This window comes from Sorghum bicolor, chromosome 10, assembly GCF_000003195.3.
Source record: "Sorghum bicolor cultivar BTx623 chromosome 10, Sorghum_bicolor_NCBIv3, whole genome shotgun sequence".
NCBI classification, from domain to species: domain Eukaryota; kingdom Viridiplantae; phylum Streptophyta; class Magnoliopsida; order Poales; family Poaceae; genus Sorghum; species Sorghum bicolor.
In genome coordinates this window covers 41,699,361-41,771,449 of record NC_012879.2, presented here as the reverse complement: position 1 = coordinate 41,771,449, position 72,089 = coordinate 41,699,361, and the positions used below count along the sequence as shown (strand labels likewise).

The 72,089-nt window shown below is 43.5% G+C and overlaps 2 protein-coding genes across 2 annotated transcripts; both read left to right on the top strand.

The window, feature by feature from the left end:
* On the top strand, positions 24,492 to 27,938 carry LOC8085370 (putative disease resistance RPP13-like protein 3). Its single transcript, XM_021449089.1, has 2 exons — positions 24,492 to 25,419; positions 25,666 to 27,938. The coding sequence occupies exons 1-2, from the start codon at positions 24,605 to 24,607 to the stop codon at positions 27,680 to 27,682; spliced, it is 2,832 nt and encodes a 943-aa protein (XP_021304764.1). The 5' UTR covers positions 24,492 to 24,604; the 3' UTR covers positions 27,683 to 27,938.
* On the top strand, positions 42,759 to 43,738 carry LOC8085368. The gene is made up of 5 exons (XM_021448603.1): positions 42,759 to 42,854; positions 42,945 to 43,055; positions 43,148 to 43,232; positions 43,318 to 43,410; positions 43,521 to 43,738. Exons 2-5 carry the CDS (start codon positions 42,979 to 42,981, stop codon positions 43,716 to 43,718), a joined length of 453 nt encoding a protein of 150 aa, XP_021304278.1. The 5' UTR covers positions 42,759 to 42,854; positions 42,945 to 42,978; the 3' UTR covers positions 43,719 to 43,738.

Here is a 72,089-nt window from a genome sequence, read left to right as displayed (position 1 = left end):
GTAGGGTTATAGGTGCGGGTCGAACATCCTTTGTGTTGTCTAGATTCCGTGAGCCTCCCCAATAGAACAGTAGATCATCCTTACCAAGGTTAGAACGAGACTACGGTTGCAGTCTTCTCTATACATCACTCACATCGAGAGACATTCTTTGTAGCCTAAAGGGATAGTAGCAATAGATTTGGTTAGTCAGATGCACCCTTTCTCCCAGTGGTAAAAATATAAATACGATACTCTGGAAAACCTCCCGGGTGAAATGCTCACCGATATCCGTGCGCTTGCGGATCATTTTCTAATTGCGTTACCAAATATCAACAAGCATGTCTCAAAGGTAAGGACAACCAACATAGCAACATGGCAATAGATGTTTTTATGTAAAGTACTCCCCCAAGCTTGAATTTTGCAAAATTCAAGTTTGGATGAATTTAATTCAATGTTGTATGATGATTGGTTGGACATACCTTGTGCTTGTCATTCATTCGATCTTCTTGCTCCAATCCTAGAAAGGTTAGTGACAAATACCCGAAGGAATATTTTTACAATTATCCTTATATGCTCAACACACAAGGTAATGTTGCAAATAATTAAAAGCTCATGTTACAATCTGATTAGTGCTTGTTTTAGGACACTAAGCTTGTCCTTGGGAAACCATCAATTTATGTCGGCGAAGTGATTTCCCCTCCAACGCTGACCTATATCAAGATCAACTCAACGAGATCTACAATATTTATTATAGACATATGCATCGACAACCGCCCTTTTAAAGTTTTTATAAATAGAAAGGATGAGGGGGTTGGAGATCTCGAATGTGGTGATGTTGGAGAGACCAAAAGATTGGGAAGATGTGGTGTGGTGAAAATGGTAAGGTGAGTGTGGTAAAAAAGGAAAAGAAAAAGGATACACGGACGACTTGGTTCGAAACTAGCACAGCTACCGTTCCCCGGCAACGGCGGCAGAAAGCTTGTTGGGTATTTTAAACGCAAACAGAAAAATCCGCAAGCACACGGATACCGATGTAGCATTCACCCGGGAGTATTCCAGAGTATCGATTTTCCACAGAGAACGTGAGTGTACTAATTAAGATCCAAGATCGCCCAAGGATAACTATATAATTATTTTTGGTGGGAAGAGAGGAAGTTTCCTGAGAGTTCTCTAGCTGATCTAAGAATCAAGAATTACTTCAAGATTATCTATATCGGGACATCGGAGCACTAACCACAGAAAGAGATGAGAAGGGGGCTAGGAAGGTCTGACTACGGTCCTACAAACACCGATCCGAACGAGGTGGAATACGTCGACCGTTAGGGCTGTCACTACCCTAAGGCTACCACAACAATCCGCAGGATTGGGTGCAATTCCAGGTAATCGCAAGACTAAACACCACGTCTAATCTATTAATTACTACTCTAGCGTTATAAAGACTAGAGCACTTGATGCAAGCGGGAATCCAATAAATAACTTGAATGTAAATAAAAGTAATTAAAGAACTCAGGAATTATAAATTGAAGAACCTGGAGAACGACGAAGAACGAACCAGATGCTGCAAAAGTATAATGTTGAGGAAGATCCGACAGATCCGACAAATCCGGCTCCTCCTCCGCTCTCCTCTTCTCTCTCCCTATTTTCTAGATTACAACTAGAACGAACTAGAACTAAAACTAGAGGAACTAGAACTAGAGGAACTAGAACTAGAGCTAGATGAACTAGAGGGATCCTCTCTACTTGGATGAAGAATTGAAACCCTAACTTTGATTCTGTAGAAGAGGTATGATTTCTAGGGGCCAGGGGGTCTGGTTTTATAGTCCCTTCAAGTGAATATGGGCTGTTGGACCAAACCGACATTGATTGAACGGTTATCCTTGATCCTTTAGGTCGGTGGAGCAATATCCCAAAAGAGAGTCCTGATTGGACTCTATGTGAGGGCGGGCGCCCAGGAGAGTAGGGCGGGCGCCCTGTCCCTGAGTCCTCTCGGCTTCCGCTTTGTTCCCGTGGCTTCTGGAGTCTTCTAGATGATAGAAAATTGCGCAGCACGTTAATATCTCTATGTAAACCCGACGTGTGGGCCTTTCTTCCGTATTTCCTGATAACCCCCTATAGAAATAGACAAACACCAAAACTCGTGGAATTCTGTCAGATAAATCCCTAAGTCTAGGTGTTGGTTGCATATAAGTCCTTTTCCATGATTAGTTGATGGTTAAATGTGAGCATTAAGGACCGTCAACAGTCATCCCCTCTGACACAGGGAAAGATAACGACGAGGGGATCTCGCCGACGGTGAGTCCTCTATGAAGCGGAGGCCACCAATGGCTTCCCTACATTGAGGCGAACACGATGGTACCCTAAATGAGACCCTATGAGCACCGCTTGGGGCTCGCCATCATGCATGGCGGTCACGGTGGTGCTGCTCGCCGTGAGCTGGCTGGCTCTAGCCACCACGCGGAACACCGAGGGTTGCAAAAGCATCCCCAAGGCTAGGCAAACCCAATACGCCCAAAACTAAGGGAGAAGGGGGTACAGAGAGGGCTAGCGTCGTGGTTGGGACCTCACCGAAGCTCTGGCTGAACTCTGGCTATGTCCTACGGACGCTAGGGTCCTTACCGTCGCGGTTGAGCGTGCGTAGGAGCTTTGCGAGATGGAGGGGAAGCTAGGGGTGCTCTTGGTGCTAAGCTGGGGCGAGCAGACTGGCTACCGGCGAGCTTTGAAGCTCGGCGGCTATGGCACCGTGGCGGCGCTGTCACTGTGGTACTGGTGCTGCTGCCGAGCGAGAGCGAGAGTGAGTAGAATTGGGAGAGGAGGACGAGGCGGGTGCGAGTGTCCACTTCACGCCTCCGGCCGACCGTCCGCGTGACCGCCGTGGCAGCCACGCGGTGTGGTCGGCCTGACGGCAGTCGGCCACCAGGACGTCCGCGCGGGGGAGAGGGAGATGGAGCAGGGTCGGGCCGACTTGCTGGGTGGGTCGAGATTCGGGGCGCTCGGCCCACTCCGACATAGTGCCCCCTCTCTATTCTTTTTTTTAATTTATTTTCTAAACTGGTTTCAAATACCCTTTTTGAATATTTTAAAAGCATTTTCAAGGGTTGTCCCAAAAATAAAAGTGGTTCAAAATAAAATTCCCTACAAGTTTGCTTTAAGGTGGAAACCAAGAATCCAAATGGATTTTAATTACAAATTAAAGCTAGTTTTAGGTTTGAAATAAATTTATTTTGAAGAATTTTAAGTTTAAATCGAATCCTTCAAATCTAGTGTTCCAAAAATGCTACTTAAAATTTCTAAATTAAGTTTAGGCATAAAACAATCTAATCTAGTCATCACAAGCAATTTTTTTTGACATAGCATAACAATTATCATAATTAATTCATATTTAAAGATATGCATAAAATATCACATAAACACATGAAATGCTTATGAGATGAGATGTTCATGTTTATGCCAATGTTCATGTAAGTTTATAAAGCCCTAATGCATGCTTAACACTAAGGTGTTATAGCACATCCACTCACAAGATGGGATCCTCCAAGCCACGAGCAATCCACTAGAGTAGCCAATTGCGATCTCCCATGGGGAAGCCCCTCTCACAAAACACTTGGTAAGGCTCGAAACAATCTTCAATCCTGAGCTCAAAACATCTGCTCCTCCAAGCCATAACAAGAAATCTACAGCCAACTCATGGATCAAGTGCCACTAGATGCAACTCTCAATGCAATGCACTAGAATCTCACTAAATCTTACTAGGATGAGTAATCAAGCAAGAAGATTAGTGGAGAGGATGTTCTCTAACTCAAAGTATGCCTCAAGTATTCATATTGACAAGAGAGAGCTTCCCAAACTCAGACACCTTCTATTTATAATATTTCACTCATGGGCTAGCCATTAGAGGCAATCTCGGGGGCGTCGGACGCTCCGATGCTTGCCCGTCGAACATGGTCCAATATCCGATGTGTTGATGCAAAATTAATCTGCAAACACAAAGGGCTAATACCCAATTCAAACGTTAAGGCGTGCCAGCCGATTTGACCTTACTATCGGCAAAGGTGATAACTCGAATACTTTAGTCCTGACAACAGCGATGCGCCCGGATGTCACGGCTAAGAGGTACTCACGCGGAACTTGAGAACACGCCGAGCTTAAGTCGACGAATTCCTAAGAACTCGTAATAAAAGGAAAAAAGTATGACGAAGTCGTCGAAAAGTAGATGCTAGAATATGAGTAAAAACGTGTGTTTAATTGATTGATAGATGTCTCATTACAAAGCCCTAGGGTCCATATTTATACCCTGCTCAAAGAGCTATAACTAAACACGACCAGAATTCGAATTCCAAATTACACGGAATCCGCATACAAAACGATTTAAACAAATAAGGAAATAACTCAGTTATCCCTCGTGACAAACTGAAACTCTTCCACAACTCGATCAGCAGCTTCCAGACTCCCCCTCTGTATCATCGGCAGACTCTTTCGCCATGGTCATCGGCAGACCTCCTCATCATAGTCATCGGCACAGACACATCATTACCTGTAAACTTAGTCACGTCCAACCTCTCCTTTATCGGCAACCATCCTCATCGGCAACTCATCCCGTAAACCACATACTATCATCTTATCCTGCCATCCTGGACACGTGCCTAAAAACGGTGTCAACACATGCCCCCCAATTTCGGAGTATGAAACTATTAATGCTCCGAAATTTTCTGCAGTAATGATGCCTTTTCCCGCAATTAATGCTCCTAATCTCGTAACCGACAACCTCAATCCAAACAACTCCGATCCTATTCTCCTGCAAATTCCTCGAAATCCTCAACTTCCTGAACGGGCACTTCCTTCTCATCCGCACATCGGTAATATTACCGTTACGAAGATCTACCGATGGACTAATCAGGACGTTCGTATAAATGGCTACCTTTTACTTTATCCGCCCATCGGCAATATGACCGTTACAGTATGCTGCCGATGGACCGACCAGAAGATCCTGTACAGTAAAATATCTCCAAGTAATGACCGCTCCTCGTCAAATCACCTGCACAATCCCTTGATTACTGTGCGAACAGTTACCATATCTACCTGAGCATCCCCGGGTCTCTCGGATGCGGCAAAGAGATAAGTCAGATTTGCCCTTGCCCGTTTTATCCTATAAATAGTTCCTTCTCGGGTACCCCTTCTCCATCACATCATTTCACCATCCCTACTTTTACTTTTCCAGTGGCGGCGCCATTCACAACCTTCGAGACCTCCGACAAGCACTCCTCTTCATCAACTCCGGTGCCCTCCAACGTCCTCTTCACGACAAGATGGCCATTGGCTTCGTCGTCCCTGAGGTCAGATCACCATCTCATCTTCTGTATTTTTTTTTCGTATTCCTGTTCATCCGCGATTCATCTTACTGAATATTTTCCTTTTCCTTTTTCTTTGTATTTTTATTCCCCCAAAATCACTAGGAGTTGTCCAATAAAATTGTCATCCCCACCGATCAACCACACCTTCAATGTCTCGGCCCTCTAGGGGATTAAGATCCAACCGACCTTATCAACGCAGAAACCAACAGGATCCCCTTTAGAGCTGAAAACTTTTCTTTAGATCTGTGGAAAGACACTTTTCGCTCTTGGCCCAGCCCTACCGTAGGGTGGAAAGACTGGTTCTTGAGGGTCAGCAATTCTTATGAAGTCCAGTGGGGCGAAAGGAAGCTAGCCCAATGCATTAGGCTATCCATTGCCGATATGCACAGGAACGAGTCACTTCTGATAGCTGCGTCCTACTTTTGGTCAGACACCCTCAATGCTTTTGTTTTTGGCCACGGCCCTGCTTCTCCTACCCTTGCCGATGTAGCCATGCTCACTGGTCTAGATATATCTTCTGCCGATAGCACCCACTTTTTTGATACTGCCCCCAGTGCCAAAGTGGAGACTCGCGCTATCGGCGGTTGGTCAGGGTACATTCAGAAGTACCGCGGGAGAGGGCCTGTCACCATAAAGGAGCAAACCACCTTTCTGAACATGTGGCTGGACAAGTTTGTATTCTGTGGTCGATCGGCAGGACCGACTTCCGTCTATCTATCGGCAGCAGAGAGACTGGCTAACGATGGCCAATTTCCTCTCGGCCGATACTTGCTTGGCGCTGTTTACCATCTTCTCCATCAGGTAGCCCAGAAACTCCTGCTTGGCCAGTCCATCGGCAACTTGGGAGGCCCCTGGTGGTTTATTAATATGTGGCTCAATCTGCACCTGCATAAGCGCCTTGATTTCAACTTGTTCTCACAGCACTTCCCAAGAGATATAGCCGAAAATCATGTGTTGGGTGAAGAGGAATCGGCAACGCGTGCCCCCTTGAACTTTGGCGAAGCCGTCATAGTTCTACCTGGTTCAGGGAGTAATCCGGATCAGATCGGCCGATTCTTCCAGACTCTGTATGAGGGTTTGGCCAGAGATGAACGACCATGGTTGGCTTATGATGACCCAGATAGCATGCTCCCTCTGACCTTCAATCCATTTGATGAAGCTCTCGACAGGGACAATGAGGCGATGATGGCAATTGTGACTCCCAGAGCCATTCCAGTGAATTTCTTCGGTAGCACAAAAACTTCTCCCCAGACTTATGAATTTTACAATCCATCGGCATTAGCTCGCCAGTTAGCTTTCGGCGAGTTGCCAATCGCACTTCCTTATGCCGATGTGATAAAACCCAGAGAAACTATCAACAACTTTCTTGAGTGGAGTCGAGTAGCCCAACTACCACCAAACGCCGATACAGATGTAGATCTGTCAGAATGGGTTCCGGTTGCTTTTATCACTCAGGCATACAAGTTATGGTGGGCAGAATGGAAAGAGCATCTATTCTGCAGATCAGCCCTTTCATACCGCGGTATGATCGACTCCGAATACGAAATTCCCGATGACACTGTAAGTATCTCCAACCGATGTTTCATTTTCTCAACATTATTTCCATCGGTAGCTTACCCTTGTATTCCTTTTGCAGGTTGACGACATCCCCCCATCGCTTAGCAGGAGTGGCAAGCCGATCGACTTGTTTCCATCAGGCCCGATTTCCTCAACCGGCCACAATGCTCCCACTCTGGCTTCCATCGTGCATCGGGGTGTGCGCCTCAGGAAAGTCACCACCAGGAGAACCCAGACATCACCAACGGTAGCTACTCCCACTCTGGCGCGGGCTTTCAAGGCAATTTGTCAAATCTCTTTCTTTTACGCTGACTATCTTTATACCGGCTTTATTTATACTTATAAACCCTTGTTCGTTATTGCAGCAAACCAGTGCATCGGCAAAGGTCACACGTCAAGGTGCCGATGCCCCCCAGTCCAGCCAGCCAAAGAGGAAGGGTGTCAAGAGCACCCGGGCCGAAACAAAACGCCGAAAAGTGGCAACTCCCCCTCCTCCTCCGGTATCTCCAATCCCAGTGGAGTCTTCTCCTTCTTCTCCAGAAGTCCAGACACAGCAAGCACCATCTCCCCAACCAATGCAGGAAGCACCACAGATGGAAGAACCCCAGCAGGAAGAGCCTCGAACAGAAGGTACATCAGCTGATGTGGGTGAACAAACAACTGGTCCGGTGGGTCCAATTATATCATCGGCGGTTCTCCCGATTCAGACAACCGTTGTTCCTCCTCCAGGTAACATACTTTAACAATACCGTTGCCGATGAACTTATTCTCATTTAGTCTCATAACCCTTCCTGTCTTTTTCAGTCGATATCGTCCCATCGGCAACCGTAGCCGATCATCCTGCATCTCCATCGGCATCTTTCAGACAGAGGCAGGAAATAGCCTTAAAACAAGTAAGCCACCCAACCTCTACCAGCATAATTTGCCGATTCTCCGAGTATGAACTAACTTTGCTCTTCCCCCAGGAACAAGATTCTCCCGACAGCCTGTTTTCCTTCGCCATCGATCTCTCTGAAGAAGAAGGCGAAGAGGCAAGCTCTTCTCAGACAGTCGGCATTACATCGGCAGAGATCAGGACCAGACTGGAGGAATTGTCAGCTCTCCTTCACCAGGACACAGCGCAGTTGGTTGACGACTCCGACCCTGCCAAGACCCTGTTCAGAACTCTCAGAGGCCAAATCTCAGCCGATGTCGAAGAAACCCTTTTCCAAGCCGCTCATTTGGAGAGTCGCCAGCTGCAGTACCAGAGAGCTTCTCGGCGTCTTGCCGATAGAGCTGCTCAGACTCAACTCTCCGACGAAATGAGGAAAGAGAAGCTCTTGACCGATGAGAAGCACAAGAACATCGGCATCCTGAGATCTTCAGGAGACGCGCTGAAGCAGAAAATATCCGATCTATCGGCAAGAAGAGAATCCTTGTTGGCAGAACTTAAGGAAGTGGAGGACGCCTTATCCCAAGCTCAACAGGAAGAGAGCCAACTGCCAGAGACCATCAAGCTTCTTGAGCACAAGCGAAACGTTCATGGTCGCAAGGCACTTCAACTGAAGAAGAAACTGAAGCCGAGAGAGGGTTCTGCCGATGATGATATTAAGGAGATAGAAGGAGCCAACCAAATCCGGCTACGTGCTATATCGGCAATCCAGGCGCTGCTTAACACATAAAGTTTTCATCGGCATCATATCTATGCTTTCCTGCTTCCTCAGCTTTTAGTCTAGCCGATAGGACTGTTATCGGCATCTTTTGAAACACTAAGCCCCAAAACATTTGAATCCAGCCGATAGGAGTGTTATCGGCATTTAAACTTTTATGCATCGACCCATATGCTGGGTAGTACTTCTTTAAATATTTGCCATTTAATGCTCTAGGAAATTCAACTCCTTCGAGAGTTTCTAGAATATAGGCATTACCAGGAGCCGATCGACTTATCCGATAAGGACCTTCCCAATTAGGAGACCACTTTCCAAACTTCGCACTTTTAGTCCTGACTGGCAAAATTAATTTCCATACCAAATCCCCATCGACAAACTCCTTAGCCTTCACTTTCTTATCATACCATCTAGCAACTCTCTTCTTATTTTCTTCTATACTCATTAAAGCTTTTAACCGATGCCCTGCTAGATCATCCAACTCATCGGTCATCAAAGTAGCATAATTATCGGCGGTTAACCGATCTTGAAAAGATAATCGCCTGGATCCGGCCTTATTCTCCCAGGGCAACACTGCATCATGTCCATACACCAATTGATAGGGTGACACCTTGGTTGATCCATGACAAGCCATTCGATAAGACCACAGTGCTTCATTTAACAATGTATGCCACCGCTTAGGATTTTCTTCAATCTTTCGTTTAATAAGCTTGATAATCCCTTTGTTAGATGCTTCGGCCTGCCCATTGGCTTGAGCATAATAAGGAGAAGAATTCAATACTTTAATCCCCATACCGATTGCGAATTCATCAAACTCCCCCGATGTGAACATAGTGCCCTGATCGGTAGTAATTGTCTGAGGAATCCCAAATCGGTAAATAATGTGTTCCTTCACAAAATCAATCATATTGGCCGAGGTGACCTTCTTCAAAGGAATAGCTTCAACCCATTTAGTAAAATAATCAGTGGCAACCAAAATAAATTTATGCCCCTTACTAGATGGTGGATAAATCTGGCCGATCAGATCGATAGCCCAACCCCGAAACGGCCAAGGCTTGATAATAGGATTCATAGCCGATGCCGGTGCTCTTTGAACGTTACCAAACTTTTGACAACCTTGACATCCCTTGAAATACTTAAAGCAATCCTCAAGTATAGTCGGCCAAAAATATTCATTCCTTCTAATCATCCATTTCATTTTGAAAGCCGACTGATGTGCTCCACATACCCCTTCATGGATTTCTCCCATCAAACTCCTAGCTTCATCATCACCCAAACATCGGAGAAGAATTCCATCAATAGTTCGATAATACAGTTCATCTTCAAGGAGCACATATTTGGTTGCTTGAAATCGAACTCGTCTTTCAACTTTCTTGGATGGATCCTTTAGATAATCAATAATTTCCTTCCTCCAATCATCGGCACCGATTGCCGATATTGCATTAATCATAGGCTGATATCCCGAGGCATGCTGAGCCAACCGATTGGCCTCTTCATTATGCAATCGAGGAATATGCTCTAATCGGAAATCTTTGAACTCTTTCAACAGTCGCATGCTTTTCTCGAAATGAGTTACGAGAGCTTCACTTCGGCATTCATAGCTCCCGGCCAATTGATTTATAACCAACATAGAATCCCCAAAAATTTCAACAGCATCAGCACGAACTTCTCTTAACAACTCCAATCCCTTGATCAGAGCCTGATACTCAGCCTGATTATTTGTCGATGTAGCAACAATCGGCAAGGAAAATTCATACTTCTTCCCCTTAGGGGAAACTAATACAATGTCGATTCCTGCCCCCCGGTCACATGTAGATCCATCAAAGAAAAGTGTCCATGGCACAATTTCCAAGGCCTCCACTACACCGCAATGCTGAGTCACAAAATCGGCCATAATCTGTCCTTTGACTGCCTTGGCCGATTCGTAACGCAGATCGAACTCTGACAGCGCTAAAATCCATTTACCGATCCTGCCACTCATAATCGGCATAGATAGCATGTACCGGACCACATCATCTTTGCAAACAACAGTGCATTCGGCCGATAGCAGGTAATGCCTTAGTTTGATACACGAAAAATACAAGCATAGGCATAGTTTCTCAATGGCCGAATACCTGGTTTCAGCATCAATCAACCTCCTACTCAAGTAGTAAATTACCCTCTCTTTCCCTTCAAATTCTTGGACCAAAGCTGAACCGATAACCGTCCCATCGGTAGACAAATACAATCTGAAGGGCTTTCCTTGTTGAGGTGGAACTAGAACTGGAGGATTCACTAGATATTTCTTGATTTCGTCCAAAGCCAACTGCTGCTCTTTTCCCCAAACAAATTCTTGATCGGCTTTCAATTTAAGAAGAGGACTGAAAGCATGAATTTTACCAGACAGATTGGATATAAATCTCCTGATAAAATTTACCTTGCCGATCAAGGACTGGAGCTCAGTCTTGTTGGTAGGGGCCACTATTTTATTGATGGCATCAATAGATCTTCGACTAATTTCAATCCCCCTTTGATGTACCATGAAACCAAGAAACTGCCCTGCCGATACACCAAATGCACACTTATTGGGATTCATCTTCAACCCATGCTTCCTTGTGCACTCTAATACCTTTTGTAAGTCGGCAAGATGCTTTGAGAAATCCCCAGACTTAACTACCACAACATCAATATAGATCTCCACCAGCTTGCCAATGAACTCATGAAATATAAAATTCATGGCCCTTTGATAAGTAGCACCAGCATTCTTCAACCCAAAGGTCATGACTATCCATTCAAATAAACCGACATGACCAGGACACCTAAATGCAGTTTTTGGAATATCTTCCTCTGCCATGAATATTTGATTGTATCCTGCATTGCCGTCCATAAAGCTAATGACCCGATGACCGGCCGCAGCATCAACCAACAGATCGGCAACAGGCATTGGGTATCCATCCATCGGCGTAGCTTTATTGAGATTCCTGAAATCAATGCACACCTGAAGCTTCCCGTTTTTCTTGTAAACCGGAACAACATTAGATATCCACTCGGCATACCGACACTGCCGAATAAACTTGGCTTCAATGAGTTTGGTGATTTCGGCCTTAATATCAGGTAGAATGTTAGGATTACATCGACGAGCTGGTTGCTGATGTGGCCGAAATCCAGACTTGATAGGTAACCGATGTTTGACGATTGATCGGTCTAAACCAGGCATCTCGGTATAATCCCAAGCAAAGCAATCTTTATTGTCAGCAACTTGGGTGCTGCAGCAGAAGAAGCCGGTGCCGAACAGGACGTCGCACACGGCAACACCAAGGAAGATGGGCCGAGAAGGAGTACAAGGGCGCGAAGGCCCAATACGCATGTCCAAGGCCCGGCGTGGGCGTGAAGCGTAGGCAGCTGCCGAGAGATCCGTATGGAAGTAGTATATGAGCAGAGCATCGGGAGAGAAAAGAGGCTAACGAGAATATGAACTCAATTTGTAATAAGCACTCCTCGGCCTAATATTCCTCCAAACCCGATTCCAAATTCATGCTATCCTCTTTCTGTACTTCTCGGATCACTGCTGCTAACATTTGGTATCAGTTGTCTTTGATTCTTCCTGCCTATCGCTGTTCTCTGATCCATCCCCTTTTCCCCACTTTCTCGATCTGTTAAGCGCCGGCAACAGCCTTAGGTTGTCGAACTGGATTCGATTTCCTCGGATCGGGTTCCGTAATTCCTAGGCACGCTAGTGCTTCGGATCGAGCTGCTGCGCACTGGAGCATACTCCGCCGCTGCCGCCGCCGCCACCACCTCCGCCGCACTCTCACTACACCCGATTTGCTCGCCGCCGCGGCGCCATGAACCCGGACTCCAAATTCCTCCTCGACGAGATGCATCGGCTCTTCGCGGAGCAGAAGACGCAGATCAAGGAGCGGTTCGAGGAGTCCGACCGCAAGCTCGATGACCGCTTCCTCGACAGCCACCTCAAGCTCGAGCAGCGTTTCGCCGCCGTCGACGACAACATCACTACGCGCATCGCCGAGGTCAACGACTACTTCACCAAGCGACTCACTGATTCGGATCTCAACTTGGAGCGTCGAATCACTGATTCGGAGCTTCGCCAGATCGCCCTCATCTCCGACTCCGAGCAGCGCCAGGAGGCTCTTGTCGCTCCCGTCACCAAGGCGGCGGGCGAGCTGCAGAGTTGGCGTCAGGAGTCTGAAGGCACCGTTCATGATCTCAGGCTGAAGGTGGACAAACTCACCAAGTATTGGGATCGATCGCTCCTCGACAACGCTACGGCATCGATAGGCGTGATCTCCCAAGTTCCACCTTCTTCGGAGCAGACCGCCGCGCGTCCTTCTGCGGGTCCAACGGCTGCTCGGCCCAACGGGCACCACGTCGACATGATTCCACGGGTTGATGGAGTTGGGGGAACTTTTCCCCAGCTCCATGGCCCGGCCAATGGTACGCAATCAGATTTCCCACCCGATCTTTCTTTGTATCATGGTCTCGTGTATGCCAATCAGTCCCGGAACTTTCATACTGAAAACCATCAGTCTGATAATGGGCGTATGCCAAAAATGAATTTCCCAACCTATGAGGGCGAGTACACTAGATTGTGGGTTCAGCAAGCTGAGGATTATTTTGACATGTATGATGTTCCTCCACATAGATGGGTCAAGGTTTCACGTATGAATTTTCGTGGTGTTGCTGCTCGCTGGATAGAATCCTTGCCACACCCTGATCGCATCCCTTGGCCCGATTTCTGCAAACAGCTCCACGACCGCTTTGGCCGTGACCAGCGTGATCGGCTGGTTAGGCAAATGTTTCACATTCAACAACTTACCACAGTGCAAGATTATGTTGACCGCTTTGCTACTCTTTTTGATCAACTCAAGGCCTATGAACCCAACCCTGATCTCCATTATTACACAACCCGTTTTGTTGATGGTCTCCGTGCTGATATTAGGGCTGTTGTTACTTTGCAACGTCCCACCAATCTCGATACTGCGTACTTGCTTGCTCTGTTGCAGGAAGAGGTGGCAGAGGACACTAAGAAGTTTGAATTCCACGTTTCTGACCGTGGAGCAAGCCACAAGGCACCTGGTAGGGGAGCTTGGAATGCACCAAGAGCGGCAGTGCAAGCTACACCTGAGAAGCCTATCAATCAACTTCCTGCCCAAGCTGCTGATGACAAGATGACTGCATTGCGCAAATATCGCAGAGCCCGTGGGTTATGTGATTTCTGTGCTGAGAAGTGGTTCCGTGGCCATAAATGTGCACCCACTATTCCACTGAACGCGATGCAAGAAATTTGGGATTTGTTCCAGCTGTCAGCGGAGTCTGAAGACCAGACTGAGGCTACTGATACACCTGATGAACAATTGTTCTTGGCAATTTCTCCAGAAGCTCAGCGAGGCTCCAATGGTCGTCGGACTATTCAATTCCTGGGGACCATTGACAACATAAGCGTCACCGTCTTAGTGGACTCGGGCAGTTCAGCATCATTCTTGGCTACATCAGTTGCGGATCAGCTACCTCATCTCCAGCGCACACCGGTTTCAGCCAAGGTGAAAATTGCCAATGGTAATATATTACAGTGCACTTCTGCCATATTGGGTTGTCAGTTTACATTGGATGCTCATTCTTTTGAGCATGACCTTAGAGTATTGCCATTGGATTCATATGACTTAATACTCGGCATGGATTGGCTAGAGCGTTTCAGCCCAATGGAAGTACACTGGAAGGCTAAATGGTTATGCTTACCTTACAACGGTGACACTATATGTCTGCAAGGTTTGACTACTCCTAGTGATGAGGAGATGGTTTTTCAGTTATTATCTATACCTGCAGTTGACAATATCGAGGACTCCACAGCACTACCAGCTGATATTGTTGCCTTGCTCAATGAGTATCCTGAGGTATTCAAACCTCCATCATCATTGCCACCCAAACGCTCGTGTGATCATGCCATACCACTGGTAGAAGGGGCTACACCGGTGAACATCAGGGCCTACCGTTACCCACCAAGCCTGAAAAATGAGATCGAACGTCAAGTACAGACCATGTTGGATCAAGGCTTAATTCAGCCCAGCAAATCTCCCTTCTCCTCACCGGTCCTTCTGGTTCGCAAAAAAGATGGCACCTGGAGGTTCTGCGTGGATTATAGATATCTCAACACAATGACTGTCAAATCAGTGTATCCTATCCCCGTCTTTGATCAGTTAGTGGATGAACTGGGAGCAGCTTCATGGTTTTCCATCTTAGATCTGCATGCTGGCTATCATCAAATACGGTTACAACCGGGTGAAGAATATAAAACAGCTTTCTCTACCCACACAGGTCATTATGAGTTTTGTGTGGTTCCATTTGGCGCTACAGGAGCACCAGCAACCTTTCAGGGAGCTATGAACTCAACACTGGCAACATTATTGCGCCGCTGTGCATTGGTTTTCTTTGATGACATACTGGTGTATAGTTCTTCATATGCTGAACATTTGGAACACTTACATCAGGTTCTCACTCTTCTGGCCAAAGATCACTGGGTTGTCAAGCTCAAGAAGTGCCGCTTTGCTCAACAAGAGATCCGATATCTAGGACATATCCTGAGTTCTAAGGGAGTTAGTACTGACCCTGACAAGGTTTCCGCGGTGCTGCAATGGCCGGTTCCTACCAATACACGTGAGCTCAGGGGTTTCCTCGGTTTGGCGGGATTTTACAGGAAATTTGTGCGCCATTTTGCTATATTGGCCAAGCCTCTTACTCAACTGCTCAAGAAGCATCAGTTGTTTGTCTGGACTGTTGATCACCAACGCGCCTTCGAAGCTTTGCAACAGGCTTTGTGTTCAGCCCCTGTCTTGGCGATTCCAAATTTTAATAAACCATTTGCTATCGAAACTGACGCTTGTCAATATGGTGTGGGCGCTGTTTTGGTACAAGATGGTCATCCACTCGCGTAGGTCAGCAAGCCGCTTGGACCCAAAACTCAAGGCTTGTCTATATATGAGAAAGAATACTTGGCCATCTTGATTGCTGTCGACCACTGACGCTCTTATCTGCAGTTAGCAGAATTTATCATCTACACAGACCAGAAATCTCTGACTCATCTCAATGACCAGCGTCTTAACACCATGTGGCAACAGAAAGTTTTTTCCAAATTGTTGGGTCTCCGCTACAGGATTATCTACAAAAAAGGCATTGATAATAGCGCTGCTGATGCCTTGTCACGGCGCGTTCACCCGGAGAGTGTATGCTGTGCAATCTCTGTAGCCACACCACAATGGTGTGCTGAGATCATCGAAGGTTACCGGGCTGACGGTCAAGCTCAAGCCTTGTTGGTTAAACTTGCAGCTGCAACAACAACACCATCACAGTTCTCTATGAAAGATGGTCTCATCAGGTTCAAGCAACGTATCTGGGTCGGCAACAATTCAGAGCTGCAACAGAAGCTGATCAAGGCATTTCACAGTTCCCCTCTCGGTGGACATTCAGGAATTCCAGCCACCATTAAAAGACTACAACAGTTCTTTGCTTGGCCAGGACTCAAGAAACATGTTGATCAATTTGTGCGCAGCTGTCCTATTTGTCAGCAAGCCAAAGTGGAACGTGTCAGGTATCCAGGGCTCCTCCAACCCTTGGCTACACCTACTGCGGCATGGCAGGTAATCTCATTGGACTTTGTAGAAGGCCTTCCTACGTCACATGGATTTGATTGCATTATGGTGGTAGTGGATCTATTCTCAAAGTATGGACACTTTATTGGTCTCAAGCATCCGTTCACAGCGATGTCAGTTGCCAAACAGTTCATGCTTCATGTTTATAAGTTACACGGATTGCCAATAGCTATGGTGTCTGATCGTGACAAGATTTTCACCAGCCGATTATGGCAAGAGTTATTTCAGCTAGCCGGAGTTGAGTTGAGGATGAGCTCAGCCTATCATCCACAGTCCGATGGCCAAACTGAACGAGTTAATCAATGCTTGGAGAATTTCTTACGCTGCTTTGCCAACACAGTGCCTCACAAGTGGTTTGATTACCTACATCTCGCTGAATTTTGGTACAATACTTCATGGCATTCTTCGTTGAAGCAAACCCCATTCTTTGTGCTATATGGGCAGTCTCCACGCCAGCTTGGACTGGATTCTGTATCTGCTTGTTCAGTTGACTCTCTGGAGGAATGGTTACAACAGAAAACAGTGATGCAAGCCCTCATTCAGCAGCAGTTAGCCCGTGCTCAGAACCGCATGAAGTTGCAGGCCGACAAACATCGTACTGAACGATCATTTGAAGTGGGCACTTGGGTTTATGTGAAGCTCCAGCCGTATGTGCAAACGTCAGTCGCCGCTCGTGCAAATCAGAAGCTGTCTTATCGATTCTTCGGCCCATACCAGATTGTTGAAAAAGTAGGAACTGTGGCATACAAACTTCAGCTGCCACCGACATCAAGCATCCATCCGGTCTTTCATGTTTCCCAGCTCAAAGCTGCAATACCGGTAAATCACCCAATATCCACTTTACCAGACTCACTTGATGGGTTGCAGGTTCCACAATCTATTCTACAGAAACGAGTGGCTTCTTCCGGCTCTGAAGTCCGTCTACAAGCTCTAATACAATGATCTGGCTTACCCGCTTCACTTGCGACCTGGGAAGATGTCGAAGCTCTTCGCCAACGTTTCCCTCGAGCACCAGCTTGGGGGCAAGCTGCTTCTCATCAAGGGGGGAATGTCAGCAACTCGGGTGCTGCAGCAGAAGAAGCCGGTGCCGAACAGGACGTCGCACACGGCAACACCAAGGAAGATGGGCCGAGAAGGAGTACAAGGGCGCGAAGGCCCAATACGCATGTCCAAGGCCCGGCGTGGGCGTGAAGCGTAGGCAGCTGCCGAGAGATCCGTATGGAAGTAGTATATGAGCAGAGCATCGGGAGAGAAAAGAGGCTAACGAGAATATGAACTCAATTTGTAATAAGCACTCCTCGGCCTAATATTCCTCCAAACCCGATTCCAAATTCATGCTATCCTCTTTCTGTACTTCTCGGATCACTGCTGCTAACATTTATATTCCTTTAATAAATCGGTTAATTGTTGCTTACACTCAGGATTTAATTTAGCACTAATAAAAGTAGGTCTAGGCTTATCACCACTACCTATATCTACTTCTACCAAATCATCGGCCGATGTGAATCCCTGGCCTAATTTTCCATCATCGGTGAATCTATCCATTAAAAACCGTCGTCAGAACCGACTGCTTGGATCGGTGGAATCTCGTAATCGGCAACTTTGAGAAAATCTTTCTCCCAAACTTCTCCTGAAATGCACTTGGTCCTCTCATAGGTGTCCGCCTCCGCCGATGCAATGACATAAGAAGAATCTCCCGGGACAATCTCAATCTTGTCACCTATCCACTGAACCAAGCATTGGTGCATTGTAGATGGGATGCAACAATTAGCATGAATCCAATCTCTTCCCAACAATAAGTTGTAAGCACCCTTTCCACTGATCACGAAGAAAGTTGTCGGCAAGGTTTTGCTGCCGATGGTCAACTCCACACATATTGCTCCTTTAACTGGAGACACGTTTCCTTCAAAGTCTTTGAGCATCATATCGGTCTTGGTCAAATCCTGATCCCCTTTCCCAAGCTTCCGATATACTGCATAAGGCATAATATTAATAGCAGCTCCACCATCAACTAGGATTTTGGTCATTGGCTGCCCATCAACCCTCCCTTTGACGAATAGAGCCTTAAGATGTTGTCTCTCGTCATCGGCAGGTTTCTCAAAGATAGCTGTCATCGGATCCAGAGCCAGCTGAGCTATCTGATCAGAAAATTCCAACTCATCATCACTGGATGGTGCAAGAAACTCCATCGGCAACATAAAAACCATGTTAACTCCCGCCGATGGACCTTCCTTCTTGGTGTCTGATGGCTGCTGACTTCCAGAGTTCTCGCCCTTGTTTAGCTCCTCTTGCCTTTCACGCTGCAATCTCCTTTTCTGTGTCTTGGTCAACCCTTCCGGACACCATGGAGGAAGTGGCTTCTGCCTTACTGTTGGGCGTCGATTCTCCCTTGACTCTATCCGATGCGTGTTAGCATCCCTGCAAAATATGAACTCATCGGAAACTCGTGCATTAGCCATCTCCTCGAGTTCTTCCTGGTTTCTGGGAAAATATTGGACACGATTGCCAAGCCTATCGTGCACGCTGAGCCTCCCCCCAGCCGATCATGAACTGATGCTCTTCCTCTGATCGGCCCATTAAATCGCCGATTGTCATCATGATAACGCCGATCAGTCCTGTCATACCGATCATAACCATTGCACTCAGGACAATCTCTGACAGTGGGAAGCTTAATATTTTCCTCCCAACAATGGATGAAGAACGGGCAGTTCCAATGATCTCTATGTCGATTCCACTCCTGTCGGCGTCTTTCTTCTTCCCGTCGGTAATCTTCTTGCTGGCGATAATCTTCTTGCTGGCGCCGATACCGATCTTCCCATTGCTGCCAGTTCTCTCGAGGTCTTCTATGAGTTATAACAATACCAAACCGAGGGGGCCTACCCGAACTGGTTCCTTCCTGGAATAAGCCCTTACTTTTTGCATCGGCAGTAGTAACTTGATGCTGAGGATCTACTGATGCACTTTTCTCGGCTGTTTCCGATGTTAAGACCTTGGCCTTCCCCTTGGCATCCAACATGTTTGTCGGGAAAGGATGTTGGTCTATCTTCATCGGCTTCTGGGTCTTGGAACTGTCAAACTTGATCCTCCCGGACTCTATTGCCGATTGCAGCTGTTGTCTGAACACTTTGCATTCATTAGTGTCATGAGAAGTTGCATTATGCCACTTGCAATATCTCATCCTCTTCAACTCCTCAGTTGATGGGATCACGTGATTAGGAGACAGCTTGATTTGACCTTCCTGGAGTAGAAAATCAAATATCTTATCGGCCTTAGCGGTGTCGAAAGCGAACTTTTCTGGTTCTTTCTGCCCAAAAGGACAAGACATGGGCTTCTTGTTTTTGACCCACTCTGCCAAGCCGATGACTGGTTCCTCATCAGAATCGGAGCTCGTTGCTTCATCAACAAACGATACTTTCTTGTTGCATGCTCTTTTGGGCTCGAAAGGCTTGATGTCTTGATCAGAAATCCTCTGCACCAAATGACTTAAGCTTTCAAACTCCTGAGAAGCATACTTATCCCTGATGTGTGGCAATAAACCCTGGAAAGCCAAATCGGCTAGCTGCCGATCATCTAGAACCAGACTGTAGCATTTATTCTTAACTTCCCGTATCCTCTGCACGAAACCTTCAACTGATTCATCATTGCGCTGTCTCAACTTGACCAAGTCGGTGATCTTCTTCTCATGAACCCCGGAGAAGAAGTATTTGTGGAATTGTTTCTCCAGATCGGCCCAAGTAATCACTGAGTTGGGAGGTAATGATATAAACCAAGTAAAGGCCGATCCAGATAATGATGATGAAAATAGACGAACCCTCAATTCGTCTCTGTTACCAGCTTCTCCGCATTGAATGATGAACCTGTTGACGTGCTCCATGGTTGACGTGTCATCCTGCCCGTAAAATTTGGTAAAATCCGGTACCTTGTACCGATGTGGGAGTGGGATCAAATCATATGCAGGAGAATACGGTGTCCGATAAGAGTAAGTGTTGACTTTGGGTTTTATCCCAAATTGTTCCCTCATTACTTCAGCGATTTTATCGGCCCAATATGCATCGGCATCCTGCCGATGAGGCGGCTGCGGGTCCGGCACTTGGTGGCGAACCTCCACGTGTCTGTTCGGGACGTGATCTGCACGTAGCATCGGATTGATCATCTGTCCTCCCATCTGCGGACCGCCAAACTGCTGTCCACCGACTTGCTGTCCCCCGAGTTGCTGTCCAATATTCATTGGCTGGCTGGAGATCCCCTGACTTTGGAATCCGGGATAGATCTGTCCTTGCTGGAACCCCGTAACCTGGTAACTTTGTTGGGGTGATTGTGGAAAGACTTGCTGTCCAAGCCATCCATTATTAGCGTTCATCGGCATAGGCGCTGCCGATGATTGGTAATTGGGTACCATCATTGAATTGACATATCCTGACTGGGCCATAGACCTCTGTTGCATCAGCATTGAATCTACCGATGCATTAGGCACCTGGAACATTGAATCTTGAGGATTCCCAGTGTGAGGCCTTGCAGTAGTAGTTGTTGTATACCGGGGACTCTGGTTCAACGGCACATTGGGAAGCGCCGATGTCATAGGAGTCTTGCCCCTCATGTCGGTTATCTGTGATGTTCCTGGCGTCAATTCTGGAGGCATACCATAACCCCACCAGTTAGGAGGAAGAGTCAACCCTGACATTGCCGATGCCAACATGTCTGTTGTCAGTTTATTCTGCCCACTTGAAGTTTGTGGGTTGGTTGTCATCGGCACAGATAGTGCACCAGTAGCTCCCGATGTACTTGGAGGGACGGCAGATTGTGCACTTGCAGCCGTCAAAGCAGCCGATGGAGCCGTGACCTCTGGTGCTGTTGGCTGATGATGAGAGGGGCCCACATAATCTGGTGGGATTTGTCCTTCCTTGAAAGTTCTTGCCACGGCATTGAAAACCGTATTAGACAGTACGCCGGCTTGGTTGATCAAAGCTCGGTTGATAGCACTGTCAACCATATCTTGAAGCTTGCCAGGATTGGCTTCGAAGGTGACCTGCCGTGGTGCCGGCAGTGCATCTTTCTGAATCACCTCGCCGCTCCTGCTTATGCTGAAAGACCTCAGGCATTGCAGCTTGAACTCTTCCATGGCTTGGGCAATAGCCTGCTTCTGCTCATCCTTGAGATTGGCCTCCGTCACGGGGATGACGTTCTCCTGATCGAGGTCAGAGATCGACATGTTGATCTTGATCTTGAATCTGTCCCACCGGGCGTGCCAAAAGATGTGTTGATGCAAAATTAATCTGCAAACACAAAGGGCTAATACCCAATTCAAACGTTAAGGCGTGCCAGCCGATTTAACCTTACTATCGGCAAAGGTGATAACTTGAATACTTTAGTCCTGACAACAGCGATGCGCCCGGATGTCACGGCTAAGAGGTACTCACGCGGAACTTGAGAACATGCCGAGCTTAAGTCGACGAATTCCTAAGAACTCGTAATAAAAGAAAAAAAGTATGACGAAGTCGTCGAAAAGTAGATGCTGGAATATGAGTAAAAACGTGTGTTTAATTGATTGATAGATGTCTCATTACAAAGCCCTAGGGTCCATATTTATACCCTGCTCAAAGAGCTATAACTAAACACGACCAGAATTCGAATTCCAAATTACACGGAATCCGCATACAAAACGATTTAAACAAATAAGGAAATAACTCAGTTATCCCTCGTGACAAACTGAAACTCTTCCACAACCCGATCAGCAGCTTCCAGACTCCCCCTCTGTATCATCGGCAGACTCTTTCGCTATGGTCATCGGCAGACCTCCTCATCATAGTCATTGGCACAGACACATCATTACCTGTAAACTTAGTCACGTCCAACCTCTCCTTTATCGGCAACCATCCTCATCGGCAACTCATCCCGTAAACCACATACTGTCATCTTATCCTGCCATCCTGGACACGTGTCTAAAAACGGTGTCAACACGATGCTTGCCTACCACACGTATTAGATTTCTGCCACGTGTCACTCTTTAAATGTGACCCGCTGATCTTCAACAGCCACCGAAAACTTAATGGACGAATGAAACACATGTCGAACGCATCAAACGCGCCATCTCAAACCGAACACTACTCAGTAAGGTTTAAAAACCTTCGAACCAGCACCAGACGTGTCCAATATTGAGGCATCGGATGCACCCCGCGTCAGATGCACACACGCACCTAAACACACCATTATGCTTGCGAGTGTCGAATCATTGTGATTTACCACTGTGTTGCCTTCATCAAGTTGGTCAATCTCTCTTTGAAAAATAGCCAAATCAAGTTGGTCTTATTATTGTGATTTACCACTATGTTGCCTTCATCAAGTTGGTCAATCTCTCTTTCAAAAATAGCCAAATCAAGTTGGTCTTATTATTGTGATTTACCAATGTGTTGCCTTCATCATCTACTCCCTCTGTCCACAAGTAAATGCATGACTAGAAATATATTTCAAATAATATCAACATTTGTATATGTAAATAAGTATATTATAAAAATATATTGCATGCTCAACCTAATAATACATATTATATATAATAAGTTTTAGTATATTTTTATATATATTTAGTCAAACTTAAAAATGTTTGACTTCTCAAAAAATAAGATATGAATTTATTTATGGTGGGGAAAATAACAATTAAGTTATCAAATTTCTTCTATATTTAACAGTTGCTTGAGCATGAAAAAATTTTGGACTAGCTTCTAGAAGTGTGTTAGCAATCTAATGGCACCCCACTGTTTCCAATAAGTCTTTGAAGAAGAGCAATTAACTCGTCTTGACAAAACTCCCTAAAATTTCACTCAAGCGAGGTTTTCGAATTGCTCAAGAAGATTCAGGACGAGCTTGACTTAGGCCGTGTTTACTTCCTCGACGAAAAAAATTCGCGACACTATAGCACTTTCGTTTGTTTGTAATAATTATTATCCAGCCATAGACTAACTAGGCTCAAAAAATTTGTCTCGTCAATTTTGACCAAACTGTGTAATTAATTTTTATTTATATTTATATTTAATATTCCATGCATACGTCTAAAGATTCGATGTGACGGGAAATTTTGAAAAATTTTGGGTTTTTGGGTGGAAGTAAACAAGGCCTTAATGTTTTCCTTTAGGGCCTTGTTTAGTTCATCCCCAAAATCAAAATTTATTTAAGATTCTCCGTCATATTGAATCTTGTGGCACATGCATATAGCGTTAAATATATATAAAAACAAAAACTAATTGTACAGTTTACCTATAAATCATGAGATGAATCTTTTAGACCTAGTTACTTCATGATTGAACAATGTTTATCAAAAAAAAAACGAAAGTGTTATAGTATTAAAATCCAAAAATTTTTTGGATCTAAACAAGGCCTAGGTTAGAAAAGGGATTGCTTCCACCGATTTAGGCCTTGTTTAGTTCTAAAAAATTTTGGGTTAGAGTACTGTTGTATTTTTGTTTTTATTTGATAAATATTGTCTAATGATAAAGTAAATAGGCTCAAAAGATTTATCTTACGATTTACAGACAAACTGTACAATTAATTTTTATTTTTACCTATTACTCTATACATATGATGCAAGATTCGATATGACGAAAAATTTTGAAAAGTTTTTGAATTTTTGGTCAAGTAAATAAGGCCTTACGGATACGCCCCGACGTGGTAGGCTTCTAGGGGTTTCTTTTCTAGCTTCCCACTGCCTTTTGTCGACATCATGCAGACAGATCATGCAACTGTGTGCGGCGGAGTAAAAGCGTCGGTGTCTACGTGGCGAGCGCTTTTTTTTCTTGGGTTCCATTTTTTTGATTTTTGGTATTATAGTAATTTTGTTTTTATTTAATATTATTGTCTAATCATGGACAAAGTAGGTTCAAAAGGTTTATTTTATGATTTACAGATAAAATGTATAATTAGTTTTTGTTTTTGTCTATATTTAGACTTTGTTTGGTTCCTCTTGTTAAATTTTAGCTAGCTAAACTTAGTCACTTTAATAGCTAAAGGTTCAAATACATTGACTAAAAGGAACTAAAATAGTTTAGTTCTATTAGTCACCTAAGAGTAGCTAAAATAATTTTAGCTAGCTAAAATTTAGCAAGAGGAAACCCTTAGTGTTTCATACCGTAAGATTCGATTTAAACTTTTTGATTTTTGGATGAACGGCTTTGTTGTCTTTGAGCAAAACGTGGCGAGCCATGGCTCCGGAGTAAGGTGTCCAGCATATACGTGGCGAGCTTCTTTTTCTTCTTTTTGAGCAAAACGTGGCGAGCCATGGCCCATCAGCCCACTGATGTCACCACACGGAGCTGGCGGTTCCCCACCTTCTTCACTGCAGGAAGCCAGGAACACGCGAGAGGCGAGACACGCGCAGCACAGCAGACAGAGACAAGGGAGAGCACAGCTGCACAACTACTCAGCCGGTCTCCAAGGTCGAGCTATGGAGATCGCAGCGGCCACTGTGGGCAGTGTCCTACCGAAGCTGCAGGCCTACCTGCTCCTCAAACACGACGGCGACCACCACGACGCGGAGCTCCTTAGCCGGGAGCTCACGAGCATCCACGCCGCCCTCCGCGACGCTGCTGCCCATGGGCACGCGTCGCCGGGGCTGCCCCACGATGACGAGCAGGAGGGCAGGGCCTGGGCCGGCGCAGCAAGGGAGCTGGCGTACGACGTCGACGATGCCATCGACGCCCTCCTTGTCACATCCTCGCTGCAGCCGGCTCGCGAACAGGACGGCGGAGACGACCTGCCGCGTTCTCCCATGCCCATCAGCCTCCAAGAGCTTCTTCAGAGGGCCACCGATCTCTCCGGGTCCCGTCTCCGGATTATTGCAGTTGCAGGGGAAGTTCCTGTCTCTCCGGCAGCCGTTATGCACTCGGACCTGGACGACGAGGTGGCACTCGTCGGCGCTGATGGCGCCAGAGACAGGCTCATCAGGAGGCTGCGCCTGCGCGGAGATGACAACAGTGACGGCGGCGAAGTCGACGCTTGCGACCGGAAGGTGAAGGCAGTCGCCATCGTCGGGTCTGCGGGGTTGGGCAAGACAGCCCTCGCCAGATCGGCGTACGGCGTTCTCCAACCGCAGTTCGATTGTGCGGCGTTCGTCTCCGTCGGATTTCGTCCCCACATCGAGTCGGTTCTCCAGAGTTTGCTCCGGCAGCTTGGCTTCACCGGCGATGCTGCTGCTGCCGAAGAACCAAGGGATGAGAGGAAGCTCATCAATCAGCTCTTCGGATTCCTGGAGAACAAGAGGTACGTGCACGGGCACCGAGCTGAAATTTCACAGAAAACTTTGACATTTGAAGACATGATGACTTCAGAAGTTGCCCGGTATTAATCCAGTAGTCTACTGTATCAATTACTAGTAGAAAACAGAGCCTGTCAATTGAGAGTTCTTACTGCTAGTCTATGTAGGTGCTTTTCACTTTATTTTACACGCAAATAGTCATTTCGCATAGCTCAGGTTGTATTACTGTGGACTCACTAGTTTAGTTGTAGGTACTTAATCGTTCTCGATGATTTATGGGATGGATTGTCATGGGACAAGATCCGATGTGCTCTAATCGACAACAACCATGGAAGTAGAATCATCGCAACTACCCGCAACTTTGATGTAGCCGATCAAGTTGGAACTCCATATGAACTGAAGCCCCTTTCTGCAGAGGATTCCAGGACACTATTCTTCAGAACAGTATTTGGCCATGAAGATAAGCGCTGTCCTGACGATGAATTTACCAAAGTAGCAGAAACAATATCGAAGAAATGCAGTGGTGTGCCATTAGCTATTGTTACGCTAGCCAAAATGTTGGCTACCAAGATGGGGGGCAAAAAAGAATGGCACAAGGTGCGTGGGTACATTGGTTCAGGACTTGAGAACACACTTGATGTGAAGAACATGAGGATGGTCACCTCTCTTGGCTACTACAATCTCCCTCCCCATCTGAGGGCTTGCTTATTGTACATGAGTGTATTTCCAGAGGACTATGAGATCAGGCGAGACCGATTGGTGTGGCGCTGGATAGCCGAAGGTTTTGTCCAGTTTGAGGACAGCAAAGTGGAGTCCTTATTTGAGCTTGGGGAGAGTTATGTCGACGAGTTCGTCAATAGAAGCATGATTCAGTTGCTAGATGTGGATTATGCTGACGATGGTGGCCGAGACGAGTGCTGCTGCAGCGTGAGTTTTCCATTGATGGATCTCATCAGTCACCTGTCAAGCCAAGAAACCTTCATCACTGTACTGGATGACGAGCAGCAGGCATGTCCATCGGGTCAGCAGATTCGCAGGGCATCCTTCCGAGGACGAAGCAAAACAGAGGATTCCTCTTCTCTGGCGAGCATCAGCATGCCTCAGCTGAGGTCTCTCTCTGTCTTCAGCCCCGGCAATGCTGAAAGTATCGATCTGAGCACGGCTGGATTTCTTCGTGTTTTGGATCTCGAAGGATGTGATCTTTCTCGGAGTCACCTTCTGCAGGATCATATTGGAAGTTTGATTCACTTGAGGTACCTTGGACTGCGAGATACACGCATTGCCTCTGTCCCTGAAAACATCGGCAAGCTGCGTTCTCTGCAGACACTAGACTTGGCAGACAACACTAAGGTGGACGAGCTACGGGCGAGCGTCGTTCAACTGAGAGAGCTCATGTGCCTGCGCGTCGACTACCTCACTAGGGTGCCAACCGGGATCGGGAGCCTGACGGCGCTGGAGGAGCTCTCAGACGTCTCGACGCGGGAGGCGCCGGACGTGGTGGAGGAGCTCGGCGGACTCACAAAGCTGAGGGTGCTCAGGATGACACTTTGGAAGCCGTCCAGGAGGCAGGAGGAGGCTTTGCTGCACTCCCTGCGCGGCATGCAGAATATCCAGGTGCTAGACGTCTATGTCACCGGTGGCGGTGGCGGTGGCGGTGGCGATTGTTCCCAGAGGCTTGACATGGTGCGAGAGGCCTGGGCGCCGCCACGGCGCCTCCGCGAGTTCCACGCGCGGGCTATGAACTGCTACTCGAGCTCTCTGCGGGTGTTGCCGGTGTGGATCGATGCGCCGGCCACGCCGCGCCTCGCCGTTCTGATCGTCCAGCTCCAGGAGCTGCGGCAGCAGGACGTCGAAGCGCTTGGGAGGCTGCCGGCGCTCCGGGTCCTCCGCGTGGACCCCTATGCCAATAAGGAGCCCCTCGTCGTCCCTGGCGGCGCGTTCCCGCGCCTGACGGAGTGTAGGTTCCGGGACTCGGACCTGGGGCCCGTGTTCCAGCGTGGTGCTGCGCCGCGGCTACGGAGGCTCGAGTTCTGCTTCCGGGTGAGGAACACCATCGATCTTGGGAACGACGGCTTCGACTTCGGGCTGGGAAACCTCGAGTCGCTCGAGGAAGCCGTCGTTTACGTCGGCTGCCAGGAGTCAACGGAGCCCGAGGCTGAAGCGGCGGAGGCGGCGTTGAGGGGCGCCGCAGATGCCCATCCCAACCGTGCCAACTTCGACGTGATCACGTTCGGCGAAGAGCTCATGTGTTTCGACGACGATAATTGACGACCACAACTGTCAGAACCAAAAACATGCGGAAAATCGTAACATCCAAGTTTTCTCTGATCCAGTCAGTCCGAGCTACGAATTGTAGATGAGTTTGAGGTAGGTTTCAAACATGTGCTTTGTGATGTAATGTAATTCAGCACAGGGCAACAAGTCAAATAACTCATGCAACAAATATCACTTAAAGTGCTGATTAACAGAAAAGTCGTACATACAGATTTCCATGATTTTCTAGATCGTGCTGTGGTACGGTACACCAAATGACTATGATTCGTACATTGATTGTGATTGGATGGTCACGACGATCTATTCTTCCTAGAGGTAATGGCTCGTGATATAAATATATCTGCGACTGGGCAGAAAGATAAATCACTCACACACCCATTATCTTTTAAATTGCGGATTGGCAGAGAAGTCGTACACACAGTGTTTCTTACTCTTATATATAGTGCGGGGGCACGGTGCACCATATCTCTTTCTTTGGTACAGGGATTTGTATATATATATATATATATATATATATATATATATATATATATATATATATATATATATATATATATATTTTATTTTATAAATTAGGATAAATAAGAAAAATTTTAGATATAAATTTTTTTTCTAGATCTGATTGATACATGCATGGGGAAAATCTTTTTTTTCTTATTTTGTAACTTTGGACTTGATATATTTTGATTTGCATTAAATTTTTAGCGTGTGTATACATTTTAGGTGAGAGTGGATACATGACATGATTTTTGCTGTGTATATGCAAATTTTTTTAGGGTGACACATTAAAGTTTTATGTGCAATATGATTTGCATGTGTCTGTTTTAGCGTGTGTATGCATTTTAGGTGACTGGATATGTGACATGCTTGCATATTATTAGCCTGTGTAAGCGTGTTAGGTGAGTGGGTAACTTGTTAGTGCATATAATGTAATTTCATTTGTAACTTTAGAATTTGATATAAATATCATTGTGACTTTAAGATTTGATAAAAGTTTCTATGTTATATATTAATTTAGAGACATTTTGTTAAACTGCTGCAACCTCTAATACTAACTGACAAAAACTATATTAATCTATTGATATTTTACAGGAAACATTTTATGTATTATACTCCTTTTATACCTATAAAGAAAGTCATTTAGGACATTGACACGGTCTTCAAAGTCTAACTTTGACTCCTGTTTTTATAAAATATTTATAAAAAATGATATATGTATATTTTATAAAATTATTTTAAAAATGACTTTTTTATAGGTATGGAGGAACTATGTGTATATGAATTGAATGGTTCAAATTTGAATTTATATTTGGATATCAACTTGATTTTGAAGACAACAAATCTGCCCTTACTTTATATATTATTTTATTAGAATAAATAATTATACCTGTTCAAATTTAGAATATGTCTCCACGGAAGAACGGCCTTGCATGTGCGGAAAGCTTTGGGTCGGAACGGCCCGATCCGAGCATCGCATGGAACAGCAGCACGGGAAAATAAGGCCGTGTTTAGTTTGCGAAGAAAAAAAAATTATGATATTGTAATACTTTTGTTTGTTTATGTTAATTATTGTCTAATCATAGACTAGGCTTAAAAGATTTGTCTTATAAATTTCGACGAAACTGTGCAATTAATTTTTATTTCACTACGTGAAAAACTTACTAAGAGAGCGCCTCTCCCCACACTGTGGGGACGGTTAACATTTGAACCGCCCTTAGAGTGGGTGGGCAGCCAACCAGGAAGCCAGCCGCCCTTGCAGTGTTCTCTGTAGGGCGGTTGGTGTTACCAGCCGCCCTTACAGTGGGGGAGGCACTGTAGGGGCGGCTGGTAACACGCCGCCCCTACAGAGGTCTGTAGCATAAGTAGCCAGCTAACTCTTCTTCCTCCCCGAGCCACTCACTTCCACTCGTAAAAAAGGTTTGGGAGGCCTTCGGCACCTCCCTAAAATCACTCTAGGAAGGGGGGAGGTTTTGAACTTAAATTCTTTGGTGGGGAGCTTGTTTAAGGTAAGAAAATGCTATTCCCACCCTCTAATCCATATTTTATTGGTTGGTTAGTGAGCAATTTACATTTTGGTTTTCTCTCTCTTCCATGGAGCTTGAGCTTTGTATTGACCAAATTAGAGCTTATCTACGATGCTATTAGTGTAGAATAGGTAGAGACACCACCTTGCACCATCAATTAGGTGATATAGCTTGATTTTATTGGAGATTAATTGTAGTTTCATGTATGGAGAGAAAAGGCATTCTAGATCTAGGGTTTCCTTTTTTTGTTTTTATTTCATGAATTTGGAATGTGGTTGGCATGAATAGTTATTGGTAAACTAATAGTTGTTGTTAATATTAATTGTTTCTAATAATGGTAGATAATAATTGGTAATATTAATTATGTCTAATAATCGTTTCTAACACAATTATTACTAATAATGATAGCTAATAATTGTTGCTAATAATGGTAGATAATAATTGTTACTTATTAATTGTTGCTAATAATGGTAGATAATAATTGGTAATATTAATTATGTCTAATAATCGTTTCTAACACAATTATTACTAATAATGATAGCTAATAATTGTTGCTAATAATGGTAGATATTAATTATGTTTAATAAATTGTTGCTAATAATAGTAGATAATAATTGGTACTATTAATTATGTCTAATACTCATTTCTAACATAATTATTGCTAATAATGATAACTACTAATAATGGTAGATAATAATTGTTACTTGTTAATTGTTGCTAATAATTATTCTCAACTAATTAATTTTTTTATTTATGTAAAGATGGAGAATAGGGCTACTTGGATGTATGGTTTGCCAAGGTACTCACAAGCCTATGCTGATGAGGTGGACAAATTTATTACAATCGCGGTGAATCATGCAAAGACGTTGTCAGGAGGAAATAATTGTTCAGTTATTTGTCCTTGTAAAGATTGCAAGAACCACTTAGCAACTTATGATGTGGAAATCATCAGATCACATCTGATTAGGCGAGGATTTGTCCCGAACTACACAGTATGGCTTCATCATGGTGAAGTAATATTTCTTGATGGCAATGATGATGACCAAGAAGACGATGCTGAAGAAGGCCAATTGTTGTCCCAATACGCAGACATGTTTGAAGCACAAATGCAACATGATTCAGCAAATGAACAAGCACATGGTGATGATGCTGGTGGTGTCGACATTAATGATGGGGATGTTGGCGGTGTTGACAATAATGATGTTGGAGCATGTGAGGGGGATGCAGAAAACTTTGAAAACTTAGAGGAAATGCTTCGGGCCATTGGACCAGAAATACTACAACAGAAGAAGGGTCTAGAAAATCTAGAGTGGGTGAAAACAGCGTCAAAGGAGACTGTGTATGGTGTTGAGAAGGGCTGTCCAACACATTGGACACTGCTCCGTTTTGTGCTTGAGCAACTCATCCTGAAGGCTAAGTACGGCTGGTCAGACTGCAGTTTTGACGATCTGTTGCATCTTCTGTCATCTGTGCTACCACTGCCGAACTTAGTTCCCTCCAACACATACCATGCTAAGAAGGTCATAAGTCCATTGACAATGGGTGTTGAAAAGATCCATGCATGCCCCAACCATTGTATCCTTTTTCGTGGTGAAACGTTCGAAGGTCTGGATAAATGTCCTCGTTGTGGGGCAAGTTGGTACAAGGACAATGACCTTTACAGTGGCGGAGAAGCCTCCACCGGGAACAAGAGGAGTAAGAAGGGTTCCAAAAAGGTGGTACAAGAATCTCGACCTCCAGAGGACACCCCATTAGGCAACGACGCAAAGAAGAGAAAAATTCCTGCCTTGGTAATGTGGTATCTGCCAGTGACCGACTATCGACGAAAGCTAGTCGGCAGTCTACCTTGGGGTATACCCACGGTAGTAGTTTATCGGTAGACGGTGCGCAAACTACGAACTCGATGGTGACGCAAGACACGGACAAGCATTTTATCCAGGTTCGGCCGCCAAGTTGGCGTAATACCTACGTCCTGCGTCTTGTTGTATTGATTTGTGTTGAGAGAATAATCTGTCCTAGGGGGGTCCCTTGCCCCTCCTTATATAGTCCGGAGGGCAGGGTTACAGATCTGGAAACTAATCCTAGTCGGTTAAAATTGCCATAGATAGTTCGATATCAATTCCTATTCTAACCGACTAGAATCCTGCTTGATCTCCACATCTTGTTTCCTTGCGTGAAACTCCGAGCCGTCGGATCAAGCCTCGAACTTGTCTCGTAATGGGCCAAGCCTCCTGGCCCAAGTCTAGCCGTAAGGGTATAGGGGTTTATACCCCCACAGCTAGTCCCCGAGCACCATGTATTGTGAAGTAACACGCCGTCTTGAGCTTCTTCGACCAGTGAAACTTTGACATCTTCAATAGGCAGGAGAGTCGCCGAAACAGTTGCAATGGTATTTTGACCGACTCAAAAGACAGTTAATCAACACTGACATCGAAGAAGCAGGTTGTTCGAAGAATGCATGGTGCTCTTAATCAAAAAAGATTTCTTTCCAGGTGAAGTGTGCCCACTTTACTTTTTAGGAAAGTGCAGATTTCCAAAAATCAAGCATGTTCACCGCAAGGTGAAGTGTGCCCACTTAGTCCCCGAGCCTGGTAGTAGGTGACGTAGGCACGTGGTGCCAGGGTCTAAAAAGAAAATCATAGAAATTCTAAAACTGAGATGCATCGCCAGATGCATCGTACCGATGTAGTCCCCGAGCTTGCTGGAAGGTGAAGCATGAGCCTTGTAGCAAGGTCTAAAAAATTGAATTTACCAGTCCTCGAGCATATCATGCTCGTCTGCAATTGAATAGACTAATCGACCAGTCCCCGAGCATATAACACTCGGTGGTCGGTACAGTCCCCGAATTCTCAAATTGGTGGGCTGGTCGACCAGTCCCCGAGCGTATAGTGCTTGGTGGTCGGTGCAGTCCCCAAACTCTCAAATTGGTGAGCTGGTCGACCAGTCCCCAAGCACGGCGTAGGGACCGGTGGAAAAGTCCCCGAGCGTGGTTGGGAACGTAAACGTGCTCGGTGGTCGGCACAGTCTTCGAGCACAACATAGAGAGTAGTCGACAAGTCCCAGAGCGTGGTTGGGAACGTAAACGTGCTCGGTGGTCGGAGCAGTCCCCGGGCACAGCGTAGGAAATTGTCGACGAGTCCCCGAGCGTAGCTTGTCGACTGGGCCAAACTCCTGAAAAATAAATACAAAGAATAGGTAGTACATGATGTATAAATAAACTTTAGATAAAAAATCAGTACTGAGATAAGTTTTAGATTTTTTTGTTATAAAATTAGCACGAGTAGTTAATTCATCCTAGAGCTTGTACCAGCTCTGGTCTAGCCAACAATCAGCATGAGGTGCGGAACCTAGACATGCTGGAATTGCCAGCCTCGCCAGAGAGCTACTGCCGACCACCCATAACGCAGAGGGCGGATCTCATGCACGTGTAGGGAGGAGTCGGAGACAGTACCGGGTCTGGAAAACTCATGTAGGAGAAAAAACTAGTCGACTAACCAAAAAGTTATTTTGAAGGATAATAAAAAATATTATGCCAAAAATAAATAAAATATTAGAAGTGCACTTATCTTTGGATGGAAGTCTAGTTAGTGACGACAAAATTGTCCGGCCCTCGAGCTTTTCGACTTATCATGACGGTGGTCGCTGTTGTCATAGCGCCGTTCTTCGCGGCGATTATTATTGCGACTGGTGGTCAGAGCAAGTAGGCCAAACAATTTGGTCGATGGCCCCAGCAGGTCGGTGTTGTCGATCTGCCTCCCTTTGTAGCAGGGAAACGTGCGACGCATTGTCGGCGTGGTCGGAGACGTTGCTGGTGTGGTCGAAGCCGTAGCCAGCGTGGTTAGAGCTGCAACCGACGTCGGTGAAGAAGTGATCGGCACAGATTGGATCTACGCCTCCTTCACGGTCGTGGTGGTGAAGCTGTTGAAGCTGACGGTGAACGTGAAGCCGCCCGCCATGGCCGCGAAGTCAGAGATGTTGGCCATCTTGTTCGTCGGGAGAGCTGTACGCACAGCCCCTACCTGACGCGCCACTGTCGACGAAAGCTAGTCGGCAGTCTACCTTGGGGTATACCCACGATAGTAGTTTATCGGTAGACGGTGCGCAAACTACGAACTCGATGGTGACGCAAGACACGGACAAGCTTTTTATCTAGGTTCGGCCGCCGAGTTGGCGTAATACCTACGTCCTACGTCTTGTTGTATTGATTTGTGTTGAGAGAATAATCTGTCCTAGGGGGGTCCCTTGCCCCTCCTTATATAGTCCGGAGGGCAGGGTTACAGATCTGGAAACTAATCCTAGTCGGTTACAATTGCCATAGATAGTTCGATATCAATTCCTATTCTAACCGACTAGAATCCTGCTTGATCTCCACGTCTTGTTTCCTTACGCGAAACTCTGAGCCGTCGGATCAAGCCTCGAACATGTCTCGTAATGGGCCAAGCCTCCTGGCCCAAGTCTAGCCGTAAGGGTATAGGGGTTTATACCCCCACACCGACCGCTTGAGGCATATTTTCCTGAACCCTAAGGAAGCCGCGCTCATGACATGGTGGGACGATGAGCGCAAGGTCGATGACGATGTGATTGCACACTCGGTCGATGGCAGTCAGTGGCAGGACTTCGATAATAACAACCCACTGTTCAGTTCAGACCCAAGGAATGTACGTTTTGCCTTAAGCACCGATGGAATGAATCCCTTCAACGAGAGGACGAGCAACCATAGCACTTGGCCAGTGATCTTGACCATGTACAACATCCCAACGTGGTTGTGTCAGAAGAGAAAGTATCTTTTTCTCACTGTTCTTGTTTCTGGCGCTCAGCAACCAGGCTTTGATATGGACGTGTTCCTCGAGCCTGTGATGGAAGAATTCGAGAAACTATAGAGGACAGGGGAGCTGATGTATGATGCTTTCCAAAAGGAGACCTTCACATTAAGAGCAATAATATTTGTGACTATCAACGACCACCCTGCATTGTTTGCCTTGTCTGGACAAATCAAAGGCAGGACAGGATGCTTAGTCTGTCTGGATGATACTAAATGGGTGTACCTAGATGGATCTAAGAAGACTGTTTACATCTGGAATCGTTGCTTTTTAAAGCAAGGTCACAAGTACCGCAACAAACTGTACTTAAAGTATTTTGGCAACATCCCACAGGATGAAGATCGACCTCCGGAGAGACGTCATGATGAACAATATGTGTTCCAAATGGTGAAAAATATAAGCGTTATCTATGAAAAGAAGAAAATGGATGGAACACCTAGAGATAGAAGCACACCTCCTATTGAAGGCGTGCCTTTTAAGAAAAAGTCAATCTTCTTTCAGTATCTTGAATTTTGTCAAAAATCCAATGTTTGACTTGGTCAAACTAGGTCAAACTAGGCAATAAAATAACTCAAATGAAAAAATTTGAATACAACATAGTTAGACCTCATTAAGGTCTATCTTTGATACACAAGCGTGGCATGGTCAAAGCTGGTCAAACAAGGGAGTAAATGACCTCAAATGAAAAACTTCTGAATACAAGGTTGTTAGAGCTCATCAAGATACACATTTCATACATAGGACATTTTTGCATTTGAGAAAGTGTTTGTAAACTCTAGTCACAAAGTCTTGAATCACACATAGACTTTATGAAACTACATGTGGGACTTGTGGATTTAGAACTGCACTTTCTTAACGCTTTGTCAAATGCAAAAATGTCCTATATATCAAATGTAGATCTTGATGAGTGGAACAAACTTGCTATTCATGACTTTCGGAGTTGGGGCCGTCTAGGGTCCCGAAAACGTGCGTGTAGCAGTGAAAATTTGAAATTTCAAAATTTTCGTGGTCCAAACCATCTCAGATGAAAAGTTGACCATTACACCAAATGTGTATCTTGATAAGGGGAACAAACTTTGTATTCATGACTTTTGCATCTGAGACCATCTCCGGTCCGGTCAAAGTGTATTTTGTCAAAAATCCAATGTTTGACTTGGTCAAACTAGGTCAAACTAGGCAATAAAATAACTCAAATGAAATCCAATGTTTTCAAAATTTTTAAATTAAAACTGTTTCAAATTATTCAAATTTACATAAATTTGATTTTTATTTCTAAAAACTTGATTTTTATTTTTTTTAAAAACATGGAATAGTTCAAAATTATACACTTCATATAAATAAATCAAAATTATACACATCAAAATTATACAGTTCAAAATTATACACTTCATATAGACAATTGTTTAAATCTATTTTATTTAAAAAAATTAAAATTCTGAAAAAAACCACTGTAAGGGCGGTTCTAGACCTCAACCGCCCTTAAAGTGCTCGTGCCCTAAATAAATAGTGGCCGCCGCCGCTAGGGCTATTCGGCTAAGTCCTGGGCGTGACTCTCTTCTTACGCTACCGCCAGGGTGCCAAACTCGCCCGCCGGCGCCGCTGCAGCCACAGCCGCGAGCACTCCTCCCCCCCTTCGCCTCTGCCTCCTCCACTCCCCGAGCTCTCCTCCCCCCCTTCGCTGGTCCCCGTGCCGCGCACCACTCCGCTACAGGTCACCGGCCGGTCGGAACCCTAGCCGCCGCAGCCACAGCCGCGAGCACTCCTCCCCCCCTTCGCCTCCGCCTCCTCCACTCCCCGAGCTCTCCTCCCCCCTTCGCCAGTCCCCGTGCCGCGCACCACTCCGCTACAGGTCACCGGCCGGTCAGAACCCTAGCCGCCGCCGGGAGCCAGAGATCCGTGCACGGCGGACCGCCCACACGCGTCCACGAGCCGGGGACCTCCGTCGTCACTCTTCTTCCGCGAGCTTGGCTACCTGCTCCGTCCGCGACCTTGGCGACCTGCTCTGTCCGCGAACCCTAGACGCCATTGGTGGGCCGGAGCTCCACGCGTGGCGACTTGGCCGCCCATGTCTTCTTTCTGTCGCCTCCAACACCACACAAACGCGCGCGACTGATCTCATCTCGTTCCGGCGCAGGTAACCCCAAGCTCTCTGATCCAGTCTCTGATCCAGTCTCATGTTTGTGCTTTAACAGTAGGATTTGTGAATGGTGTCCAGTCTTTGATCCAGTCTCTGATCCAGTCTCATGTCTCTGATCTAGAAAATATGAGCGCTTAACTTATTTAATTGTCACCGATACAAACAAGCTAAAGATCAACCCAAATTGGATAGCAGAAATTCTTGTATCTCTATCCTGATATCTAAGAATTTGATATCTGCTAATATCATTTCTATGTCATACCACACCAGTTTTGTATATCATAGATTCAGAGTTTAGTGTGTAAAGCATTCATAAATAACATATGTTTGAGAATGGTGTATAATCTGTGATTTGGTTGAAAGCATCTACGGTTAATTTTAATTGCTAATAGCTATCTATTCGTTCTGTCTAATTTCTATCTGAGAGATTTGATGATCTGGATAGTGTTAGGGTTTTTATTAGTGTGTATTGTTGATAGACTGTGATTTGATGATCTGGATAGTAGTAGAGATTTGATGCATCATTAACACTGAATTTTTTTAGCTACTAGTAGTGTTTGTGTTTGCTCGAGTTTAGAACCATGAATGCAGCATGCATCATTATTGTCCAATTGTGTTGATTTGTGGTGGCTTACTGTCCAATCCTACTACTACTGCTTTTGTACTCCAACTGTACTACTACTCTGTACTAATCATACATCATGACAGTTTTATATACTGAGGCATAATTACTATTATTTATATAGCAGGCTGCTTATATGCCATTGCTCTCTACTACTATTTGTGGTGGCTTACTGGCATAATTTTGAATTGATGACATTTTTTGAACTGTGCTCCTCTATACTAATACTATACTCTCTCTCCTCTACTATTGTTTTGCCGATGATGAAATTGTCTAATTCAATACATTATTTTAGAATATGAGCTGATGATCCAAAACTTATGATTAACTTGGCATCATTACTAGCCGCCTCTATAGTGCCTTCTTCTCTGTTTTGATGCCTTGATGCTCCAAGTTATTGATCAAATGATGCTAGACATGTTTCTGAGGCCTTTTTTAAACCTTTCCCTCTCCTCACCTCTCCCTCCTCTCTGCTCCTTCTATCTCTCTTCTATTTCTACTCTCATCCTCTCTCTAACACTACTGCACTAGTCTACTACTAGTGCTAGCTGTTGCTCTACTCTAGTACTCTACTAGTACTACACTATTGTTGGGGCTTACTGTAATCCTACTACTACTCCTGTTGTGCCCAACTCTACTACTACCCTCTCTATGACAGTTTTATAAACTGTGCTCCTCTATACTACTACTACTCTCCTCTTCTATTTTTCTTCTATCCTTTGTTTTGCCGATGATGAGATTGTCTAAGTCCATTCATTATATGGAATATGAGCTGATGATCAAGAACTTGTGAGGAACTTGGCATCATTACCAGCGGCCCCTATATGACCTCATCTTCTCTATTACGATGCCTTTATGCTCCAAGTTCATGATCAAATGATGATTGACATGGTACTGAGGCCTTTACTACTTGTACTACTAGTTTTTTTTTCAAAATTTCTTGCTCGATGATACAAAAGGTGTAGTGAGACAACATGACAGTAAAATACCCATAGCTTCTCCTAGACCGAAAGCTTCTTGGGGAAACTCGTCTCGAATGGAGTGCCATTGGATACTAGCCTCCCCCAGAGGTTTTCGGTCTTGTAGTGCAAATGGGTTTTCTCTTAACCTATTACTGATTGTCATGTAAGTCTATGATCTATGATCACCACAGAGCAGCGGATGGCTCTATAAAGCAGCAACCCGCTAATTTGAGGGCACATGAGTTTCTTCTTCTTCTACTACTACTACTACCGATTACAAATTTGTCTCCTTTGTCTATTCTCTCTCCTATCTTCTCCTCTCTTCTGCTGCTGCTACTACTAAAGCACTGCTATTACTACTAAAGCACTGCGGCTCTCTCTTCTCCTCTCTTCAACCTACTTCTCTGTTTTGATGCCTTGATGCTCTAAGTTGTTGAACAAATGATGGTAGACATGTTTCTAAGGCCTTTTTTAAACCTTTCCCTCTCCTCACCTCTCCTTCCTCTCTGCTCCTTCTATCTCTCTTCTCTTTTCTACTCTCATCCTCTCTCCAACACTACTGCACTAGTCTACTACTAGTCCTAGCTGCTGCTCTACTCTAGTACTCTACTAGTACTACACTACTGTTGGGGCTTACTGTCATTTTAATTTGTGGCTTACTGTAATCCTACTACTACTGCTGTTGTGGTCCAACTCTACTACTACTGCACTAGTCTACTACTAGTGCTAGCTGCTGCTCTACTCTAGTCCTAATTCTACTACTCTTCTCTCCTACTTCTATGATTTTTCTTCTCTCCTTTGTTTTGCCGATGATTAGATTGTCTAAGTCCATTCCTTATATGGAATATGAGCTGATGATCAAGAACTTGTGAGGAACTTGGCATTGTTACCAAATGATGATTCACATGGTACTGAGGCCTTCTCTGTTTTGATGCCTTCTTCTTTATTTTGATGCCTTGATACTCCAAGTTCATGATCAAATGATGGTAGACATGTTTCTGAGGCCTTTTTTAAACACTACTACTACTACTACTAAAGCACTGCTGCTCTCTCTTCTCATCTCTTCAACCTAGTACTACTACTACTAAAGCACTGCTGCTCTCTCTTCTCCTCTCTTCAACCTACTACTACTACTAAAGCACTGCTGCTACTACTACTACTAAAGCACTGCTGCTGCTACTACTACTACTAATGCTGCTGCTGCTGCTGCTGCTACTACTACTACTACTACTAAAGCACTGCTGCTCTCTCTTCTCCTCTCTTCAACCTACTACTACTACTACTAAAGCACTGCTGCTACTACTACTACTAAAGCACTGCTGCTGCTACTACTACTACTACTACTAATGCTGCTGCTGCTGCTACTACTACTACTACTACTAAAGCACACTTTATTCCTTTCATCTGTTAGAACAAATCACGAAATGACACGGACAACAAGCAATGCAGCCCGATCCAACGAACATGAAGAGCACCCTAGCCCTAGAGAGCAAGAAATACATGATCAGTTTTCTCAGGAACAGTTTGATGAAGAAGTGGGCAATGGTGTAGCATTTATGCTTACTCAGGAGGAGTCTGGCGAGGAGCAAGGGGGAGAAGAGGGAAGAGGAGAGACTGATGAAGGATCTGGCAAGGACGATGACTCAACCTCGGGATATGAAAGTCCTGAGGATCCACACCCATGTGAACCTAGACGGAAGCCAACGACGGATGAGTTGGACAAGGACTTTGACCCAAACGAGGGGTAGGGATATGAAGGTCACTTAGTAAATCATAAATTTTGGTAACGATATGGCTGTGTTACCTCTACTAACACTTTGACCTGTTGTTTATACAGGTCCCTCCTAAACCTCCAAAAAGACCACGTCGGTGTCCGGCACGTTTCGCCGGACACGACGGGGCAAGGGAAAGGAGGGCAGAGGCAACAGGCACAGAGACTACCATTGTGGCCTCTGCTCCGCAACCTGAAGGCACAACCTTAGCCTCGACTACCAAAGTGAAAAGGAAAGGAGGGGTTAGAAAGCCAAACCACTATCCAAATGCAAAAATGGTTTATGTGATTGATGAGGTTGGGGAAGAAGGGCAGATCCTTAAGCCAAAGGAGTTCCAATCAAAATTCCGCAATGCAATTGGGGCCCTAGTCAGAGACAAGTTGAACCCATCAATCCGTAATTGGCATGACTATCCAGAGGACATAAAGGATGACCTATGGAAAAATCGTATGTTGGTCAATTTTAATTTTTGGATTCCGGCAGAGAAGCTACCCCTAGTAAGACGACGTGCTATGAAGATGATGGGAGAATCCTTCCGACGTTGGAGGAATGAGCTGAACACCGAGTACATCAAAAAGGGGTTAACTCCGTACCATAAGTATGGACACATCACTCCTGCTATCTGGACGTTGCTTGTGGCTGAGAAGACTGCACCAGAATCTTTGGCCTTAAGTGAATAGAACAGCTTGCAGGTGAAGAAGAACATCCACCACCCTCATCTAGGCCCCGGTGGCTACGAGGGCAAAGAAGAGATGTTTAGAAAGATGGAAGAGGAGGCCGTAGCTGCTGGGAATACAAAAGTAATGAAATTGAAGCCACGCACCAAGCGTTGGGTCTTTGCAAGGAATCTTGAAGAATCAGGCAGCAGTCTGAAATTTGCCAAGCCAGAGACCGAGGAGGCACTGTCAAGGATAATGAAATATTCTGAAGACATCGAGAAGGGCTCATTCACTCCTTCTAGAGAGAAGGACGAGCTTAGCCTTGGCTTGGGAAACCCCGAGCACCCAGGCCGTGTCAGGGGGTTAGGGAAACATAAGACCTGGAAGGAAGGATTTCGAGAGGATGTGGAGATGTACAAGAAACATGGTAGAAACCGGGAGGAGAGTCTTGCCACCCTAGTGAAGACCCTAGTTGCCAAGGAACTACAGGAGCAAGGACTGTCTACTGAGCGACGGTCACAAATGGAGCCGCCTAGGGATTTGGTTCTAGTTGGTAGCCCTCCAAATGTTCAAAGCAGCCAAGGTTCCAATGCAGCCTCTGCCTCAGTCGATCACATACGGGTGCCAACTCGTTGCATCCTGTTGATTCCCATCGGTAGGGGACATGAGAAGGCTGAGGTGGCAATGGGTCTGGCACATCCTCCAATTCCAGGCGACATCTGGCACCATAAACCGGTCCTGGCCGACTATAGTAAGGTTGAGGTGCATACCGTGAATCCCGAGTACGCGAAGCATAAGATTGAACACCCAACTAGCGAGGGGATTCGTGAGCTTGGACTACTCATGAAACAGTTCATCCTCTGGTACAAAAAGGATATTGTGTTGAATGTTTCCTCGCCAACTCCAAGTGATGTACACCTGGAGAGAGTCCACCTTGAGGATGGAGAGGTGTATTCACCGTCTCATGAGGACCACTTGATGCATGAGAGGGTACCGGCTTCTCCAACCGCTGGTGAGCAAGGGGTCGAGCCAGGGCATGATGAGACGCCACATGAGCCTCAAATAGGTGAACCTTCTGTAGCTCGTGCGGAGCCAGAGCATGAGACGCCACATGTGCCTCAGAGTCCGCAACCTTCTACAGCTCGTGCCGAGCCAAAGCGTGACGAGACACCACATGTGCCTCATAGCCCAAAACCTTCTATAGCTCGTGCCGAGTCAGAGCATGACGAGACACCACATGTGCCTCCTAAGCCACAACATTCTCCAGCTCGCCCCGAGCAAGGCCATGATGAGATGGCACAGACTTTTCAACAAGCACCGCCGACACATGAAGAACTACTCCCTCTAGTATGTGAAGCTCGTGAAAAGATCCCCATCATGATAAGGTCGACAGGGTCAAAATCTTTTGTGGATATGAACGTCTCGGGTATGTACAAGTGGTATGCTCATGACCAGTTCAAGCCTGAGAACCAAGGCCCGAACAAATTTGCCTACAGGATGCCCACTGACACCTCAGACTACACAACAATAACAAAGTATCCAGATGTTGAAACCATCAAGTGGTCAAAGGATTGCCCGAAAGAATATGTAAAAGGCAAACGTTTCCTACCAAACCGGGTCTTGTGTAAGATGTCATATGGAATGAGAAGGTTCCAGGATTGGTACTACTTGCATGTTTCACGTACAAAACTGAATGTGTTGGAAGCCGTAATACCTGCTCGCACATTTGGAGGCCCTGCTTCGGGTATTGCCTTTGACTTCAGCGACATCCAATCATGCTTTCACCTTAGTTCAATGTCGATGAATCTGATTCGCACTTGGTGCCTGTAAGTCCTCTTCCTCTTGATATGATCTGAAAGTAACCTAGTTGGATTTTGCTAAAACTAACTTACGTCATGATTTTTAGAATGCAAGCAAACTTTATGAAATCTACACGCTCAACGAAAGCCGGGTATGTAGACCCTATGCCTATAGCACAAATAAATTTTAATTACCCATCGAGATGGGAATTGGATGCGCCACAGCTAGCTGCTAGAGGGACGTTGGCGGAGAAAGAAAAGATCCGTGCGGCCAAAATAAGAGAAGAGTCTCTTAAGGTTGCGGCGTGGATTGCCGTATGTTTAAAGAATCTCCAACACTTCGAAACAATATGGATTCCATACCACTTCAAGTAAGTTCGATTAATTGTATACTTAACGATTGTTCGGCTTATCTTATTTTGATGCAAAGGTACTCATGTGTTTATTTAAAATTGTTGTAGCAATCACTGGATAGTCATAGGTGTCGATGTCGGGATGAACATGGCATGGATTTGTGATTCTGCAGATTTTGACCCTCACACATATAAAGACTTCATGTCAATTCTCATTACGTAAGCAAATTTGTAATCCTAGTAACCTTATATGATTCACTTTAGTATCGACTTCTGCATACTATAAGTCACATCTATTCTCATTCAAACAGGGCATTCAGGGCCTATGTCAAGAATCACAAAGGAAGGCATGATCCAGGTCTGGGGAGCCACTTGCGTTTCAAATCTCTATGTTCGGTAAGTGCGACTTAGTTTGGCATAAAATTACTAATTTTTTCAGTACTTATACTTGAGACATCTCCATTTGCAAATTGAAACAAAGTTTCCCAAGCAAAGGCCAGGGAGTCTGCATTGTGGATACTATGTATGTGCTTTCATCAGTAACACAAAAGGCTATAGGAGACACCCTGAATTGGTAAGTTTGAATCTCTTAGTGGGTTGTAGTATGAAAACATAGTATTTCTCACTTAGCTTTGCAATCTTTTCTTTACACTAGACCTAAACTTTTGTTTTACGAACTTGTAGTGGAAAGAAGAAAAAGGACTAAAAAGGGATGTCTACAGGGATGATGACCTCTTAGAGATTGTTGGTGACCTTTGCAACTTTATAATGGACCATGTTGTTTATTACAAAGGTGATTACCATAACCCACAGTCCGACTTAGGTAGCAATCCTCTTTACCAGCACCTCCGTCAGTGGGATAGGCTATGTCTAGGTCGTTGATTACATGTGAACTTGTTGGAATGGACTATGATCGATTTGTATTAGTACTTGAAAAATTTCGGACTCTTTTGGATGGATTTGTAATGGACTTGGAAACATTTTGGACTTGAAATGTGTTACTATAAATGTGGTGCTGTGTATTTGTATGGATATTTATGTTGTGAATCTGTGATGTTGAGAATCTGATTATATATGTATATATGTATGTGGTGCTGTGCTGTGCTGTCAACTCGATTATTGTAATTTTTATTTTTTTTCTTGAAAAATAACTGTAGAGGCGGTTCTAGATTGAGCCGCCCTTGCAAATACAAACAATAGAGGCGGCTGAGACACAAGCCACCCTTACTAATGCTCACTATAAGGGCGGCTGGAAGCACCAGCCGCTCTTACAGTGGTCACTAGTAAGGGCGGTTGTTGTTTCCAACCGCCCTTACAGTGGGCCACTGTAAGGGCGGCTGGTGTTGAACCGCCCTTACAGTGAATTTCACTGTAAGAGCGTTTGCATAAGGGCAGAGCTTATTTAGCCGCCCCTGCTGTACCTGACTAGTAGTGTTTTCGTCTATATTTAATACTCCATGCATGCGTCTAAAGATTCAATGTGACGGAGAATCTTGAAAAATTTTGTGTTTGTGACGGAGAATCTTGAAAAATTTTGTGTTTTAGGGTGCAAGTAAACAAGGCTAGGCCCAAAGCGAAGCGTGCTGTCTGCGTACTTTAGCTTGGGCGTTTGGTTTTTAGGTTTGGTTCGGTTCGGTTCTTCGGTTTTTGACACAAATTTGATTCTCTACAAATAGGAATCGATCGGTTCTTTACAAATCTTGGAACCGAGCAAAATCAGTTTTGGTTAGTTTGGTTCGGTTCCGGTTCCGACCAAACTAGCTGAAAATTTATGCAAGCATAAAAAAAATAGAAAAATAGGAAAAAAGATTTTTTTTAAGTAAGATGTTGTTATTTTTAAAAAATAAGAGGATGTGAGGCTATGAGGGGGTGTCACTCATCTTTTATATTTAGGGTTAAGGTGGTATTAAGATTTATTGGGCTTGTTTTGTGAACTTCGGTTCTTTCGGTTAACCAGTTTAGGAACTGAAATTTGATCGATTAATTCGGTTACTGACAACCGCTGACAACCGAACAGCTAACTGAAATTTTTGATTCCGGTTATTTTGGTTTTGATTCCGGTTATTTTAGTTTTGGTTTCGGTTCTTGGTTATTTTTGTCATGCATACTCAAGCAGAGGCGTGCGGTCCCTGTAGAGAAACTGTTGCGCAAGTATTTCTTCTTCTTTTTTCTTTTCTATTTCTTTTTGTTTTTCCTTTTTTCTTTTCTTTTATTTTCTTTACTCTTTTATTTTTCCTTTTCCTGCTTCAATTTTTATTTTTTTATGTTATGTTTTATATATTTTTTAGTATTCTTTTATTTTGTATATTATTCTTTTATTTTTTTGTTATTATTTTTTGATGTCATGTGCTATATATGATGTTCTTTTTTTATTTTTATTTATCTTTTTATTTATTTTTATTTATTATCTTTTGTTTCTTCTCTAATTATGTTTTTCTTTGATTCATGTTTTTTATTTCTTAATATTTCTTTAATTTTTTATTTTTTCTACATGTTTCATTTTTTATTTTTTCTATGCATTTACTATTATTTTTATTTTTTATTTTTGCGTCATGTGCTATATATGATGTTCTATTTTTATTTTTCTTTATCTTTTTATTTTATTTTTTTTATTTATTATCTTTTGTTTCTTCTCTAATTATGTTTTTCTTTGATTCATGTTTTTTATTTCTTAATATTTCTTTAATTTTTTCTTTTTCTGCATGTTTCAATTTTTTATTTTTTCTATGCATTTACTATTATTTTTATTTTATATATATATTTTACCTTTTTTATTTCTTTTTTCTTTCCTTTTCATATTATTTTTTTTTTATTATTTTTGATTATTCATATATAGTGTTCTATGTTTTTCTTATGTTCATGTGTTATATATGTAATATTTTTTTCTATGTTTACGTGATATACATATAATGTTTTATGATGTATTTTGTAATGTTTGTGCAATATACATATGATGTTCTAGTAATATTGTAAGTTCAATCAAGTCCTATTGTGAGTTTTGGTGATAATGGCCATCAAATTAGAGGGCTAATGAAATTTATCGAGATGATAAGCATGAAATCAAATATTATTGAGAATGATAAACAGGTTGCAGGTATCCAAAAGTGTGAATGTGAGCTGATCCAAACTCAAGGAAGCTATATGTTTATTTTATTTTTGATTATTGAGTTTAGGAAAAGCTGTACTATAAATGGGAAATTCGAGAATAGTTGGTCAATTGTGCAACTAGATGCTCATCTTCCTAGATTAACATCCTCTCTCATAGCCAAAGCAGCCTGCAAAACAGTTTCACATAATACCTGCTCTGGCCAGGGCGGCAGTGCCGCCCATTACTGAACGTTTGGACCCAGGGGGTACTTTAACCTCTAGACATGTCCCACAATGGTCATCTTCAGCCTTAGGCCTTGTTTAGTTCACCCCGAAACCAAAAACTTTTCAAGATTCCCCATCACATCAAATCTTGGAGCACATACATGAAGCATTAGATATAGACGAAAATAAAAACTAATTGCACAGTTTGTCTGTAAATCACGAGATGAATCTTTTGAGCCTAGTTATTCCATGATTAGATAATATTTGTCAAATAAAAACGAAATGCTACAGTGTCAAAATCTGAAATTTTTTCGGAACTAAACAAGGCCTTACTCGACACATCTTGCGGACAGATAGACCAGAGCTCTCATTCTCTCCCTCCATTGTTACTCCTTCACCCCTCAAGCAAATCCTTGATTCCAACCATCAATCCTCGAGAGAAAAGGCAGCAAAACTCGATTGAAGAGTGGATCCATTGATTCCCAAAGTGTAAGAGCTTTTGGTTCACGTTTGGCCGGTGGTTCTAGGGTTTGCTACTCTTGGAGCTTGCCCCTTGTGTGGCAGCCTTGGGAGGTTTGTAACCTCATTCTTGCAGCTAAGAAATTACCCCTCACCTCAAGAGTTCACTCTCTTGATTTGATTTGAGAACGAGAGTACGGCAAGCCTTTGTGGCAAGCCTAAGCCTTTGGTGGCTTCCTCAATAATATGGACATAGGCAAGCCTTTATAGTGAGCTGAACCACAGGATAAATTTCTGAGTCTTGTGTGCTATATCAGTTTGTTTCTTGTGTTTGACTCATATTAGGGTTTGGTTACTCGATCTAGTCTTGTGGAAGTTTTTTGTGGTATTCAGTCTTCGAGCTGGATCTTGTGTTGCGATTGTAGGATTAGACAGTTTATAGATTCAGAATACTTTCTGTAAAATCTTGTCATTGTCTGATTATTTTTTGTAGGCCGGCAGTGCCGCCCTATAAGCCGGCATTGCCACCCTCTGTTCTAATAGAGCTTTGAGATAAATTTTTACAGGCCTATTCACTCCCCTCTAGGCCTCCTTTACCTTCCAAGAGATCCTACAAATATACATGTGGTGTTTTACAGTGTTTTTTGTGATGTTTTATAATAGATTTAGTGATGTTCTGTGGTATATTTAGTGACGTTCACTTAGTATACAGGTAATATTCTATGAGGCATTTGTAATGTTCACGTAACATATTGGATGTTCCATAATGTATTAGTGATATTCATGATATATTTAATGATGTTCACGTAATATATACGTGATGTTTTATAATATATTTAGTGATGTTCTATGGTGTATTTAAGGGTGTTCACTTAGTATATATTTGGTGTTCTATGATATATATTTACTAATGTTCACGTATATATGCGATGTTCTATAGTGTATTTAGTGATGTTCTATGTTATATTTTATTATACTCACTTAGTATATATGTGATGTTCTAAGTATATTTAGGATGTTTAAAAAGTACTCATGTAATGTTCTTTGAATTTTTTGTCTATTACGTATTTTTATTTTGTCCTTATACTTTTACGCTAGACTTTATTAATTTTTTATTTATGTTATCTATTTGTTTTATGTATATTATAATAATAATTTATGAACCTAAAACAAAATATTGTTTTTTAACCTCAAACATCACCTCTATTCAATAATAAATGAAAATGTTCTATCTTTATAGAATATAAATGTTCATTAATAAAATTTTAATTAAATATATTCTTGTTGGGTCTTGTTTTGAAGAATTTATTGTAAGAAACATTATGATGCAGTCGAAATTCAATTTGGATACTTGATTTAGTAGCTACAACATTTTTAATTTATAAAAATGACATACAACTTCATGCACGTAAACCAATGAAGAGAATAAAAAATAATAAACAAACTCACCTCAGCTGCTCTGCGCAAAGACTTCTCGTGCGGCTCGGTGGGACGAGCGGGAAAGAATACGCGGGAAAATCATCGGACGACGTTTGTGGTCCGAACAATCGGACCTTAGCAGGCCTCGTGCATGTGGGAATCAGTCCTATATTTCTCTCCCGTCACTAGGGGGATGTGGCAAGATGTTATTTTGTTTTCCTAGATTTTCTTAATTTATTAACTTATTTATAAAATATGAAAAAAACAAATGGCTCAGATTGATTTGAAATATTACCTTCTCAGAGGTAAAGTTATGAATACATTTTATAGGATATATGAAAATTGTCTTGCATATACGTCCTATAGGGATACATGAAAGTCGTCTTGCTTTGATTGGCGGGATGGATGGATATTTGATGGAAACTCATATATCCATCACGAAAAAAAGAAAAGTGCTTAGCTAACCGTTCTAACACTTCATTAATAAACAAAAGTGAATAGTGATCTTTCTTAGTTACCTTTATTTTGGTACTAGTAATTGAAAGACACCCTATCCTATGATGCTACATTTCATCAGTAAACAGAAGTGAAAAGTGATCTTTCTTAGTTGTCTTATGGGATCAATTGATTTTAGAGTTTTCAACTAACTGCCATTCCTTCCTTCTTTGGTACCACTTAAACATGGCTAACCCACTCACTAAAGGGAACAAGATAGATAATCCTGACATGAAGGAATGTTTCAAGACCTTTTTCTTCACCACTTCTCTCATCATATTAATAAGCCTTTGTTAGGGCTCTCTAGATGGTGCACAAGATGGATCTATACGGATGCAATGGGTGGAAAAGAGTGGGACTACTTCCCTTGAGGTATTGGATTGAGTAGCCCAGAACAAAATGGTGCTTCTTAAAAATGGTGATGAGTTTGGAGTGGGACTACTTCCTCCTTTGTTAGCTTGTTGATAACTATCACAGGAGTTTCTTTGTCACTGTTTAGAAAAGCATAGCAAAGGCCCGAAGGTAGAGGATTAAGCTCGATACAAGGTCAGGATGGTGTTTCATTTGAGGGTAGATTGAAAACTTCTTGTCTTTATCCTCCTCTTTGATAAAGAGTGGAGCATCTCGCTCTAGGATGGACTCGGAGTTTCAAAGGAAGATGTATCAAGAGCTAGATTAGGTCATTGATAGTAATTAAACACCAAATATAACCATTAACTATTGCATAAATTAATATGAAATGAATCACAAACTTTTGTTATAGAGTTTCGCTCTAACAAGTTCCATGAGTTTTGGTGCTCTCACTTGTCTTGCAGGAACATATTTAATTTTTTATAGAATAAAAATATCTCAAATAATGAATTGGAGTGCACCATTATGAAGAGCTTGCCAAGACAATTGAAATAGGCCTATCATTAACTATATTTGGAGTTTGAAATCAAAAGATATCAAATACACGATGAAACCTACGTGGGAAGACTCTAGAACGCTTTAGAAGGTGTATCACCGAAGCGGAGCCTAAGGGGCTTCCATGTGGGGCCGACCGGCCTCACCCTAGGCTAACCGGTCTGTGGGACCTTTCCATCAGCCTCTTGTTGATATGACGATTCCCCATCGACTCCTAGGTTGCATCTACACCATTACTTAAGCCAGTTTGATCCAAGGGCTATATAAATAGGCCCTTGCCCTCTAACTGAAGCTATCCTAGAAACCTAATTCATATCTTAGGGGATTAATTAAGGAGGTATCCTATGAAAGGATAACCTCTCATTTAGATCAACACCAGGAGAATTAGGACTAGACTCTCTAATATAGTAGAATAGATCTAGTTAAGAGTTAGGGGGAGTTTGCCCCATGCTTAGGTTCTCGAGAAATCTTCAAATAAGGTATATCTTTGTCTTATCTTTGTAAGACCTATACTTTAATATATTATCTTCTCTATTTACTTCTATACCTTTCATATGGTTAGTATAGTTGTCATACTTTGGCATGAGACCTTTGCTCGTATTGAGTGCTCTAGTTATTATATGTGATTAGAGTAGTAATTAATAGTGTAGACATGGTGTCTAGGCTATGGGGTTACCTAATATTGTGCCCAATCCCATGGTTAGTTGTGGTAGCCCTAGGGGTGACAACTCTATTAGGCCTTTGTAATCCACCACGCTTAGGTTGTCATAGCTTTTTGGCAGCCTTCCCCTAACTACGCTTTCTCACCCCCTCAAGAGTCGAAAAGGTACTGCTGGTCCAAAGTTTTATTGTGTGTTTGCTATATATGACCATACTTAAGTTATCATATAGTCTAGACTAGAATAGAACTAAAGTAATAGAGAAGTATTTAGGAACCCCCAACTCTCCGATGTGTGTGTGTGTCATTATGCACAACTCTTATCATTTACTACTTACCTCCACTTTAGTCTAGTTGCTATATTAAGTTAGTAGATACATAATGGTAAATTATGAGTCTCTTTAACCATTGCTTCCCTGTGCATAAATACGATACTATGGAATACTCCCAGGTAAAAGCTATAACAGTATTGGTGTGCTTGCAAATATTTTTTGTATACGTTAATAAATACCAACAAGCTTTTTAGTGCCATTGCTAGGGAAGCAATTGGCATAAAGATTTTGATAATGATCTTGATGTCTGCTAATGTAGTGAACCACTAGCTTTAGTACGATTATCCTTGTTTTATTGAATTATGGAATAGATAGGACAACAGTTGTTGTGTCGACCTTTCAACAAGCCTTCACAAGAAAAAAATATGAGAGAAACATTGAAGAACCTAGGGTGCCTGAACATAGATGATCCATCAACTCTGGAACCCTACCAGCACACAGGTGTATATATATAATGTGTAGATTGGATAAAAATGTCGATGTCACAAGAATTCAAATCACATATCAAGTGATGAATAAATACATTGCACCACTCACAAATTCCATCTTATGAATCATGGTACGTATGATCAAGAAAGGTGAGATGGTCTTGGTCATGGACTTTAAACTTGATTAGTAGTTATCTTCTACTTTTATGCATCCCACTACATGTTTAGTTTGAGTAATCCATACATCCACTGAAAGCCCAAGTTTGGTTTTGGTAATTAATGACACCAAGTTGCTAATGCCTTGTGTTTAAGTGATTTGAGTTAGGCATAGCAACACATGTGATGAAGGTTTTACTTTTGCCGGTCTAAGATGAGTAGAGAAGTGATTGACCGGGTTTAGGATAGATAGCCAACTATCAAGAGGGAAAATCATGGTTATCTCTCGAATCAAGTGCTACTAGGTATACATCTTGAGCATATGCATTAGGATCTAGTAAAGTGCTAACTTAACTCCTTTAGGAAAATATGTGTGAAAAGCTGACACACATGCACTTTTGGTGGTGGACACTTGTTGGTGTTAGCACTTTTGCAAAGGAGGTGGAGTTCCTAGATTCGGCGCTTTTGAGAAAATTAAGTGTATTTTTTCTATTGCGCTGATGGGAAATTTGGAGAAGTCGCGGGAGTGTTTTCTCATTGAGAAACACTCACCGGACGCTGAGTGCGGAGGCACCGGACGCTGGCCTGAGAGTCCGGTGTGCTTGACCCTGCTAGGTCTGAGTACCGGACGCTCTCTGAGTGCGTCCGGTGGGTTGCATCCGGTGTGCGGGTGTTTTGTGACCCTCTCTGCGCATGGGTCCGGTGAGCACCGGACGCTACCGGTGCTTAGCGTCCGGTGACCCGCAGGTTTGCGGAACTCTCTGCGCATGAGTCCGGTGTGCACCGGACGCGTCCGGTGTGGACCTGCAGAGCGTCCAGTGATCCGCAGGTGACCGTTAGGATCTGACACGCGGGATTCAAGAAGGACACGTGGCCTACCCCTGAGCACCGGACGCTGGGGGTCGAGCGTCCGGTGATCACTTAGTAGCGTCCGGTGCCCCCGATTTTAGCCCAGTGAAAGTGGCCAACGGCTAGTTTCTTTGAGGGGTTTATATATTGAGGGTGGCCAGCTTTGGGAGGCTTTCTCTTGCACATTTGATTACTTGAGACATACTTTGAGCTAGAGAACACTCCCTCCACTCATCCCCTTGCTTGATTGCTAATCCTAGTGAGATTGAGTGAGATTCAAGTGCATTGCTTTGAGAGTTGCATTTAGTGGCACTTGATTCTTGAGTTTGCTACGGATTTCTTGTTACTCTTGGGTGTTTCCCGACGACCTAGACAGCTTGGAGCAGCGGTGGTGTTGAGCTCGTGATTGGAGATTGTTTCGAGCCTCACCAAGTGACTTGTGAGGGGTTCTTGAGCCTTCCCCGTGGGAGATTGCAATTGGCTACTCTAGTGGATTGCTCGTGGCTTGGAGGATCCCCATCTTGTGAGTGGATGTGCGGCACCCGCTGAGGGTTTGGCTTTGGATTGACAATTAGCTCGTGATCCATCAAGTGGGTGTATCGCCACAATGAGGACTAGCTTGCCGGGAAGCAAGTGAGCCTCAGTAAAAAATCTTGTGTCATCTCTTGCTGAGGATTCTCTTATAGTTGTGATTGATTGATTGGCTATATTTCTACTCTACAACGTCGGTATAACAATCTCTCACCTTACTTTTCTGCATACCTTGCTAGTTGTGTAGCTTGTTTAGCTTAGTTCTTTTGTTGTTGTGCTTTAGTGTTTAGCCTTGTACTAGTTTGTATAGGTGGCTTGCATAGCTTAGTTGAGCTAGTGCTAGAATTGCTTCGCCATTTGTTTTACTAACTCACTTGCTTAGTGAAGTTTGTAGAAATTTTAAATACGCTATTCACCCCCCTCTAGCCATTTGGACATTTCAAGTGGTATCAAAGCCGAGGCACCGTTTATTTGAGGCTTAACAACCTACGGTGAAGAAATGGCTCTTAGTTTGCATATCAACAACACTAAGAAGGCACCTTACTTTGATGGCACAAATTATGCTTATTGGAAGGTCAAGATGACCGCCCATCTCAAGTGAATCAATAGAGAAGTTTGGAAGGTGACCAAAACAAAGTTTGAGGTTGCAAATGAGAATGCACCAACACCGGTTGAAGAAAAGAAGCTTCAATGCAATGACATTGCAATTAGTGCTCTGCATGAAGCTCTTGATGACAAGACCTTTGAGCAAATCAAGAACATTGAGGTTGCTCATGATGCATGGGCAAAATTAGAAGAAACATTTGAAGGCACCAAAGGTACCAAGACCGCCAAAGCTTACATCCTCCAAGAGAAGTTTTCAAGCTTCAAGATGCAAGAAGATGAAAGTGTACCGGAGATGTTTCACCGGTTGCAAGTCATTGTAAATTAACTCAAGGCACTTGGGGAAGAAGTTAAAGATAATCAATTCTCTATGAAGTTCTTGAGAAGCTTGCCCAAGAGATTTGACACATTGATCACCGTGCTACTCAAGACAACACTTATTGATTCAACTCCCCAACAAGTCTTCCAAGAGGTGATGACCGATGATGCTTATAGGGAAGATGATGAGAAGGATGAGTTGATCAAGAAGAAAAAGAAGGATGGTGAGAAGAAAGATGATGAGAAGAAGAAAAGTGTGGCATTCAAGGCCTCCTCATCCAAGGGCAAGGCCAAGATAGAGTCATCAAGTGAAGAAGAAGCAAGCTCTTGTGATAGTGATGAAGATGAGGAGATGGCTCTTCTTGTCAAAAGATTTGGCAAGTTTATGAAGAAGAAGGGTTATCGGGCAAGAAGAAAGAAGAGCTCCTCCAAGAAGAATGATCATTCCATGAGGTGCTTTAGATGCCATAGCAAGGATCATCTCATCGCCAAGTGTCCTTATGATAGTGATGATGAAGATGCTATCAAGAAGGAAAGAAAGAAGCAAAAGAAGAAGCAAGAAAAGAAGGAAGGCTCAAACAAGAAGAAGGGTGATGCCCATGTTGCAACTGGGGATAGTGATGACTCCTCAATTGATGATGAGAGCACCAAGAAGAAGGCGCATGCTAGCATTGCAATTCAAAGAAAGAGCTCCATCTTCGACACTCCATCATGCTTCATGGCTAAGGCCACTAAGGTATCATCCGATGATGAGAGTGACCATGATAGTGATAGTGATAATGATGATGATGAACCAACTAAAGATGAACTAATCACTATGCTAGAAGATTGCACTCATCACTATAAAGAAATTAGAAAGGAGTGCAAGGCCTTGCTTAAGGAGAAGAAAACCCTTGAGCAAGAACTTGATGAGCTTAGAGCATCTTATGAGAGTCTAAAGGAAGACCATAAGAAGCTTCAAAAGGCCCACACTAAGCTTGAAGAAGCTCATTCCTCTCTAGTTAACAAATGTGAAAATGAGCCAACTAAAATTGAGAAAGCTAAAACTTGCAATATAGGCCTAACATGTGATATCTTAAGCAAGTCTATTGTTGTTGCTTCTACTAACCCTTCATGTAGCACATCTACATCATCCTCATCTAGTGGTGATGGTTTCACATGTGAGACCACACTTAAAGTTGAGAATGAAATTCTCAAGAAGGAGGTGAAAGAGCTCAATCTCACCTTAGCCAAGGCTTATGGTGGTGAGGACCGCTTACTTATGTGCTTGGGTAGCCAAAGAGCTTCTCTCTATAAAGAGGGATTGGGCTATAACCCCAAGAAAGGCAAAGCCGCCTTTGCTCCTTACAAGACTAGTTTTGTGAAGACAAATGGCCGGTATTGCAAAGCTTGCAAGCAAGTTGGTCACTTAGAGCAACAATGCATGAACAAGAAACCCAAAGCTAATGTATCCTCAATTAAGCTTAATTCTTTCTATGTACTTACCAAGGATACAAAAGGTGTTCATGCTAAGTATATTGGTGCACCATGGATGGGCTCAAAGAAGAAAGCCATATGGGTACCAAAGAGCTTAGTTGCTAACCTTGGAGGACCCAATCAAGTTTGGGTACCTAAAAAGAATTGATCTTGTCTTGTAGGTCAATTACAAAGCCGGAGGAAGGCATTGGGTGCTTGATAGTGGGTGCACTCAACATATGACCGGGGAGTCTTGTATGTTCAAATCAATTGATACTAGTCAAAATGGTGGCTTTGATTCTATCACTTTCGGCAACAACAAGAAAGGCAGGGTCAAAGGGCTTGGTAAAATTGCTATCTCAAATGACATGAGCATATCAAATGTGTTGCTAGTTGAGAGCCTAGATTTCAATCTCTTGTCAATTGCACAACTTTGTGACCTTGGTTTCAAATGCATCTTTGGAAGTGATGATGTTGAGGTGGTTAGTGTTGATGGATCAAACTTGATATTCAAAGGATTTAGGCATGGTAGCTTATACTTGGTTGATTTCAATGATAGTGACACTCAATTGACATCATGCCTAATTAGCAAATCAAGTTTGGGTTGGTTGTGGCATAGAAGGCTTGGTCATGTTGGAATGAAACAATTGAACAAACTTTTGAGGCATGACTTAGTTAGAGGCTTGAAGGATGTCACCTTTGAGAAAGATAAACCATGTAGTGCTTGTCAAGCCAGAAAGCAAGTTGGGAATGCACATCCTAAGAAAAGTGAAATGAGCACATCAAAGGCATTTGAGCTATTGCATATGGATTTATTTGGGCCAACAACATACACTAGCATTGGTGGAAACAAGTATGGCTTTGTGATAGTTGATGACTACACTAGATACACTTGGGTGTTCTTTCTCTTTGACAAGAGTGATGTTTGTGATCTATTCAAGTCTTTTGTCAAGAGGGTGCAAAATGAGTTTGAAACCACTATCAAGAAGATTAGTAGTGACAATGGTAGTGAATTCAAGAACACAAGAATTGAGGAATTGTGTGATGATCTTGGCATTGGACATCAATTCTCTCCAACATACACTCCTCAATCCAATGGTGTAGATGAAAGAAAGAATAGAACTTTGATTGATATGGCTAGATCAATGCTTAGTTAATACAATGTTAGCCATTCATTTTGGAGTGAAGCCATCAACACGGCTTGCTATTGTAGCAACTGTCTCTATTGCCATGGGAAGCTTGGGAAGACACCATATGAGCTATTGAATGGAAGAAAGCCCAACATTGCATACTTTAGAGTGTTTGGTTGCAAATGCTACATTCTCAAGAAAGGCACTAGATTGAGCAAGTTTGAGAAGAAATGTGATGAAGGGTTCTTACTTGGTTATTCCACCACAAGCAAGTCATATAGAGTTTGGAACTTGACAAGTGGCACATTAGAAGAAGTCCATGATGTTGAGTTTGATGAAACCGAGGGATCGCAAAATGAAGCTCAAAATCTTGATGATGTGAGGGGAGATCAATTGTCAAATGCAATGAAGAACATGGATGTAGGTGACATAAGGCCAAGGCTAGTTGATGATGATAGTGATATTTTCACATGATCAATCAAGAAGTGCAAATTGATACAAATCAAGCAAGTACTAGTGGCTCTCATGATGATGATCAAAATCAAAATCAAGCTAGTGGAAGCAATCAACTCCCAATACTCCAACCTACAAGCATAGCAAGAGATCATCCATTGGATCAAGTCATTGGTGGTTTTCAAAGTGGTGTGCAAACAAGATCAAGGCTAGCATCCTTTTGTGAGTACCACTCATTTGTCTCATTTGAGGAACCAAAGAAGATAGAAGATGCATTGAAGGATTCCGATTGGGTAAATGCCATGCATGAAGAATGGAACAACTTCACAAGAAATCAAGTGTGGGAGCTTGTTGAGAGGCCAAAGAACTACAATGTGATTGGTACCAAGTGGGTATTTAGAAACAAGCAATATCAAGATGGTGTTCTTGTGAGAAACAAAGCAAGACTAGTAGCACAAGGTTACACTCAAGTTGAAGGTCTTGACTTTGGAGAAACATATGCACCGGTTGCAAGATTGGAGGCAATTAGAATATTATTAGCCTATGCTTGTGCCCACAACATCAAGCTCTATCAAATGGATGTGAAGAGTGCATTTCTCAATGGATACATCAATGAGTTGGTTTATGTTGAACAACCTCCCAGTTTTGAAGATGACAAGAAACCCAACCATGTTTACAAGCTCAAGAAAGCATTGTATGGTTTGAAGCAAGCACCTAGAGCATGGTATGAGAGATTGAGAGATTTTCTTCTCTCTAAAGGGTTCAAGATGGGAAAGGTTGACACTACCCTCTTCACCAAGAAGCTAGGCAATGACTTGTTTGTGTTACAAATATATGTTGATGATATCATCTTTGGATCAACCAATCAAGACTTTTGTGAAGAGTTTGGAAGAATGATGGCAAATGAGTTTGAGATGTCCATGATTGGAGAGCTTAGTTACTTCCTTGGTCTTCAAATCAAGCAAATGAAGAATGGCACTTTTTTAAGTCAAGGAAAGTACATCAAGGACATGATCAAGAAGTTTGGGTTGCAAGAAGCCAAACCAATGAGCACACCTATGGGCACAAATGATCAATTAGGTAGTGACACAAGTGGCAACATGGTAGATCAAAAGCTATATCGGTCCATGATTGGAAGTTTGCTCTATGTCACCGCATCAAGGCTGGATGTGATGTTTAGTGTGTGCAAGTGTGCAAGATACCAAGCTTCACCTAGAGAAAGTCACTTGAAAGCAACCAAAAGAATATTGAGGTATCTCAAGGGCACTCATGATGTTGGATTATGGTATCCCAAGGGGTCTAACTTTGAATTGATTGGATATTCGGACTCCGACTATGGTGGATGCAGGATTGATAGAATGAGCACAAGTGGCACTTGTCAATTGCTAGGAAGGTCTCTAGTTTCATGGTCATCAAAGAAACAAAATAGTGTTGCACTATCAACCGCCGAGGCCGAATACATTAGTGCCGGTAGTTGTTGTGCACAATTGCTTTGGATGAAAGCTACCTTGAATGACTTTGGAATCAAATTCAAGAATGTGCCTTTGCTATGTGACAATGAGAGTGCAATTAAGATGACACAAAATCCAGTTCAACATTCAAGAGCCAAGCACATTGACATAAGGCATCATTTCATAAGAGATCATCAACAAAAGGGTGATATTAGCATTGAAAGCATTAGCACCGAAGATCAACTAGCCGACATCTTCACAAAGCCACTTGATGAGAAGAGATTTTGCAAGTTGAGAAATGAATTGTACATACTTGACTTCTCCAACTTGAGATGAGTGCACCCCCACATTTATACATGACATGCCTCTCCTCCAACAAAGCAAGGTAAAGTTGGTTGACATAAGCATTCATACTTTGCTAAGGACATGATTAGAACATATAGACATATTTGCATGACAATAGGCTCATTCATGAAAATCAAAAGAATGATGTATGTATGGTACCACTATTGTTTCTATGATTGATTGATCTAGTGGTAGCATATGACATATTGCTGAGCTTGCAAGCCTAGTGTTGAATCTAGAATATGAGCTTATGATGTGTAATTCAACATGGTCAAGATAACCCTTATACTTTATGAGGTGTGAAAAAGCTTGTCCTTGGATCAAACCGAATTACATGTTTTAGGCAAGTAATCTAGATTGAACCATAATTTGACCCTCACATTGATTGACTTAATTCTCACTAAAATTTGAACCTTTGTGGTCATTGATGACAAAGGGGGAGAGAAACAAAGATAAAGTCATAAAGGGGGAGAAGAGTGCTTAAGGGGGAGAGATCTTTTGGAAAATTAAATTAAAACTTGAGCACACAAATAGGGGGAGCAAGCTCATGAACCATTTGTTGCATTTGAATGTGCACTAACATAATGAGGTGTTGCATTGCAAGTTTAAACTCACTACTCTTGTTTGATTGGTGCTTGCTAGAAATAGAACTTGAATGATGCTTTGAATTCTAGCATAGAGTTTTATTTTCATGTGGTATCTAGACATATAATGTGATCTCATGAGGTATCTTGAGTTTTTGATGTATGTCTAGCTACATTGGTGCTAAGGATGGTATATTGGCAACTCCGATTGGTATCACGCTTCAAAGGTCCATTCTATATACCTTAGCATCATTTTGGTAGTAATAAATCTCCCAAAATTCCAATTCTTGCATATGTGCAAACTTGAACCAAACTCATGGAAGCACATATGTAGGGGGAGCTAGTACTACCAAAACCGAATTTTAAATGTTTGTCCAACCTTGTTTCATGATTAAAATACTTTGGACAAGCAATTCAAGTTCATTATGATTTCATTTCATATCTTTGTGGTGGTTGTCATCAATTACCAAAAAGGGGGAGATTGAAAGCCCAAGTTTGGTTTTGGTAATTAATGACACCAAGTTGCTAATGCCTTGTGTTTAAGTGATTTGAGTTAGGCATAGCAACACATTTGATGAAGGTGCATGGTGGCATGGAAAGGTGGCCACATGATCACAAAGGGATGAAGCATAAAGTGAAGATCATGGTGATAGACGAGGAGCAAAGTGATCAAGGCAAAGGTATAAACATAAGGTTTTAGTTTTGCCGGTCTAAGATGAGTAGAGAAGTGATTGACCGGGTTTAGGATAGATAGCCGACTATCAAGAGGGAAAATCACGGTTATCTCTCGGATCAAGTGCTACTAGGTCTACATCTTGAGCATATGCATTAGGATCTAGTAAAGTGCTAACTTAACTCCTTTGGGAAAATATTTGTGAAAAGCTAACACACATGCACTTTTGGTGGTGGACACTTGTTGGTGTTAGCACATTTGCAAAGGAGGTGGAGTTCCTAGATTCGGCGCTTTTGAGAAAATTAAGTGTATTTTTTTCTATTACGCCGATGGGAAATTTGGAGAAGTCACGGGAGTGTTTTCTCACTGAGAAACACTCACCGGACGCTGAGTGCGGAGGCACCGGACGCTGGCCTCAGAGTCCGGTGTGCTTGACCCTGCTAGGGCTGAGCACCGGACGCTCTCTGAGTGCGTCCGGTGGGTTGCATCCGGTGTGCGGGTGTTTTGTGACCCTCTCTGCGCATGGGTCCGGTGAGCACCGGACGCTACCGGTGCTTAGCGTCCGGTGACCCGCAGGTTTGCGGAACTCTCTGCGCATGAGTCTGGTGGGCACCGGACGCGTCCGGTGTGGACCTGCAGAGCGTCCGGTGATCCGCAGGTGACCGTTAGGATCTGACACGCGGGATTCAAGAAGGACACATGGCCTACCCCTGAGCACCGGATGCTGGGGGTCGAGCATCCGGTGATCACTTAGTAGCGCCGGTGCCCCCGATTTCAGCCCAGTGAAAGTGGCCAACGGCTAGTTTCTTTGAGGGGCTTATATATTGAGGGTGGCTAGCTTTAGGAGGCTTTCTCTTGCACATTTGATTACTTGAGACATACTTTGAGCTAGAGAACACTCCCTCCACTCATCTCCTTGCTTGATTGCTAATCCTAGTGAGATTGAGTGAGATTCAAGTGCATTGCTTTGAGAGTTGCATTTAGTGGCACTTGATTCTTGAGTTTGCTGCGGATTTCTTGTTACTTTTGGGTGTTTCTCGACGCCCTAGACGGCTTGGAGCAGCGGTGGTGTTGAGCTCGTGATTGGAGATTGTTTCGAGCCTCACCAAGTGACTTGTGAGGGGTTCTTGAGCCTTCCCCGCGGGAGATCGCAATTGGCTACTCTAGTGGATTGCTCGTGGCTTGGAGGATCCCCATCTTGTGAGTGGATGTGCGGCACCCGCTGAGGGTTTGGCTTTAGATTGCCAATTAGCTCGTGATCCATCAAGTGGGTGTATCGCCACAACGAGGACTAGCTTGCCGGGAAGCAAGTGAACCTCGGTACAAAATCTTGTGTCATCTCTTGCTGAGGATTCTCTTATAGTTGTGATTGATTGATTGGCTATATTTCTACTCTACAACGTCGGTATAACAATCTCTCACCTTACTTTTGTGCATACCTTGCTAGTTGTGTAGCTTGTTTAGCTTAGTTCTTTTGTTGTTGTGCTTTAGTGTTTAGCCTTGTACTAGTTTGTATAGGTGGCTTGCATAGCTTAGTTGAGCTAGTGCTAGAATTGGTTCACCATTTGTTTTACTAACTCACTTGCTTAGTGAAGTTTGTAGAAAATTTAAATAGGCTATTCACCCCCCTCTAGCCATTTGGACCTTTCAAGTGGTATCAAAGCCGAGGCACCGTTTATTTGAGGCTTAACAACCTACGGTGAAGAAATGGCTCTTAGTTTGCATATCAACAACACTAAGAAGACACCTTACTTTGATGGCACAAATTATGCTTATTGGGAGGTCAAGATGACCGCCCATCTCAAGTGAATCAATAGAGAAGTTTGGAAGGTGACCGAAACAAAGTTTGAGGTTGCAAATGAGAATGCACCAACACCGCTTGAAGAAAAGAAGCTTCAATGCAATGACATTGCAATTAGTGCTCTTCATGAAGCTCTTGATGACAAGACCTTTGAGCAAATCAAGAACATTGAGGTTGCTCATGATGCATGGGCAAAATTAGAAGAAACATTTGAAGGCACCAAAGGTACCAAGACCGCCAAAGTTTACATCCTCCAAGAGAAGTTCTCAAGCTTCAAGATGCAAGAAGATGAAAGTGTACCGGAGATGTTTCACCGGTTGCAAGTCATTGTAAATGAACTCAAGGCAGTTGGGAAAGAAGTTAAAGATAGTCAATTCTCTATGAAGTTCTTGAGAAGCTTGCCCAAGAGATTTGACACATTGATCACCGTGCTAGTCAAGACAACACTTAGTGATTCAACTCCCCAACAAGTCTTCCAAGAGGTGATGACCGATGATGCTTATAGGGAAGATGATGAGAAGGATGAGTTGATCAAGAAGAAAAAGAAGGATGGTGAGAAGAAAGATGATGAGAAGAAGAAAAGTGTGGCATTCAAGGCCTTCTAATCCAAGGGCAAGGCCAAGATAGAGTCATCAAGTGGAGAAGAAGCAAGCTCTTGTGATAGTGATGAAGATGAGGAGATGGCTCTTCTTGTCAAAAAATTTGGCAAGTTTATGAAGAAGAAGGGTTATCGGGCAAGAAGAAAGAAGAGCTCCTCCAAGAAGAATGATCATTCCATGAGGTGCTTTAGATGCCATAGCAAGGATCATCTCATCGCCAAGTGTCCTTATGATAGTGATGATGAAGATGCTATCAAGAAGGAAAGAAAGAAGCAAAAGAAGAAGCAAGAAAAGAAGGAAGGCTCAAACATGAAGGGTGATGCCCATGTTGCATCTTGGGATAGTGATGACTCCTCAAGTGATGATGAGAGCACCAAGAAGAAGGCGCATGCTAGCATTGCAATTCAAGGAAAGAGCTCCATCTTCGACACTCCATCATGCTTCATGGCTAAGGCCACTAAGGTATCATCCGATGATGAGAGTGACCATGATAGTGATAGTGATAATGATGATGATGAACCAACTAAAGATGAACTAATCACTATGCTAGAAGATTGCACTCATCACTATAAAGAAACTAGAAAGGAGTGCAAGGCCTTGCTTAAGGATAAGAAAACCCTTGAGCAAGAACTTGATGAGCTTAGAGCATCTTATGAGAGTCTAAAGGAAGACCATAAGAAGCTTCAAAATGCCCACACTAAGCTTGAAGAAGCTCATTCCTCTCTAGTTAACAAATGTGAAAATGAGCCAACTAAAATTGAGAAAGCTAAAACTTGCAACATAGGCCTAACATGTGATATCTTAAGCAAGTCTATTGTTGTTGCTTCTACTAACCCTTCATGTAGCACATCTACATCATCCTCATCTAGTGGTGATGGTTTCACATATGAGACCACACTTAAAGTTGAGAATGAAATTCTCAAGAAGGAGGTGAAAGAGCTCAATCTCACCTTAGCCAAGGCTTATGGTGGTGAGGACCGCTTGCTTATGTGCTTGGGTAGCCAAAGAGCTTCTCTCTATAAAGAGGGATTGGGATATAACCCCAAGAAAGGCAAAGCCGCCTTTACTCCTCACAAGACTAGTTTTGTGAAGACAAATGGCCGGTATTGCAAAGCTTGCAAGCAAGTTGGTCACTTAGAGCAACAATGCATGAACAAGAAACCCAAAGCTAATGTATCCTCAATTAAGCTTAATTCTTTCTATGTACTTACCAAGGATACAAAAGGTGTTCATGCTAAGTATATTGGTGCACCATGGATGGGCTCAAAGAAGAAAGCCATATGGGTACCAAAGAGCTTAGTTGCTAACCTTGGAGGACCCAATCAAGTTTGGGTACCTAAAAAGAATTGATCTTGTCTTGTAGGTCAATTACAAAGCCGGAGGAAGGCATTGGGTGCTTGATAGTGGGTGCACTCAACATATGACCGGGGAGTCTTGTTTGTTAAAATCAATTGATACTAGTCAAAATGGTGGCTTTGATTCTATCACTTTTGGTAACAACAAGAAAGGCAAGGTGTGCATGAGTCTGGTGTGCACCGGACGCGTCCGGTGTGGACCTGCAGAGCATCCGGTGATCCGCAGGTGACCGTTATGATCTGACACGCGGGATTCAAGAAGGACACGTGGCCTACCCCTGAGCACCGGACGCTGGGCATTGAGTGTCCGGTGATCACTTAGTAGCGTCCGGTGCCCCCGATTTCAGCCCAGTGAAAGTGGCCAACGGCTAGTTTCTTTGAGGGGCTTATATATTGAGGGTGGCCGGCTTTGGGAGGCTTTCTCTTGCACATTTGATTACTTGAGACATACTTTGAGCTAGAGAATACTCCCTCCACTCATCTCCTTGCTTGATTGCTAATCCTAGTGAGATTGAGTGAGATTCAAGTGTATTGCATTGAGAGTTGCATTTAGTGGCACTTGATTATTGAGTTTGGTGCGAATTTCTTGTTACTCTTGGACCAAATCTCCTAAACACCCGCTCATCGAATTTCTCAACTCCTCGAACCAAATCTCCTAAACACCCACTCATCGACAACTTTTCTATTAGAGTGGACTGCCGATGAGCCGACAAGGAGATTCAGCACAGTAAAATATCTCCCAAAATCATGACCGCTTGCTGTCAAATCACCTGCACAATCCCTTGATTACCGTGCAAACAGTTACCATATCCACCTGAACACCCTTGAAATTCACAGATACGGCAAAGAGATAAGTCAGAATTGCCCCTGCTCACTTTACCCTATAAATACTTCCTTCCTTGGTACTCTTTCTCTACCTTGCCATCCTTCATTCCCCAAACTCATCTCCCTGGCGGCGGCATTGTTGAAGAACCCAAGAACTCCAGCAAAAATCTTCCCCAACGGTTCTTCAAGTCTCCAATCCTCTTCTTCTCTAGGAAGAAATGGCCGTCAACTTCATCGTCCCTGAGGTTAATCTATTCCCATCTTTCCTTTCTGTGCCGTACTTTTTACTTTTTGCAAATATACTTACTTAGCATTTTCTTTCTTCTTCCTTTTTCTCTGTTCTTCCAATCTTCAAAACTTTAGGAGTTGACCGAGAAAATCGTTATTCCTACCGAGCAACCTCACCTTCAATGCCTCGGTCCGTTGGGTAATCCGGATCCTACCGACCTGATCAATGCGGAAACAAATAGGATCCCCTTTAGAGCCGAGAACTTTTCTTTAGATCTGTGGAAAGATACCTTCCGATCCTAGCCAAGTTCCACCAAGGGATGGAAGGATTGGTTCTTGAGAATTAGTAACACGAATGAAGTACACTGGGGTGAACGCAAACTAGATCAGTGCATCAGGCTATCCATTGCCGATATGGATAGAAATGAGTCACTACTGATAGCTGCTTCATACTTCTGGTCAGAAACTCTCAATGCTTTCCTTTTCGGTCATGGCCCTGCTTCTCCCACTCTTGCTGATGTACTCATGCTCACTGGCTTAGACATCGCAACTGCCGATGATTGTCATTTGTTCGACCGCAAGGCCGAACGCAAAGTAGAAACACGCAACATCGGCGGCTGGTCAGGGTATATCCAGAAGTACCAGAGAACGGGACCAGTTGGGCAAAGGGAACATGCCATTTTTCTAAACATGTGGCTAGACAAATTCATCTTCTGTGGCCGATCGGTAGGACCAACCTCCGTCTACTTATCGGCAGCAGAGAGGTTAGCCGATGGTGGCCGATTCCCTCTTGGCCGATACCTGCTAGGTTCTGCATATCACCTGCTCCACCAAGTGACTGAGAAGCTCCTATTAGGTGAACCCATTGGCAACCTAGGAGGCCCCTGGTGGTTTATCAACATGTGGCTTAATGTTCATATGCACAAACGCCTTCGGTTCGATCTCTTTGCACAGCAATTCCATAGAGATATTGCCGAAGATTATGAACTGGCCGACAATGAATCGGCAACTCGCCCGCCCCTCAATTATGGTGAGGCTGCTATAGTTCTGCCCGGCACCGGCAGCAATGAGAACCAGATCGGCCGATTCTTCCAAACCCTGTATGATGGCCTTTCCAAAGATCAGCGGGCATGGATGCCTTATGAAGATCCAGAAACCAAGTTTCCGCTCACCTTCCACCCTTTTGACAATGCTCTCAACAAGGATAATGATTTGATGATGGCAATCATCACCTCGAGAGCAATCCCAGTGAATACCTTTGGCAGCGAGAAGAACACCAATCCCACTTATGAATTCTACAACCCATCGACACTAGCTCACCAACTCGCCTTTGGTCAGTTACCGATCAAACTCTGTTATGCCGATGTGGTGAAGCCAAGAGAGACAATAAGTAGTGGCCTTGAACGGATCAAGATAGCCCAACTCCAGCCAGATGCCGATACGTTAGATATCGATCTATCGGCTTGGGTCCCAGCTCTCTTTATTACTCAACTGTACAAGCATTGGTTGGAAGAATGGAAGGAACACCTATTTAGGGTATCGGCCCGTACGTATCGTGGCATGATCGACCCCGACTATGAAGTCCTCGATAATATTGTAAGTTCCTTTACCGATACTTCAGTTCTTTGCTGCTTTTTAAACTCATCGGCAACTTACTATTTCTTATTTCAATAGGTCGATGAACCAGCGCTGACAATCAGCAGGAGTGGAAAGCCGATCGATCTTCTTCAATCAGGCCCAATTTCTCTGATTGGCCACCACGCGCCAAGTCTAGCGGCTCTGATGCACCGCAACGTGCGCTTCAAGAAGACGACCACCAAACGGTCAAAAGTATCCCCATCGGTAGCTGCTGCCACCCTAGCACAGGCTTTCAAGGTAAAACTCTTGATAATAATTTTTATACCGAATTCGTTCCATACTCACTTCATCTTTTCAGGGTATATCGGCTGCAACAGGAACTTCATCGGTAACTTTCATCCTTTAACAAAATTCCACCAGTACTTTTTTCATATCTTTACTCATGAAATTTTGGTTGTTGTAACAGCAAACTAGCAAATCAGCTAAGACCAGAAGTGCTCAAACATCGGGTGTCGATGCCCCTCAGCCCAATCAAGCTCCAACCAAAAGAATGGGTCCCAAAAGTACCAAGACCCAGCCAAAGCACCAGAAGACAGCACCATCCTCTCCTCCTCATCTAGTGTCTCCAATCCAGGTAGCATCGTCCCCTTCTCCACCAGAAACTCAGATACAAGAAGCAACTTCTCCTCCTCGACCAGCACCTCAGCCACAAGAAGCACCAGCCGATGTTTCTGATCAGATTGTCGATCTGGTTCATCTGGGCATATCATCGGCAGCTCCCTCGGAGTAGATCATTACCATACCCCCTCAAGGTAAAGTACTAATCACAGAATTATTACCGATGAATTTGTTTCATAGACCATAATCATCTTTGTAACTTCTCAGTTGAAGTCATTCCATCGGTAACTCCAGCCGATCAACCCATAGTACCAGCTGCATCTCCACGCCAGATGCAGGAAATTACCCTGAAGCAAGTAAGACATTCGATTTTTTAGACTTTTCATTATTAATACCTGACTTCGAGTGACTTATCTTCTTTCTTTTCTAGGAGCAAGACTCCCTAGATAGTCTGTTCTCATTTGCCATCGAAATTTCCGATGACGAAGGCGAAGAAGCGAGTTCTTCTCAGGCAGTTGGGATCTCATCGGCAGAAATCAAGGCTAAATTGGAAGACTTATTGGCTCTACTGCACCAAGATACCGCCCAGCTGGTAGATGATTCCGATCCAGCCAAGGCTTTATTCAAGACTCTTCGTGGTCAGATCCCAGCCGATGCAAAAGAAGTCCTTTTCCAAGCTGCACACTTAGAAAGCTGTCAGCTCCAGTATCGAAGGCCACTCAGCGTCTTGCCGATAGAGCTTCTCATGCCCGGCTCACAGAGGAAATGATGCAAGTAAAGCATGCCATCGATGAAAAACACAAGAGCATCGGTGTTCTGCAGTCCTTAGGGGATGAGCTAAAACAAAAGATTTCTGATCTATCGGCAAGAAGAGAAGCCCTGCTAGCTGAACTCAAACAAGTAGAAGAGGCCCTAACTCAAGCTCAGCAAGAAGAAAGCCAGCTGCCTGAAGTGCTCAAAACTCTTCAGCAAGACAGAGATATCCAAGCCCGCAAAGCACTGCAGATGAAGAAGAAGCTGAAGCCGATAGAGGGCTCTGTTGACACTAGCTAACACCACTTAGATACTAGGTTGTCATCCCCAGCATGGTGCCAGAGTGTACAAAAGTATTTATAAATGTAAAGGCTCTCTAGAAAATAATCTATTCTATCCGCAAGCGCAGAGATAAAACACCTCATTGTAGCATTTCACCAGGATTAGTATTCCAGGTATCGTTATTTATAATTTTGCTTAAGAGAACAAAAGGGATGAAATTAAAATAAGGATAAACCTATCAAGGCATAGACTAGAGATAAACTTGCAAGAACATGATTACTAATGAGAAACTCGTCACACAGTCACTTACTTTGGCAGGGGGTAAACTATAAAGATAATGATAATGAATTAAAAGTTCATGGGTAAATAACACAAAATTAGAAAATAGACTACTCCTCATATATGTAGGTGACGTCGGATTAGCTAGAGAATGGATTCAAAGTTATCTACTATCTACTAAGTCACAATCTACTCTAGTTATCTACAAGATCATATATAGCATAAAAGACTCTTCATTCATGTATAAGGAACATTGCTAAAGTAAATCAGAGCATCGCAAGACTTACTCCGCAATACAAGTTCTGCCTATCCTATCAACGGAGGGTGGACTATATAAGAATCAACGAAGCTGTCACTATCGCAAACTACCACACGACCCGGCCAATAGGATACGTTTGTAGGTAAATAACATCTAAGCACCACGCCCACATGTGATCTACCACTTAACTCCCTCGCGTCAAGAGCTAAGCGCTTTGCAAACTTATACATAAACTCATTATCAATCATAACTATATCAAATATAGAACTAGAGCAAACTAAGAGCATAATAAATAGAGACATAATGCAATTAGAACAAAGTATTAGAGAAAGATATGAACAATACCAATATTTATTACCGAAGATCCGAATCCAGATCATAGTGCTCTACTTCTCTAATTGCTATCTAATCAAACCTCTAAACTTGAAGGATTAGGGAGTAGCTAATTCTAATTCTCTGTGGGAGAGAAGCTCTAAACCCTAACTTTGATGGCTACCTCTGATAATGATTTCTTCTCTTCTCCTCTCTCCTCCAGGGGTGGAGAGGCCTTGGTTATATAGTCCTTTCAAGTGAATTTGGGCCGCCAGATCAAACCGACATTGATTGTATGGTTTAGATTCATCCTTTAGGTCGGTGGAGCGTAGTCCCGAAAGAGAGTCCTAATTGGACTCTAACCCTGGGCGGGCGCCCAAGGGGGGTGGGCGGCCGCCCTGCCCCCGAGCCCGATTGTCTTCTCGTTCGTTCCCGTGGCTTCTGGACTCTTCTAGATTGAGGAAAATTGCACGGCACGTAATTATCTCGTTGTAAACATGACATGTGGGCCTTCTCTCCATATTTTCTGATAACCCCCTGCAGAAATAGATAAACACCAAAGCTCGTGGAATTCTGTCAGATGAAACCCTAATTCTAGATGTTTGGTGCATATTAATCCTTTTCCATGTTTAATTGATGGTTAATTTTAGTACTTAAGGACCGTCAACAAACTCCCCCAAGCTTACCCTTTGCTCGTCCCCGAGCAAACAGCTAAACTCAGATGGATCAGGAGTTGCTTTGATGTTTTCTTTCCTCACAGGCACACATGCTTTTACATAAAAATTCTTCCAGATTAGAGTGAAGTGTCATGGAGCTTAGTACCTGTACCTAAGTCTTAAGTAATCGAAACACAAAATAATTAAGTCAAGCACTATTCCTCCTACCTATACTTCACCTTTGTTCCAGAGTTTTTTATAAGTTTTCAAAATAAAACTCAGAATTCCCAGCAATGATTCTCTCAAGTCTCTCTATATGTGGTATTTGTGGATCCTTACCAAAATGTCACTTACCTATAGCTAATGGAATATTCAAGTGGAGCTCATAGGTGTGAAAAACAGCTCATACATATGTTGTCTAATCGAGCCATGGATCCAAAGGAACTCAACATATAATTAAATCAAGGTGCGCATGTGTGGTGGAGTAAATGATAGTGATGGTAAAAATGTATAAGTGATAGTAAAACTTACTTCTCATTGCTCCTCATATTGCTACCTCTCCTCTTCTTTGATCTTTGCTTTGGGAGAACATGGGCTATCTCTCTTTTTTCAGGTGGGTAGTAGATACCCCTAATTCTACTGTCGGACACTTGTCCATTTTTTCCGCTCAAGTGGGCATCTTTGTACCCCAAATTCTACTCCGGACACTTGTCCATTTTTACCTCTCGTCTCACTCTTTTTCTTTCTTTTCCGAGGTTCCGGGCACTTGCCCCTTTTTATTTCCTCGCATATTTTTGCATAACCCATGCCTCTTCTGCATTGAATCTTTTTGGAGAGAGAGAATAACAATATTTGGGACAGTGAGTGATAATATCATTTTTAGCAATTTTAATGAATGGTGGATGGATGGTGTAGTAGATGTGTGCAAGTGAACATCTTAATTTAACCACATGAAAAGCTCGTAAGGGTCTAGATAGCTCGATCAAACTCAATGTGAATATAAATGTTATAGCAAGTATGGCTGTGGTAGGTAGTTTGTAATGCTAGGAACTCATCATGTGATTTTTAAGTTTTCAAAATAAATCTCCAGAACTTAGTGGAGTAGGAACAAGATAAACAGTAGCTCAAACTTTATATTATGTCCTTCTCTTACCTAGACTTTAGTTTTATGCTTCCCATAGATAGTAATTTCAGTTTTAGTAATTCCTGGAAGAACTCTAATATAAAAGCTAGGTACTTGAAAGTAAGCAAACAGAGCAACTGTTCATCATTTCCATCATGTATTTTTTGTCTTTTTATTTTTTTAGAGATTAACACTTAGCAGAAAAATAAAGCACACTTATCTACATACTCTTTTTATTTTGTTTTCATATTTATAAAATGCCGTAATTTAAAGCAAGAAAATATTTATTGGGTTTTCTAAGTTTTTTTCCTCTTTAAGATACTAAAATAGACAAGAATAAATAAGAAGAGCAAATAAAAACTTAGTTGATAAATTGGGGAGGAACTCCCCCAAGCTGGATGTGGATGTCCGTCTTACCCAATGTTCCAGAATCACATCATGGTGGTGATGTTGTCGTTCATTGTTGCGGTATCTTGTCTCAGCTCTTGTACTGCAGTGGCGTGGTCCTGGTTCCATTTCTGCTGTTCTTCTAGGAGTCGTCCATGTTCTGCTTGCGTGTTCTGGATGTCGAGGAGAGTGTTGTCGGTACGGGTGAAGAAAGCACCGGCCTCTTGGTAGTAGTCGTTCGTGAAAGCGTAGGATGCGTCGGAGTATCGTCCTGCATCGAATTGGGGTGGAGGTCTGGATCCTGAAGCTCCATAAGGATCAGTGGAGTACCTACCCGTATGAAAAGGCGGGTTTATCCACTGGTGATCTTGACTCTCTGGCCATGTCTCCTGTTTTGGCTCTTGTGGTTGTGCATGTCGAACCCATGGGTCTCGAAGGACTCGGGGGTTGTAATCGCGATAATGCAGGTGCTGCTTCTTCTGGTCCGGGATCAGCTCCATACCAGGTGCGTTCTTGATGGGTGGTCATCCTTTCAGATGCCACTCGTTGTGGAGCTCTCTGGTTCACCGGTGTCACTTCAATCTTAATCAAAAAATTTTGAACAACGTAGAGGCCAAGGTTCGGGTTAGGTAACCGAATCTTGCCTTTATTATCATATAGCATATACATTACGTTCCCCTCTTTCTTTAACATCCGCGCTTGTCTAAATGTGTCATAGCCATGATAAATTCTTAACTCATCTATGAATTCTAATGACGAGTTTTCTAGCAAGTGAAGATTAGAGGCTAGACGAGTGATAAATGAAGTACATCCAACTGGTCCCTGAAGACTAGGTATACTAAGCCAATGAGAAACCTAAAGTGTAACAGGTGAAGTGGGTACTTTATTAATAGCAGCATATAAAAGTTGTAAATCTCCTACTCTCACTTTCCTAATATCATCACGATAGAAAAGATTGTACCCAAGCCATTTGTGGAACATCCTAAGAGTGGGGTGTTCCATGTCACTGGTTCGGGCTTGACTATAAAAATTATCTCTAGATATCTCTCTACAGAACTGGTGTCTCTCAAAATTGGGTAGGTCGGAGTCAATGTTCAGGATGCATCTTGAAGAGAAACCAAGATGGTTGCTCAGTTCTCTCCAAGACAACCTAATCTCCTATTTGAACATCCGAAAAACAATTCCCTCCTCATAATATTGTAAAGTGCAAAGAAATTCAAGGGTGAGGAGATGAGAACCCAGCTCAGTTATGTTCCAAAAATTTGTCCAACCTAACATCTAGAAAATTAAGTCAAATTCAGTATCCATACCTGTTTCTTGTAGCAGGATAGGATCAAGAGTAGGGGTGTGAATGAAATCTTTGTTATTCAGTTGCTGGTAGACTTCCTTTTCCCTACGGGTCTTTAGTCCAATGTCTCCTATCTTGAGAAGGACCTTGACTTGCTAATCAGATGAAGATGACGGAGCTTGTGTAGGCGTTGGGTCAACGCTCATCTCTGACGGGTGTGAGGAGTGTTGGGATGAACTCCTTGGACCTATGTTCTTGAGAGCCTTGTTGGGTATTTTAAACGCAAACAGAAAAATCCGCAAGCGCACGGATACCGATGTAGCCTTCACCCGGGAGTATTCCAGAGTATCGAT

Coding starts and splice junctions, on each gene's coding strand:
- LOC8085370 (XM_021449089.1), top strand. CDS start 24,605: ATGGAGATCGCAGCGGCCACTGTGGGCAGTGTCCTACCGAAGCTGCAG. Junction 25,420..25,665: donor GGATTCCTGGAGAACAAGAG/GTACGTGCACGG, acceptor GTTTAGTTGTAG/GTACTTAATCGTTCTCGATG.
- LOC8085368 (XM_021448603.1), top strand. CDS start 42,979: ATGAACATGGCATGGATTTGTGATTCTGCAGATTTTGACCCTCACACA. Junction 43,056..43,147: donor TTCATGTCAATTCTCATTAC/GTAAGCAAATTT, acceptor TCATTCAAACAG/GGCATTCAGGGCCTATGTCA. Junction 43,411..43,520: donor ATAGGAGACACCCTGAATTG/GTAAGTTTGAAT, acceptor ACGAACTTGTAG/TGGAAAGAAGAAAAAGGACT.